Raw genomic sequence first — 71692 nt, 5'->3', positions numbered from 1 at the left:
AGGTTCAGGGGTCATTTCAAGGAAGCTTCAGTGCCTGTTTATCCATGTATTTAGTTTTCCCTGTTTGCCAAATGCTGGTGCTAGGGTGCAGAGCTAAAGGAAACCTCAATCCCACCAGGCTGCTCTTACTTGTTCTTCATTTTAACATCTGCTGTTAGCCAAATCTAGACCTTATTTGTTGTAAAACAACCCTAGGGAGTGATACTATCTCATTCCAGCTAACAAGAGTCCATGCCATACCTTCATTGTACAGCAGTTATAGTGGAGCCCCCAGGAGGACTCCAACTGTTCTGGTGGGAAGCTGACATGCCGAGTTCACCGCGTGTCATCTTCTTTTATTCAGAAGCAGCTGCAATGCCATGTAACTGTAGTTTTTGGTCTAGAAACTTCGAAAAAATTGTATTTGCTCCTAAGTGAGAGATGATGTGCTATTTTTATTTTTATTATATGTGGATTTTCCCCAATCTGGTGGCCATGAATAAGTACCAGGAAACAATCTCTAGCAATTCCCACACTGCTTGTACTGATGTCAAAAAGCCACTACATCACATTGACAACTCCTTTTACTCTCCAGTGGCTCTGAGTATCAGTGACAGATGAATACAAAACAGATGGGATGGTGGCAGAACCTCATCAGATGGACCTGATAGGCCGCAACCTATGCATGGTATTGCACAGATTAGTGTCAAATAATGCTTTGGATTTTGATATTTAAAGACAAACAGTGGCTTTAATCTTTCATCTTGTCCTGTCCTGATGTCAGGATCCTTGATTTGATTTTGACATTACACAGAAGACATACTTGAGAAGCTGCGTGTATATTTTTGTGTCTACCAGCTTTCTCTGGTAAGCTTCAAAACAGTAAAAGAGACTTCTCCACTGCATGGCATAGCTTTTTGAATCACTGCATTTAAAATCAGACCAAAACCCCTCCAATTTTAATCTAAATGAGTATTTGGTCTGCTAGATTTTTCTCCTGTGTGCTTCTTAGATTGCCATTAGCTCACACTTAATTATTTAATAGCCAATTATATTAGAAATATCTGTTTGTATTTGACCATAGCAACTGACATCTGACATTTACATACAGTCCAAGAGATCCCTGCAAGATAGTCTGTGAGCACTTACAACAGAGGGATGTCACTGGAAAATAATATCTTTACTTTGTGACAGAATTACTCCTTGCCTTTTGCACAGCAAAAAAACATCTTGGTTGAAGCCCAGCCAGCAACTCAGAACCATGCAGCCACTCCTTCACACCCCTTCCTTTCCTCTCCCCGCTCCGGGAGTGATGGGGAGGAGAATCGAAAGAATGCAACTCCCACGGGTTGAGATAAGAACAGTCCAGTAACTAAGGTATAACACAAAACCACGACTGCTACCACAAATAATGATAAGGGAAATAACAAGGGAAGAGAATACAGCCGCTCACCACCTGCTCACCGATACCCAGCCCGACCTGAGCAGAGAGCTAGCCCTTCCAGGTAATTGCCCCTAGTTTATATACTTGGCATGACATGCTGTGGCATGGAATACCCCTTTGGCTAGTTTGGGTCAGGTGTCCTGTCTCTGCTTCCTCCCAGCTTCCCCTCCTCCCTGGCAGAGCATAAGACTCAGAAAGTCCTTGGTCAGAGTAAACAGTACCGAGCAACAACTAAAAGCATTGGTGTTATCAGCATTGTTCCCGTTGCTGAAAGTCAAAAACACAGCACTGCACCAGCTACTAGGACTAAGAAAAATGACTGCTACTGCTGAACCCAGGACAGCATCCACCCCTTATTCCATACCATTCATGTCATGCTCAGGTCTCACATTTTCCAATATACCATCACTCTTGTCACATATATATATACATACATATATATATATACATACACACACAAAGAGAGAGAAAGATCATTCCTTAGTTCATGGATCAATCCCTATAAAGCTGCTGAGTTCATCTGGACCATGGTGTCAGGCTCCATCTCTTGTAACAGTCTTTCAAAGCAGGAGAGGCTGTGTGCAGTGTTGGATTGTTGCCTGATGATGATACCGCAGAACTCGTCTGGTTTCATCAAAGCTCATTCTTTGTTGGGATGATGGTCAGAGGGAAGTCAGGGCCAGTTGTTGGTGACCTGAAGACATCTAGTTGGTGAGCCATAAAAGTGCTACATAGCAGGCAACAGCATACAATTGAGTTCATTGGCTGTCATCACCTGAAATCAAATCCCCTTGAGGTACACATCAGACTTCCCATCTTCCCGCATTACCCATCAAGTATATCCAGGTCCCTGAGCAAAAGCAATCCCACAAGTGAGTTTGCCTTTACCTGAAGCAGGAATAACCCAGACTGTCTTCCCCAGCAACTTCTTCATGTCTTCATGTGCACCACAGGAACTTTGTCCCCTTCTACAGTATGTAAAAGTTCTGACCGGGCTGGGCCAGCCCTGTTGGCAGATCCCTGTGTTGACCAACCAGGTGGCTTTCAGTAAAAGTGTATCCCAATGTTTGAAAGTTCCCCCACCCATTGCTCTCAATGTAGTTTTTAACAGCCCATTGTACCATTCGATTTTCCCAGAGGCTGGTGCATGGTGGGGGATGTGATATATGCACTCAATGCCATGCTCTTTGGCCCAAGTGTCTATAAGGTTGTTCTGCAAATGAGTTCCATTGTCTGACTGAATTCTCTCTGGGGTGCTGTGTCGCCACAAAATCTGTTTTTCAAGGCCCAGGATAGTGTTCCGGGCAGTGGCGTGGGGCACAGCATATGTTTCCAGCCATCCAGTGGTTACTTCCACCATGGTAAGCACATGGCGCTTGCCTTGGCGGGTTGGTGGGAGTGTGATGTAATCAATCTGCCAGACCTCCCCATATTTGTATTTCAGCCATCATCCTCCATACCAAAGAGGCTTTAAACGTTTGGCTTGCTTAATTGCAGCACGTTTCACAGTCATAAATAACCTGGGCTATAGTGTCCATTGTTAAGTCCACCCCTCAATCAAGAGCCCATCTATATATTGCATCTCTGCCCTGATGGCCCGAAGTGTCATGGGCCTACCAGGCCAAAAATAATTCACCCTTATGTTGCCAGTGTAAGCCCATCTGAGCCACTTCAATCTTTAGCAGCTTTATCCACTTGCTGGTTGTTCTGGTGTTCCTCAGTGGCCTGACTCTTGGGTACATGAGCATCTACATGGCATACCTTCACCACCTGGTTCTGCTCCCAGGCAGCAATATCTTGCCACAGTGCAGCAGCCCAGATAGGTTTACCTCTGCATTGCCAGTTGCTCTGCTTCCATTACTGCAATCACCCCCCCAGGGCATTTGCCGCCATCCATGAGTCAGAACTGAGATAAAGTACTGGCCACTTCTCTTGTTCAGCAATGTCCAAGGCCAGCTGGATGGCTTTCACCTCTGCAAACTGACTCGATTCACCCCCTCCTTCAGCAATTTCTGCAACTTGTCACTGGGGACTCCATACGGCTGCCTTCCATCTCTGATGCTTTCCCACAATACGGCAGGACCCATCAGTGAACAAGGAATCCTGCTTTTCACTTTCTGACAGTTTATTATATGGTAGGTCCTCTTCAGCACGCATCACCTCCTCCTCTGGTGACATTAGAAAATCTTTGCCCTCTGGCCAGTCCATGATGACTTCCAGAATTCCTGGATGACTGGGATTTCCTATTCGAGCTCATTGTGTAATTAGTGCAGCCTACTTACACCATGTAGCATCGGTTGCATGATGTGTAGAGGAGACCCTGCCTTTGAACATCCAGCCGAGCACAGGCATCCAGGGTGCCAGGACGAGCTGTGCTTCACTGCCAATCACTTCTGAAGCAGCCCAAACCCCTTCATAGGCTGCCAGTATCTCTTTTTCAGTTGGGGTATAGCTGGCCTCAGATACTCTGTATCCCTGACTCCAAAAGCCAAGGGGTTGACCTTGAGTCTCCCCAGGAGCTTTCTGCCAGAGGCTCCAGGTAAGACCATTCTCCCTGGCTGCGGTGTAAAGCTTATTTTTTACATCTGGCCCAGCGTGGTCTGGTCCAAGGGCCACTGCATGAACAATGTCTCATTTAATTTGCTCAAAGGCTTCTTGCTGCTCAGGGCTCCATTTAAAATCATTCTTTTTCCGGGTCACATGATAGAAAGGGCTTACAATCAAACTGTCATTTGGGATGTACATTCTCTAGAACCTCACAACACCCAAGAAAGCTTGTGTTTCTTTCTTATTAGTTGGTGGAGACATTGCTGTTACCTTGTTGATCACATCTGTGGGGATCTGGCAACGTCCATCTTGCCATTTTATTCCTCAAAATTGAATCTCCTGTGCAGGTCCCTTGACCTTACTCCGTTTTATGGCAAAACTGCCTTTCAGCAGGATTTGGATTATTTTCCTCCCTTTCTCAAAAACTTCTTCTGCTGTATCACCCCACATGACAATGTCATCAATGTATTGCAGGTGTTCTGGAGCTTGCCCCTGTTCCAGTGCAGTCTGGATCAGTCCATGGCAGATAGTAGGGCTGTGTTTCCATCCCTGGGGCAGTCAGTTCCAAGTGTACTGGACACCCCTCCAAGTAAAAGCGAACTGTGGCCTGTACTCTGCTGCCACAGGAATTGAGAAAAACGCATTGGCAATATCAATCGTGGCATACCACTTGGCTGCCTTTGACTCCAGTTCATACTGAAGTTCTAGCATGTCTGGTACAGCAGCACTCAGTGGTGGTGTGACTTCGTTCAGGCCACGGTAGTCTACTGTTAGTCTTCACTCTCCGTTAGACTTTTGCACTGGCCATATGGGGATATTAAAGGGTGATCGGGTCCTATTGATCACTCCTTGGCTCTCCAGTCTATGGATCAGCTTATGGATGGGAATCAGGGAGTCTCGGTCGGTGCGATATTGCCACCGGTGCACTGTTGTGGTCGCGATTGGCACTTGTTGTTCTTCAACCTTCAGCAATCCCACAACAGAAGGATCCTCTGAGACACCAGGCAAGGTGGACAGCTGCTCAGTTTCCTCTGTCTCCAAAGCAGCAATAGCAAAAGCCCATCGGTTCCCTTCTGGGTCTTTGAAGTAGTGTTGTTTCCAGGCTGAAAGTCAAAAACACAGCACTGCACCAGCTACTAAGACTGAGAAAAATTACTGCTACTGCTGAACCCAGGACATGGAGATACTGCAGTCACACAACCAAATCAGCTTGCTGAAGCCAAGAATATGATTCAGCTCTCCCATGATCTGTGGTCATGCATGCAGTCCCCTGCAGAAGGGTCTGTTTTGCCTGCATGAGGAGCCAGCAACAGCTCCCAGCACTCATCACCTCCCAGCTGGAAATCCCAGATTGCTTCTCTCTCCTTAAGGATTTTCACTCCTCTTTTGCAAGGCAGATCTGGAAGACTGTTAGAAATAACAGGGAAGTACAGTACCATGAGCTTGGTATTATCACACCAGCTTGCATCTCTTCATTAACGTTTACTTCAGAAAACAGTATTGAAGGGAAGTGAACACTGAGAAACCAAAAAGCTCCTTTCACCTGGGAAGCCGAGATGCTGAGCCAAACTGTGGCTGGTGTCAGCAGAGTTGTCCAAGGGTCTGGCAGACCAGCCTCTCCCAGGAGATTTCAAGCATGCCCAGCTTTAGGCATGATACAAACCAGTCTGTGATACTATGATATATGATGTGGCCACACTCAGCATTAGCCAGTGCGTACCTCCCCACTGTGGAAAATCCAGCCATTGCTTTCTGATACAAACTCAGGAAACTCCCTAAAGGAATGGTCCTTTCTTCTGCACATACCATTCAGCGCCTACCACCTACCAGTTACTTTAATCTATTTGAATATTTCATAGAAATGCAGACTGGCTTAGGTTGGAAGGGACCTTAAAGCTCATCCAGTTCCAACCCCCTGCCACAGGCAGGGGCACTTTCCACTAGACCAGGTTGCTCCAAGCCCTGTCCAACCTGGCCTTGAACACTGCCGGGGATGGGGCTACCATTTCTCTAATGTTATTTGACCATTCCTTAAAATTGTTGCTTTCACACATCAAAAAGACAAGAATACACAATTTAGGACAAAATAAATACTGAGTACTTGACCCACAAAGGAAGAAAGTACCAGTTAAGAGGAGTGGGTCACACTGTCAGATTTCCCTAAAGGAAAGAATCTGACCCAACCACAGCAAAATACTTTCACAAACAATGGGATATAAAATGAAGCACAGGAGTTGTAATCAGGGCATCTGAAATAAGGGATGGTGCCAAAGTCAGCCTTTAAAACTGCAAAATGACTCCGTGTGCATCTCCCTGCTGGAAGCTACAGATGACCCATTCTGCTGCTGCAGCTGTGTCTATATATAGTTGCACTGAGAGGAAGATACATATGACCATAAAATTTTATGTACAGGTATAGTCTAAATCCAATTGGGCTGCACAGCTGCATGTTTCAATACCTAAATAACTTTAAATATTTTGCCCCCCATTCAGATTGTATTATTCTGGATTTTTTTTTTCCATTAGTGTAAGAGCACAGCAATGGATCTGGCAAAGAGCAATAGGGTTTTAGGCAAGCTTATGGGAAGATCATTAGAGGGCAAGGGGTTCACTTTTAATCCTGGCATCCAGCAAAACACTGACAAAGAGAAAAGGAACAGGCATAAACGGAGGTCAGGAAGGAAAAAGATTATGTGAATTAACAGGAAAAGGGAAATTATTTCCCTCTTGCTTATAGTTTACAGAAGACTCACCGTGGTTTTTCCACAGCTGTGATTTTTGGCCTAAGAGAAGCTCTGGTGTGAATGCAGACGTTGGGTGCCCACCTGGGTGACCCAAGGCAGAGCAGGGGGCAGCATCAGGGCACAGACCTGAAGACCAACCCTTACCTAAAAGCATAAAACACTGAGTAAATCTGCTCATCTCAATCATCTGGCTCTTTTAAGATCAAAATAAACTGCTGTCAAGTGGTAAATCCAGGAGAAGAGGTTGGTTGATACTCTATTCCGTGCTCTAGGGGCAGAGTTTAATCTACCTTTTCACATTTGACACAAGAGGTGTGCACAGCATAAACCAGAAAACACCTCAGAGCTACTGCTGGGAGAAGATGAAGTAAAATATTTGAGGATGAATTGCAGTGGCATAAATAGAAACATCTTTGCAGAAGATGTTTCAGTGCAAGTCAAGGAATTTCAGTGGATTAAAAATTCAGCTTTCAGTTTTGAGAGTGTTAAATGTTGCAATAAAAAATATATAATATCAAAGCAGAATTGTATGTAAGAGATTAATTATGCCTGAAACTTTAGCCAAATGAATGGATAGATGTTTCTGTATCTGCCATAGTGTAAGACATAAGAAGCAAGAACGTCTACAACTATAACATGGGGAATAACAAAAGAAAATATAGTATAAAGGAGGTAAACAGAACATGTAACAGCCACCGTCAAAGACAGACCTTAGCTTATAATCAGTGACAGAAAACTCCCACCTTGTTACCTTGCAATAAGAACATATTTATTATTATACGAGAATAACTAATATATATTACTTGCTATAAGGGAGAAAAGTCAAAGCTTTTGCATTTACAGTAAGGCTCTTTCAGCAAGCATGAAGCTCAGCCTAGACAGCACAGCCCATTTCTGAATCAAGATGTTATTAGTCTGACTAAATTGAGGGAACAGATCAAGTATCCTTTGAATTTGTGCACACAGAAGAGGTCTTCTAAGCTAAAACTTGCAAGAAGTTATCTACTGAGGCACCAGACAGGATGGGCAAGGTCTGTGGGAGCTGTTGTATTCCCAAAATACACACCAAACAAATACTACACAATGTACTAGGTAACAAAAAAAGCCACTTTTCATAGTAAAACCACATTTCAGTGTGTAGCAGGTAAGGGAAAGGAAAGCAAACAGAAAAACTAGCTCTGGTGGTGAAAAACACCACCAAACCAAAGGAGAAAATGGCACAAAGCATGAAGACAAAAAGGTATTCAACCATGTCTGCCCCATACATTATTCAGAGGGTTGGGGAACTGGAAGAAGCTCCCTCCACAGAGTCAAGGCATCAGTAAGCTTCCTACTTTTGTATTAATTCTTCCTTCTTGCCAAAAGCAAAAGAAAATAACACATGTAACCTGCATCCCACACATCACGATATATGCTCCCATCACCAGACAGCGTTGATCTCTGTGTTGATGAAACCTGCATTCATCTGGTTATTGACTGTGAAGAGTAATTCAGGCCAAACTACCCAAATTTCTCTGGGGATAGCTCTGCTGTCTGAAGCAGGGAGGGTATTCAACCCAGATGAAGCAGTTTTAGTTATCCTTGGAGCCATTTTTCCTCAGCTTGATGAATATTTCTCCTGAATATACTAGTAAAGCATCTTTCTGGTCCAATTAAGGCATTAGATGAGAGCTAAGGATTATGGGCTGATACCGGGGGACCCTGCGTCCCAACACCTGGTCACCTTACAGGCTCCATGGGAATACAGGGGACTTGTTTCTCTCCCCTCCCCACCCCCAATTTATGTACAGAGCTTAATTCGTAGGATCAGGTGGGGTGTAAAACTAGACGCAGAGCTGCCCTAAGCATGTGGCAGCTTTGCCCTCTGCTGGCCACAGCCTCTGTGGGGCCCCTGGAGAGGCCCTGCAGCCCAGCCACAGGCAGGACCCTCCAACCACACAGATGTGTCTAGGAGAGTAGAATAAAAACCTTTTAATGGGATGGAGCCCCAACTGCTGCCTCCTGCTCTCCTCCCACCCTTTTAAAGGTGAAAGAAACGGGGCAGTTTATGACCTTAAGTAAAATCCCCCTGCAGGAAAACAGGCAGCTGTCGGCTTTCAAGTTTGGTCCTTCCCTTTATCCTTCTCCCACTTTTTTTCACCCTCGAGGGTTTGTTTGGTTGCACTCGAAATGCCGTGAGGCAATAAAACCGCAACAACGATGAGTGAGTGTTGAAGCAACCAAAAACGAGTCACCTTGCCAACAGCAAGCAAAGCTCTCCCATACTCTCCCTGTTCCCCTGTTTTCATAGTGATTGGTGTGACTTGAATAATGGCTATGCATGCTAAGTGCACATCAACACAGGTTCCAGCAAAGGGGAATGAATAGGAGAGCTGGCCTGTGGGTTGCCAAGTTCCCCAAAGAATTGCCTGGTTTACTGGCATAAGCAGCAATCAGGTTTCAAAGGAGCTAGGAATAAGTTTTTTTCCGTGGTTCTCCCAACCATTTCTTTAACACACTGACAAAAACCTACTGGTGTATTAAAAAAGGTAAAACCCACCAGAACATGTTAGCTGTGCACTAGCATTTAAAATAAATGTTCTTCAATACTTGCAGGACCAAATTTTTAACCTGCTACAAAAAAAGGAAATGCATTAGAAATGTCAAGCTTTAATACCAGTGGTACAAATATAACTGTGATATTCTGTATGTGAATTAGCTAAGCAAGCTGTATGCCTCCATTACAGAGCCACAACTGATGCAAATAAAGCGTATCTAATGCTAGGAAGAGTATTCTACTTTCCATAGGGAATAACTTCCTTATCACCATGCACAGAAACTTAACCACCTGTAGGTAAGATAACTGTGTTATTTCTCCACTTAGGCACATTTCAATGTCACCCAAGCATACCTTATCTAATTATTTTTTACAGCATTATTCCCATGATTTAATCCCGTCTGAAATCATTAGATGCTATGGTACCATTAAGTAAGCAATTATGACAACTGACCTATGTTGTAGAGGATGTGGGCAGACAAGTGCCTTTGTCATCTATCAGAGGGTAATTTTATAATTTGATCTAGAGCCTCTCTAGAAAAAGATAATTTACTTACCTGTTAGCTTTCAAGGACTCCCTTAAAGTCTGATTTAAATAGGATACAGAATAGATCTTAATGAGAAAAAACAAACCCAGAAGACCAGTATTGGGTGTGTAAGGCAAAACGGGTAAAAGTGGCAAAATTAAATCAGGCTTGGTCAGATGGTAAAAAAATTACAGAATTAGAATTAACAAAAAGAAGGACATAGCCTTTGGGAAATACAATATGTCAATAGAGGAAGCAGATAAAGATTTAGCGAGTTCTTTCACTGCAGACACCAACATGCCAGACGAAAGTACTTCCAACACCTCAGGATACTTCTAGTCTCCTATTTGATCTGTAATTCAGTTCAAATTCACTGTAGGATTTTTATTTTTGACTTTCTACATGCTCCAGGTGACTCTAAGATTTTACAGAAGAAACTCACAAATTAACACAAGGTATAAAATCAGAAATAAAGAGGCTTTCCTACAATACAGGGACAGGTAGAAAGGGCAACAGGGTACAAGTGCTGCAAGTGGGATTCTGCACTGACAGCAGACTGCTGGCTACTGCAAATGTGCAAGTCCAGTCATCGTGGAGGAAGCTGCTGGTTTTGAGCATGGGTGTTTTACTAAAACCAAGTTCCTCTTTCCAGTGCTTTTACTGCACAAATACAACTTGGGGGAGGCAGAGAGTCCCAAAATAGGAGGACACATATCTGAAGATGTGGGTAGCATGAGTGTCTGCCAGATGCATCACTGAAGTCCGCCACTTCCTCATTAAAAAGGACTCTTAGTTGCCATCACATCAACCACTGCACACCTCAACCCCCATCCTCCTTGTCCCTCTTACTCCTGAGCTTTTTCTCCATGCAAAGCACACCACAACAGAGCCTTGGTCCCAGTCAGCAAATTGGCACCATGAAGGTAACCCATATGGTCCCTGCTGTAAGGCAACAGTACTCACTAGACCAATCTCTTAAACTTTAAAATATTGGGTCAGAGGAGAAATCAAAGAAGCCTTCAGGTGACAAGATCACAGATGATGAGATCTACAATCATTATTTTTGGTTTTTAACTGAAGATCCAAATTACAAATGTTCTACTGGCACTGAAGATCTCACAAGGTCAGTTACAGTCCTGCTGCTACCACACAAAATCTGTGGAAAAGAGGCAAAAATGTGAGTGCTAAAAATAACGTCAGATAAAGCCCTACACGCTAGGTCACAAAGAGCAGAATCAATGCTGGGTTTTGCTCCAGGCATATTTATGTGTAATGATGTTCTTCCAAAACACTCAGTAGTCAAGGGAGACAGAAAAATTGGCAAAACCAAATGAGCAGTCCAAGGTTATGAATTCCTATAATTTTAAGGTCTTATTCTGAATTTTAAGTAAGATGTGATATTTCATGGGGAGAGGAGGGGTGTGGAGTTGAAAAGGGTATAAAGTCACTGTTGGAAGTTCCTAGGAATGGATAAACCGAAAGAAAAACAAGACAGAAAATTTAAATGTAAGCAACAAACTGAACCACTGCCAGTCGAGGTGTGCCAGACTTCACTAAAGACATCACCTTCCACTGGCACAGCCCTAGAGTACCTCTAGGGATGGTAAAACTCAACAGATGGACTCCTCTTCTTAGCATATGTTGAAGGGGATAACAGATATTAACTGCCTTGTGTACTTAAAAACAAGCAAAAAAAAAAAAACCCCACAAAAAAAACCCCAACAAAACAAAACAAACAAACAAAAAAAAAAACCACCCTAAATCATTCTGGCATACTTAAGAATCGAAGCTCACTTTGTAAGAGGACACGGACCATGCCCTCCATACGTGACCTCTGAATTAATTGGCAATACTATTACTATTAGTTAATACTATTAACTTCTTCTGAAAGTACTAAACACCACCGTTTCCTCCTGAAGCCAATTTCTGCACTGGTTTGGAAAAGGAGAGGGAAAAAAAGTGATGTTTAATTGTAAAGACTTAACCTATATAAATATGGAAAGGAACAGAAGGGTGACTTCTCTTGCTGTGTGTTCAAGTCAGGAATTATTAACAGAAGAGCAAACTCTACAACTTACGCTTTTGCAATTCTGCTCCACTCTCCACAAATATAAAAAGCCTGAATCACTCATGATCTGAATTATTTACAACATGGATGAAATTTGTCTTAAATGAACTTCAGCGGAGAAATCCAAAGCATTTTATCCCAAATAGGCTGTTGGGGTTTTTTTCTCTATCCATCACAGAAGTGGAAAATGGAATAATCTCCTGTCTTTCAGGCAGAATGCCCAAGAGACATTCACTGACCAAATCCTTTTCCTAGCTATATATATCAGTTCTCTCCAATGGTTCATCAATTATCTTATCCACATAGTGTAAGGGAAAAGTTGAATATTAAACCGTAATAATGAAAATCCTGCAATTGGATTAAGCATGTGAATGCTGCTTAAGTGCATTCAGGACACAGGAGCGCCTGGCACAGGGGTCAGTACACAGCCTTCCTTCCACAGCCCCCTGGGGGGAATTGTCCATATGCAGTTTCCAAGAACCATTAGCAAGCTCTTCCCCTCCACCCTGAAACTCTGTCTCTTATCTTCCACTTTTTCCCTCCACATTTCTGCTATCTTTATCCTGATCACCACTATACCCTCCCCATTGACTCCTGCTAATCCTCTCCATTCCTCCATCAGCACCCCAGGAGAGAGATGCAGTCTTCTGTCTGCTGGTGGTTTGGATCCTGATCCCATTCTTGTGGGAAACTTGGTGCCACCTGAGCTTATGGACCATCCAAGGAAACAGACCCCAGCATTTGCTAAATCACAAGTACCAGCACATAAATGGTGCTCCATGAACACTCCTCCATTCTCACTGTGCTGCTTCTCCACATTATTTATAGCTTGGATAGTTTCACTACAATTCATATGCTTTCGTATCATCTCTTGAAATATAGTTTTTCCCATTTTTTTAACTCCTTTGCCTCCTGTTCTCCCCAACTTCAAAACAACTGTACCTATTATATATCCACACTGCTTTCAAGAATTTAGGAGAAATAGTGCAGATTCTTAGCAAAAATACACAAGGATCACCAAATTTTATTATAACACACATCATTAAAATACCTCCACTGCTGCAGTAATTTGATAGCAAAGAATTAAAAAATGTCAGCCTACCTTACCAGCAAAAGCTACAGCTGCAAAACAACCTACAGTGTCATGTGAGTTTCCTTCAAGAGCCTCTGATGGTATCTTAGGAATGTACTTCTAGGTTTCCAAGTAACTTGCTCATCTTTCTGTTTATAAGGAAGTTTCACACTTTCATAAACCAATGTGTTAACATCTCATTTGCAATAAAATACACTAAGACAATCTCACAAATAAACATGTGAATTTATCTTTACACTAATGGAGAGATCTCTAACAGCACACTTATACATTAAGTTTTAAACTTTGCTATTATTCTATCTTTAGGGTTTTTTTATTTGACTTTGTTTTTTAAATACTGCCAGTCTACAACGAAATACTTCAAGGCACATTGAGGTCACCAGCTTAACTTGTACACTATACAACTTCAACACTTATCTGGAAGTCAGAATTACTTCTGGAGCTACAGTTACCAGATGTAACAAACAAAAGGTTTCTTATTTCCTCTCCCGAAGAGTCTTCTAAAAAGAAAAGTCTACAGTTTAGTGTGCACTTCACACAAGTAGACTTTCTTCCAGACTTCTCAATGACAGATTTTCTGATAGTCCTAGCCACTGAAAAATACATGGAAGGTTATATAATCATTCTACTGTAATTCTCAACAGTGTGATGGACTAAACAGAGACCCTAAGGGGAGGTTTATATTTGGCATTAACCAGGTTTATTACTTATAGTGTCATAAAGCAGATGCAGAATTAGAGATACACAACTGAAAATTTCTCTAGCATTTTATTTCATAACCTAGTGCATAAAACTTCAACATACAACAAAAAAAGCAAACAACAACAAAAAAGCACAAAACCTCAAAAAACAAAACACCCCAAAACCAAAACCAGAAGTGAACTAAAGCAACATTTCATAATACACCTTTTTTCCCCCAGAAAGCTTTACCTACAGGCTCAGAAGCAGTAAACATTCAGCCTACTTCCAAATGGGATTCAGAATAATCTTCATACTTGCAGCCTGCAGAATTATGAATCAAACAAATCAGGTTTTTATGTCTCCTTAGAAAAGGTTTAGTTGCTGTAAGCAGTGGGGCTTGTGGAGTTTGGGGTTTTAAAAAAAGTAGGTCACTTTGAACAGCACAATCAGCCTTGGTCAGTTATTTTCAGTTGAAGCGAATATGTTTACTTGTTTGTTGAGTCTTTTCAAGTCTCATTCTTTCAGCTTTAGCAATTAACTGCAAACAGAAAAAACATTGTAGAAAAGGTTAGAGGAAAATTACATTGTTATAATTTTATCTTCTAACCATGAGTATGTTATTCCTGAATTTACCCAGCTTCATAAGAAAAAGCTATTCTATGAAGAGCTGAGCTAACCCGTACATCTGACAAAAAAAAAAAAAAAAAAAAAAAAAAAAAGGTTAAAGCAGCCCTTTCAGTATTGCCTTCATGCCTTCAGAACTATCACAAATAGTAAGGCATCTCTTCATTCTCTGGACACTGCAGCATCTTTCATTCAATCCCTTCTTCCTCCTAATATCGTTGAAGGTAAAAAATTTATTTCAAGAGAATAAATGAATTTCAGCTTCAAAAGTCCCAAAATGCAGTTTCATGCAGTAAGTTAAAACTCTCCCCTTTTACTGCTGGGAAAACAGCACAGCACATGTCACAACTCTGCTGAGAGTTCATCTTGAGAAATAATGGTGCACTTTGGAAGAACACTGATGCTGGAATCCCTCACTCAAAACTGTCTGACCAGGGATGCATGTGTTTTTAGCTGTATTTTAGGGAGACTGCCTGAATTACCAGGGTACCTGGCTAGCTGCTTTCAGTGCTGAGGTAAAAGAAGTGCTCTTGTGGGATGTAACATGCTGATTTCCAACCTCTGTGTACTGTGTCCTCAGGCACAAAACAAAAACTCTGAGAACGTTAAAAGCATTATTGCTTTTAAAGCATCCATACTAGAACACTTACAGATTTAACCACAGTATTGCAGCAAAGTCATCCTAATAATGCAAAGGTATAAGCTTTGTTACTGTGATGCCCCATTAAGATTCCTCAACTTAAGCAAGAGCTCATGAAGTAACTGTTACATGAATAAGATGAGAAAAAAAATACCCAACAAACCAAAACACAACACAGGCTGCCTCACCTGAATAAACGTGAGAAAGCAGGAAAACTCCTGTGAATCTAGGCACATGCATAAGGCATCAGCATAAATCCACGTTAACTTATCTAACAGAGCCTACTAAAACATATTAGCTGGTGCTGAGGTAAAGTGGCATCTGCTCACCAGGCAGTCCAGTAAAGTTGGCTAGATCTGAAAAGTTTTCACCTATAAATCAAATTATTTACTATTTATCCACGATAAATGCTAAGTCCTGCAAACACTGCATCTTGCACACAGCACAGGAGTGCAAGGTGTGTTGTTGCATTGACCCTGGTAGTCAGGAATGACACTTTACACATATGCTGCATGGATGCAGTTTGCTGCGCTGTAATAAATACAGTTACACTCCCATAGTTTTACTGGTACGTCTCCCTGGGCCCCCAGTATTTAACTTGATTTGCAATCCTTAACACGTTCTCAACAGTATCAGACAGTAAATTCTGCTAGAAGACTTTCTCATTCTCCGGAGGCAAAGCTGATGTAAATATGTAACTAGGAGCTACTTTTACTCTCTGGTATCTGAGAAATGGAATAAGAGTTAAACTCTAAACAGAAGTGAGGAGTAAACTGGCTCACGCATTCAACATATGCAATGCAGAATCAGAACTCTCGCATGTGAACTGGCCAGTTTGTATCAGTGAGTGTTTCTATACCTACACCTCAAAATTTGAAGAGGCCTTAAGGATTCCCACTTTGAGACCATCAATTCAGTATCAGCACCTATTTCTAAGCACACCACTGTTCAGGTATCCAGACAGGTACCCAGCCCTTCCACAGATACCAGCTTCAGAGAATCAGTGAAAGGGGCTTATCTGTGCCTCTCTCCTCCCTCCTGCTACCCCTGCCCCCAGACTGAGAACTGGTCCATCTTGCAAGGACACAGTCCCAGAGCCCCAGGCATAATCAGAAGAGAATAGGGTGGGCTGTGCCCAGGCATTCCCACTATCCTCCTTTCCCATATGTTCTGCAAATTATTCCGCCCTTCACAAACACCCAATTCTCACTTGCCCACCAAATGCACCCACTTCCACCACCACTCCCACCCTCTTAAACTTCCTCCTTCTGGTAAGAAGGTATCCAAGGTGTAAACTGGGTTTAGCAGCACCTCCCCCAGCAGACAAGCACCCAAGTAGAACGCTTACCACCACTCAGGCCTTTGCTTTGTGCACAGGAGACTTCAGTCTGGAGAATTTAAGGCTACAGACCAATAGTGCTTTAGCTCTGCATAAAACTGGCACCGCCCTGAAGGAATCGTTCTGGCAAGAAGGTTTTTTTTATCTGTATCACTGAATCACTACAATTGTTTTATCCCATGGTTGAATAACTGACTAAAGAGAACATGCATTAGGAAGGGACAGGAAAAAGGAGCATAGAGATGATGATGAGTGAGGAAGGCCTGGGAGAAAAGCCGGACACTGAACACCTTTTTAACTGCAGAGAATAGCTAGGAACTAGTCACAAGTTCTGAGGAACCCTGGGATGTCTGATCTCTTTTGGACATTTAGTTTATCACAAGAACTATGCAAGAGAAAGTAAAATCTATACCACTTTTTATTATGGGGGTGAGCGCCAGAAACCCTCTGTTGAAATGATCAGTAACCCTTACCCTGTCACGATAGCTTATGATATACGTTTTAGGCCCAAATTTAACCACACTAACTGAATTAAAGTATAAAGTGCAGCCTTTAATGTAAGTATAAATCAGACAACAGGCAAATGCTCATCTTCAAAGACAGATCTTGTAAGGGATTTTAAAACAGAATCTTTGCAAGAAAGATCCACTAATGGCATACACAGATGTATGTGTTTATGAATCATTACTTTTTTCCTTCGTTTTATTGTGACCTTCAAAATACGTCAACTTGTCAGTACTTTGGGAAGAATTTTCAAATAAAAGATTAAAATTAAATAAACGATTAAAAGATAATAAAATTAGTGAACGGAAAGAAACACTTTTTCTTATTCTCAGTTTGTATTTCTGGCATACAAATTGCCAAAAAGTAAGCAAAGCATTAAGAGTCATTGACTATAGGGAGCCATTCTTTTCTGGATGTTTTACTTAACAGTGTTAACATTTAAATAGTATTCACTAAGCTTTGAAGTTAACACCTCCCAGCCTTGCAAGGTGAGGGGTAAGGGGGAGGAGCAGGAGTTTGCACCCTCACTACTATGGTTAAGCAGAGCTCAAACAGTTGATATTTGCAAGCCTCCATGAGGTATGTTACTGGCAAATTTACACCAGTTTGGTCAACAAATACCAAATCTTCAGAAGATGAAGAACAGAAACTTGAGAGCAGGGCACCTACAGTCCAAATTGCACTTCTGTTCAAAAAATGTAAAAGTACATTAAAAAAAGAAAATAATTATAAAAATAATCATAAAATCATTATTAAAAAAAGTCACAAAAAACCTGGCACACGCAGTAAAAGGCTCTGAAGCTGCACATTTCACATCAGTTACTGCTTATATTAAAGAATGGCTAGAGTAAATGCCATTTTTATGTCTTTAAGAAAATTAAATCAGCCACATGGGGAAAATCTTTATTCACACCTTGAAAAGAATGAGACTCATTTATCTATGAGCTCTCTGAAAGAATGTTTAAACCAAAAAGGTAATAGATGCAAAATATGCCTTGTGCAAGACAAGGTTTTGACCTCTACAATTGCTGCTCTTCTAGGTCAATGTAGCATTTATTTTCAATTATATAGAGAGCAACAAGGGATTTTTAATTGTTTGCATCAATGGAGCACTTAGAAAACAAAAAAGCCTCCAAAGTCACCAGCCAATAATAAGGTCAGATGATTCTGAAGTTTTGCAAGCTTCAGCATAAAGACTATGCTCAAATCCAACTCAGAAGCCTTATCTGCAAGTTATGTGAAATAAACCTAGCAATAAAGTGTCTGCAAAATACTCTTTGGCTCCTCTCTGTCAGCTAAGGGATCTGTCTGGCTTAATCAAGAGCCCTTCATGCCTGAAAGGATTTTCAGGGGCAGGAGTGGAGACAGCAGCCTGCAAGTTCATTGCAACACTCCCTCAACACTGCAGCCTGACAGGCACATCAAGGTCAAGGCTGGATGGAAATGGCACTGGTTATGGTCTGGAAGCTGCTCAGCTATGGACGCTCACAACAGCATTTGGATTTGCTGGACCAGAACAGATACAGTAGGATATAGACTCCTCAACTGCAGTAGGAAAACACTACTGTTCAGAATGGCACAGAACAGTACACTAAAATATTTGTGTAAATTTTAAGAGATTAATTCTTAAGAAAACAATTTTCTTTATCACACCTGAGAGTTAAGACTATAACACTAGACCTTATTACACTAGAGCAAATCAGGACTAATTAACTTTGTTATAAGCGCACCAGACATGATTTTAGAGGAAATCCATCTTCATGCCTTTAGTCACAGACTGAACTTGCTCTGGTTGTCTCTATAAAGACAAGCCTTGCATTTGGCAACTGGACCAGGACAACTATGTATTCTCTACTCTGTGACTGTTAAAATCCTGCAACAAAATCAGTAGGAAGTCATTTAACTGGATTAAAGACAGCACCAAAGCTTTAAGTACCAAGAAATGCTTATCTGCACAGAAACAGTCACATTTTCAACCATGGCTGTAGAACAAAATAAACTGTCTTGCAGATTACCTTCTCAGTACCCCGCTTCTTTTCTCGGGGCTGGTTAAGTTTAGCTTGTCTGTCCACTAGAATCTTCTGCCAGTAACGTTGCTCGTGGTCACCTTGAAAAACAAATTAACATTACATGACATGAACAAAAGTATTCAATACCAATGGATACAGTATTTTCAGCTGTGATGAGAATGAATGTTACCTAAAGTAAATAAATACATATGAAAATACCTGTTGGGAAAACTCGACAAATATTTCCCCATCAGTCTTAAATTTCAGAATCAGAAGTCACACATCATTGCAACATCTGACTACCACCACCAATGTGAACAGAATCAAAATTTTGTCTAAAACAGCCAAGTTTTCCTAAACAAGTAGTTTTCCAAACTGAAGAAAACTAACTCGGGGAATATGCTACCACCACTCTCTACATGTGGTTAGCAGAAGGAGCTCAGTTTTGTCTGAAGTTTCACCACAGCACTAAAATGCCCTTTGATTTACTGATGTATTCAATCTCTGATGAATTCTGAACATTTATCTTTCAGAAAAAAAAAATTACTGCAAGAATGCCTGAGATAATTTCGTTTCATCAAAACCACTGTTAGAAGCAAGCTTTGCAGACTTCATGGGCAATTAGAAATATTTTAACATGGGGGGGGACAAAACAATAATTATGCAGCTTTTCTCAGCAGCTGTGTTGCAGTAAGAAGTAGTCTGCCACTGTTTCCTATGGTTTCTGCTGTAGGAGAATTTTGTGATGTTGTATGGTTTTGTGGGAAATCTTCAGTTGCAGGGAATTTCCCAAGTGATCTCGGAAAAGATTCACACAAAAGTGATAAAATTAACAATTCCGAGAACAAATTTAGCACACATTTTAACAGCATTATGTATATATTCAATAACATCTACACGCTACCATAGCTGCTTCTTACTATCTTGTCAGGTGAAAAACTGAAGATATTTACTCAAGTCCTAAAAAGTGAAATATTCTAGAAAAGCTTTAGTCCCTGCAGCAGGGAGCATTAATGATTCTTTCCTTACTCTCACCTCCTGCCACCAAGAAAAGCTGAAATGTTGCTGGGAGTCCTTTCTGCATTCCTCAGAAGCCTTTCCATTCTCATTTCAATGAACCATTTCAAAAAAAAACAAAACAAAAACCCCTAAACCTATGAATTGAAGGCTCCTACAACATAGTAATTACTCCTAATCTACTGCAACACTCTTTCACATAAGGTTACAAAACCTGAGACAAACACACAGAGCATGCCACTGTAAAATTATGTATTTCAAGTTGTTCCTGGATCTCTGGAGCACAGAACAATGGACACAAATGTTTCTCAAAATGACATTAGCAACATTCAGTGAGTCTTCAACTTTAATTAACTTTGATATTCTCATGAAGGTTAATGCTTCCATTACAGCTCTTCCTTCTGTAGTCCTTAACTGACAATTACAGGGGGTTATATCACTGAACGGGTGAAATTTGGGCCCTATATGAGGACCTGTGCAAAAGTAGGGTAAAATATTTAAATACACAAACGAGAAAATTTCATCTGGACTGCTTTACCTTTTTTATCTGGACTGGGGTTTTCTTGTTGTGTTGTTTTTTTTTTTTTTAAAGCATTTAGGCTTTTTAGTGCATATCTAGAATGCAAAAGTTATACAAATACAGTAACAAAGTTTGAAATGCCTCCCTCCTTCCACCTTATTCTACTCCTCACTTCTAGAAAGAGATTTATCTACACTAGGAAGACTAGTCCTACAGCAATTTCAGGAAAAAAACCCAACATGCACTCAGCTGAAGCTCCAAAGTAAGTCGGTAACCTTTTCTTTTTTTGTAAATACAATTTAGAAAAGGCATTGCTTTGACTAAAGTTATTCAACTTCCTGAGGGGGTGGAAAAAAAAAGAAAAAAAGAAGACATTAAGTGGAAGGCAAGTGCTAAAACTACTCTAAGTGTATCCATACTCTTATATCCTTGTCCTGTTATTTCACCTGGAAGTTCAGTATGTTCAAGAAAATCTTCATTTAAAGTTCTTCAGCAATGTCAGAATGTTATATTCATAAAGCTGAAATAGGAATTAAGTTTGATAGTGCACTGCCACTAAAAGTGATGTAAATAAATCAATATCAAAAGAACAGAACTAAGTGCTAAAGACAAGAAAAACACTCTTACTTCACTGTGGATGGTGGCATAAAACCCCCATACCCTTTAACCAATTTCACTATAACTGCAAAATGGGAACACCCACAGAAAAAAGATGCCCTTTGCTCTGACCAAGCCATCTCAGCACATCCACAGAACTACCACGGAATACTTTTTACCATACTTAAGTTGTCTCCTGTAGTACCATTAAACAAAAAACAAAACAAAACAAAACAAAACAAACAAAAAAAAAACACGAGAAAAGTCTTACCAGTGAGAACTTCAAATTTCCAATTGTTTTTGATCTGTATTTCTTTGTATGACTTCATGATAACCTGTGCATCTGCAGGGGTTTTAAAACGGACGTGACATTCTGTGTCTCCCTCCAGCATGTCAACATAAGCAACATCAGCCAGTGCTGCCAAAGCATCCTATCAAAGCACAGGAGAGAACAGGCTTCATAAAACTAATCTAAAAAGAGTGACTTTTCGGGTATTCATATTTGTAGGTCATTGACATTTTCAGAAAGATGATGAAGTAAATGGCAGTAACTGAACTTTTCCATATAGTCAATGAACCTCTTGTCAAATAGTTTTGATTTCATGTATTTTCCTAAGAAGGTTATTACTTGTGATTTATGAGCCTACAACATCCATTTATCTCTCATCCTGGGCTCCAACAGCAACTTAGAACAGGAATTTCTGAACATGTGTTTTGGTGGTTTCTTTTCTTTTTGGCTTTTTTGTTTTGTTTTGATCTGCTTTTTTTTTTTTTTTTTGCATGTGTAACCTTACTAAAGTAGCATCAGTCATTATCCATTTATTTCAATACTTTTATCTGTATGGACTTTTTTTTTTTTAAGAGAAAAATTATTTGTGTACCGTAATATTGATATATGTTGGTCCAAGAGAAAAATATCTGCCTTCATCGTATGCATGAACTACATGAAAAGCAAGCTTATTCACTGCAGATGATTTGAGAACTGAATAGTAGTAAACCAGTCCTTGCTATCTTTATGAAGTAACCTCTGGCTGCAAGGTGAAGGAAGAAGAATCACACATGCTTTTTCAGATGAAGTACTTCACTTGTAATACCTGCTGTTAGGGAAATTAAGCACCACTACACACACCAGCTCAATTTTGTTCACAGCAGGCAGCTGTGTAAGATGCTTCAATTCATGAATTACACACTGCTTTTAACCCTTCACTACCACTTTTAACCCTCCACTACCAAGGGAAGCCTTGAAACAAAACAAAATTCAGTGCCATTTGGAGAGGCAACCAAAGACACTTCCCACTGTAAATTCTGGTATCCCAAAGTCATGCTTTAATGGAAAACTACAAAGACCCAAGCAGCTCGCTGGAGTTGCCAAATGCATGAGGCAGAGACACACCTTAATAGCAAGACATGGAAGCAGTGAAGTAAAAAATTAAAACATCAAAATAACACTAGAACTACTCTGCAAAGACCATGCATGTGCATGGAAGCAATGAAGCCTGTCTACCACAGTAAGAAACAGATCAATTCTGCAAGTTTAGTAAGGAAAACCCCCTGGATTCACTGCTTTGTGGCAGTGTTTCCTGGAGCTCAAAGAGTCCACAAAGACAGGCAACGCAAGTTTTTGTCAAAGTTATGTCTTGCATAAAAGCAACTAGTATGGAAAGAGAATTGCAGTAAGCATCAAATACAGTCTGCAGCTTCCACTGCTGACCCAAAAAAAGAGCTGGTGCACCCTAAATATTACTTCTTCCCCCTACAGTTGTATCCTGCAATTATGTGTCTCTCCAAAACCCCAGCCTTATTTAGGTTGTGAAAATTGTGGGAAATATTCTGCCTACCTACTTAATATGGAAACCAAAGACATGATTAATAACAGCAAGGGCCATCCCAATCTGATTTCCCTGCCCCCCGCCTTTGCTTTCATAAAGCATTAGTTTTCCTTGAAACACTTGCCTAATACTAAACCAAAGGAGTAACTGGAAATACCAAACCAGTTTTTTTTTTCAGCTATTGTGGAGGAGTAAGCTTACCTCCTGACCACAATATGTTAAGTTGTGACACCAACTTCACCCATTAAGGTGTATACTGTATGTCAAAGGGGCCCTCAAACCTTACAACTGCTACTTTTTCAGTGTCTCCAGCACTCAGACAGCTGCCTACAAATATACCTGGGCAGACAAGACTGATGACATTGAACCCTTGTCATCAGTTTGCTTTCATGGTAATTTCTCTCATGTTGCTTAGGTTTATGCACACACTAAACTTCACTTGCAAGCAGACAGTGACTTCGGGTTGACTACTCAGTCATAAATACAGGTAGTTTGATAAGATACATCAGAGAGCACTTGCCATAGGGGAAAAAAGTATAAAAATGGGTGAATGAATTACTGGCCTAGATCTACTGCTGTCACTCTCACTCAATTTGTTACTAAGAAAGACAAAAGTTTTCTCACACAGAGACTGTTGTCTTGCCCCCAAGTTCCTGTTAATGGTAAAAACACTGATATATTGTTACAAATTTATTAACCTGAATTGTGCCAGAACGACTGGCACAATGATCAATATAGAACACTGGGCCCACTTTGTCTTCAGCTCCAATTTTTAAACGTTAAATAATTACTTATCCTCTAGAGCATTATGTCTTCCCAGTATTTTAATTTTAAACTTGACATTGCTTGAAGCAGGTTAATTTGCTTTGAAACATCCTCTCTACCTCATTTTACCTTCCTAAAATCTGCCATTAACAGGTACTAGAGAAGAATCTGTACACAGCTTCCGGCCAAAACAAATAGGAAACAAAAACCAAAACAGTCAGACTTGTTTAAATGGTATTCGATATTCAAGCATTTGCAGGGCACTGTAAAAGGAACGGTTAACAGCTACCCTGAGGTTACAAAGGCATTACCTTGATCTGCTTCCTGCCTGGCAGAGCCTCAGTGCTAATGATCTTCACAATTACTCCACTCAGGAACTGAGGTCCCATTGTGCTGGCCTTGGCAGAAGGGGCAGAGTCTTCACTGGCACCTGCCCCATTTAAAAATTGGGGGGGAGGGAAAAAAAAAGGAATTTTTTTCATGTATTAGTTTGACAAGATGATATGAAAGCATATAAGCAAAGTGACGGACACAAGTTTCATATCTGCAGATTAACTGCTGGTTGGTTTTTTCTTCATGCAGGATCAAGACTGTTCACAAGTTAAAGTCAATGAGAAAACAGGGAAGGAGAGAGAAAAGGAAAAAATTGCTCCAATAAAAGAGTTTTAGAGAAGTTTTTGCAGCCTACAGGGTCGTCTTAAAAGAGTATTTTATATTTTATTGATTACAGTTACTAGTTGAACACTCAGTTCTGCTTCTGGAATGATTAAAAATAAGAGCACTGGCATTGGAATGTTAAAGTACAGACTATCCAGAGCAAAAAAGAACAAGTCTCACTTGCTGAAAAATGCAGAAATCTGACTACAAGGACATAATGACAAAGCTGCTTTCAAACATAATGCTGATAAAACCCAACTGCATGCCATTTTTGAATACCTTACTTAAATTGTTTTCTAAATTTCTGTATGTCAAGCCTAAGTTACATCACCATACATAAAAAGATCCATACACTTAAGAAGTGCTACTGGAATATGCTGAAATTACTTGTTTAGTCTTTCTTTACACTATTCCTTAGTTCCAAACCTATGTACAAGAGGGGGGCTTGCTGTTAATTATATCTGACATTCAGAGAAAGCACCAGTATTATAGAAAATACAATCATATTGCAGTGTTTCTAGGGGCCTGTGTCATAAATTCCTTCTGTTTGTGTACTAGAATGATGAAGAAAACAAGACAAAAACCATCACAAACAGGATTACATTTGACATTTTCAGACTGGGGCTTTTTCTGGGCACAAGATTCTGTTTCCATCTCCCCCACAGGCTCAGGTTTCATTTGAGACATCGTTTTCTTTAATGAGGCCATGCTGGCTTTTTGAAGGGCCAAATACTCTTGCTTCAAATCCATCCATTCTGTCCTGTAAGTGGCAAGAGAGGCATAGGATGTCAGTTGTAAAGAAGAAAACGTTTAAAGCTCGATGACAGCCTAAGACAACAGAGTTTATACACAGCTTAAGCTAAACTTGGTGAGCAGTGCAGGTCCTTCTTACCATCAGAGGCTTCCCTGTGCTCACGTCAAATTAAACCTCATCACTATCTGCCTTATTATTTTGCTTTAGCTTTTACTATTCCAGGCAAGTTCTAACAAGATCAACCTGTCATTCAGAGACTCCCAAATTTGGTTTACATATTCAGAAAGCATACACAACAGTTTGGTGAAGTGTTTTCTACTGGTGCTAGGCATTAAATTCAGAGTTAATTCAGAGACAGTGAACTCTGAATTCACTGAATTAGTTCAGTGAACCCATTACTGTGTTACTATATTAAGAATAAGTCCTTTATTTTCTAGAAAAATCTTGATGGAAAACCAACAACTGTTTAAACTAAAAAAAAAAAACCAACCAAAAACCAAACACCAAACAAACACCACCCCCCCAAAAAACCCCAACCAAAAAACCTACTGAGATAAGAACATTCCTTACCATTCAAATGCATTTTGGTCAAAAAATACCACCACATGGAAGCAATTTATACATTTACATACATTTAGCATGGAGATGTTTCTGCAAACAGCTAGAGCTTTGCTCCCCAGAAACACAATGCCTGCAGTGCCACTGTGAGAACGACTCATTGTTACCTTAATCTGTGCTATCAAACAAGCTGATAGAGGATTTTTAAAGAGGAGAATATCTTGTGGTAATGGTTTTAGCTCTTAACATTGACAACTATATACTTCAAAAAAAGCATCCAGACTCACCCAGGATCATACATTCTCAATAGAGCAAAGACATTAAAATAACAAAAGACCCACGTAAGGATTCTTGGAGATAAAAAGGCAACACCATTCCATAGCAAGGTATGGTATAAATACAAGCTCATCGAGGTACTTGCTGTAGACTTGAAGATAGAGAACACCACAGGAATGTCAGGCAAGTATCAGCTATGCCTGTGCTCTTTTCAAACTTTTTTCTTTTTAACCTCCTCTGCTATATTTAACTTAAACTTAAAACTTTCTTTGACAGTAGCCTCAGGATCTTGGTGGAAGAGGATCAGCATCGTTGATAGTTACATGCTTTTTTGGTTTTGGTGGTTTTTTTTTGTGGACCCCTTTTACTTTAACATGGAGGTGCTTTCTGTGACTGGAAAAAGTAAGTGCTTCCATGTTTTAGTAGAGGTGAATCCTGATCGCAATCCTGAACCACCATCGAGGACGTTGTCTTCACTTAAACGGCAAGATTTTAACGAGGAAAAAAGGAAGAATTTTGCCCAAGAACTAAAAGATTTAAGTGCTCCAGGGGTCTGTATGCTCCAGACTTTTTTGTTTAATTTTAAAGGACTCCCTTCGCTTTAACGTGGAGGTACCTGCTGCCTAAAAAAGTAAGTGCTTCCATGTTTCAGTGGCGGTGGATCCTAATGTTCTTGAAATTAGATACAGCTTTTAAGTGTACTTGCCATAATAAACGTGTATGTTCTATTATTGCATCATAACTTTTATTTCTAAGTTGCTATTTAGTCTTTCCCCTGAAGGACCCCCACTACTTAAATGTGGATGTACTTGCTTTGCTTCTGAGTAGTAAGTGCTTCCATGTTTTAGTGATGGTGAATCCTTTGTTTTCTCAGCTGAAAACACTTCCCTCTTCCTAGAAAATGTATCTAAACAGATATTCAAACAAGCTGTATTTGCACTGCACACATGTGGTTGCTCTGTTAAGCACTAAGGCATAAAAAAGGCATAAAGCATGATTTTGCATCGATATATAGCACAAGATTGCAAGGACCCCCTCGACTTTAACATGGAGGTACTTGCTGGATGCCTAAAAAGTAAGTGCTTCCATGTTTTAGTTGTGGTGACTCCGAAGAGCCCAAGAGTTACAAGCATGAGGAATGGCACGACTTGATCCATGCAAACTAATTTATTTCTTTTTCCATCTACAGTCAAATACTGTTGCTAATATGCAACTCTGTTGTGTAAAAAACTGGAATTGCACTTTAGCAATGGTGATGGACTGTCAGACATGCAAAGGATTTAAGTGGTCTGAAATGTGAAATCACTGTTAAATTAATAAACATTCAATAATAAAACATTCAATAGTTTTCTGTAGTTGGCCATTCATACATACAACAAACCAATATGTTCCAGGTAAACACTTGCAATGAAAGCTCACTATATTCCAAATGCCTGAGAAAGGGCAGTTACAAAGTGTATGTAAGTAAACACTATGACTTCCATTACATCATTTGTGAATAAACCAAGATTTCCTCATCCAGCAAGGTGGGGGGTGGTGGTGTACTTCCCCTTCAAGTCAGAAACCAGCCCACTACTAAAGCCATTTGCCAATACCAGTTAAGTTCAGTAAAACCATGGAAAACAGAACAATAAAGGCCTCCTGCCCACTGGGTATGGTAAGCTAGTCACTATGTACTGTTTGGAACCTACTTGGAGAGCACTCTGAGTGGAATGACTTCTTCACCCATTTTGTGTCTTTCTTTGTGCTTTTTCTTGTGTTTCCTTTTAGATTTTGAAAGGGATGTGTCTTTTTTATCTTTGTCATCTTCTGCAGAAACATCTATATTAAAAAGCCCAAAAGAAAAATTTTTATAATGACTGACACTTGGATATATATATATATGCATTATATAATCCAGCCTAAATTAATTTCATTAAATGGCACAGCATTTGCTTTTATCAAGAACAGTTTTAACGCTACTTCTTTGATTCCTTTCACAAAAATTGGAGCCTGCTACCTACTTCAGTCCCCCCTGTCAACTGCCTGAGTTTAGTCTCTAATGGATTGCAGTTCTAAATCCCATTTATTGCCTTTTTCCTCTTGTTTAATCTTGATTCTTATACTGTCACAATTTGCCTTGGATGACTTTAATTTATACTTAATTTCAGTGGAGTTCTATTGATAGTAACTTTGGAACTATTTTTACTTCTGATGAGATTTAGCAGCTTCAATGTGTTCTTCCCCTATTCACCTGGTTTCAATTTAACTGCAGGGACCACCTAACTTGGCTTTGAGTGTCTCCACCACATTTGAGTCACTATTTTACCAGAATCACTTTTTGCCAGTTAACTTTCAAAGATAAAAATTCAGTGTCTGAATATTTCACCAACACTTTTCCTCAATCTTTCAAGACTCCAAAAGTCTAATGCATTTGTATTATACAGGTTACACTTATGTTGTTTATTATGTTGTTATTATTGTTATTTATGTCCTTTGCATCATCATCCCACCCTCCCTACCCCCCCATGCCCCTTTCCTCACCTGCTGGCTACCCTCTAGCATACCAAGAATCATGTTAATTTAAGGCCACTACAAATACAATTACAATTGCAAAGAATGTGGTTTAACTGGAGCTTTTCTCATTATCTTTTCCCCTCATGAAACCTACCATTTGTCATCTGTAAAAAGATACATATAAATTCTGAACATACTAAAAAGAGATGCAACAAACTTTACCATTGGAGTCTTTTGGAGCTTCTGTTTCTTCCTTTCCAGGAACAACTTCATCCTTTTGGACAGTTTTCTTCACTTTTGGAGTTGAGGTCTCACAACTTCCAGAACTGGTTCTTTTTCTCTTCCCTGGCCTGCCTTCCCAAGGTGCCTCAGAGCTTTCTGTTCTGTCCCATTTTCTTTTCTCGCTCTTTGAGGGCTGCCTGTGAGTCTCAGTCACCTCCCCTTCTGAACACTCGGATGAAGCTCTGTGTCTTTTTGACTTCGGTACTTGCTCTGTTGCAGCATTCATGCTCGATTCCTTTGTCTCTACAGCAGCCTGCACATTGCTCTCTTTCTTGATTTTGGATTTCTTTTTCTTCTTCTTTTTCTTCTCTTCTGTATTAAAAAATACAATATTTAAAACTGCCAATGATTAAAAACTAGATTAACTGACCTAAGCAAACAATCACAATATCACGTGTCATTCTAATCTGGGATGTTAAATGAAATACTTATCTCCAATAACTAACTACAGGAGAGATGCAATAGGTGTCTTAGTCTCACAAAGCGAGAAAGGCCTTTGGGTCACAAGGATAGCTTGACTGCAGGATTCCTGAAGCACTTACTCTCAAATTAAAAGGAAAAGAGACAGGTTTCTTTGCTTCTCCTTAACAAAAGCATATTTTGTTATATCATTCATATGTCTTTAGGACAGGCCAAAAAAAAACTAAGACTGCTGATTTGTACAACCAATCTAAAAAATAAATTTATTTTCAGTACTGTATACTTCAAAGGGCAGAATGCATGTGAAGCAGTAGAGGGCATCCTAACTGGGTTTAAAACATGTTTTAAACATTTCTTGACACACACACCCCAGTAGTTACAGATGTAACAAAGAATGAGTGATGCTAGTGAGGAATGTAATGTCTGATTCATCATTACGTGTATGAAAAAGATGAGGAACATGCCTAAGGCTGGGAAATTGCATTACATTAGAAACAAGGAAAAACACTTTTTTCCAATCAAAACATTTTTCCAATCAAAGTTGCAATATAGGCCTGCAATGCTTTGTAAGTTTTAGTAGTTGGAAACATGAGCAACTCTGCATTCAGAATTCTCAGCAATATCCTCTTTTCTTTTTCCCCAAGCAATTATGAATCTGTAAAGTGGAACTGTTAATATGCTGTAACAAGTTCATTCTGCTATAGACTGCTGTTATATTTTTATATAATTTACCGAATTTTAGTTTGACACTTTCGCTCTTAAGTCTACATTGGCAAACAAACAATCAGCAATATGTATTTTAACCTTCCAAAGTTTTAAGAAGCATGAGACTAGACTGCAGTTAACACAGCAGTTCAAACTCTTCAGAAGCTGAGGCACAAAACATCTTGATTCAGTAACTTAGGAACACTCACCTACTACGCTGCTGTTACTTGTACTCAGTGCAGGAACAGGCTTATTCTTTACTGTTTTGGGGAAAATCCCAGGTTTCCGAGGTGCTTCTTCTGGTGGGTTATTCAAAAACTTAAAAAAAAAAAAAAAAACCAAAACCAATACAATTCATAAACCATTCTTTTTTTTTTTTTTTTGTAAGACTATCCCAGTCACAACCAGCAGCCCTATATTCACTCCAGATAGATGCAGTCCCTCATGACTACAGCGGGAGTCATGTTCTCATGTTCTTTCAGTGGTGTGGTGCCTTTGGTGGGTTGTTTTTCTTGTGTCTGTGGTTCGCTTTCTAAGTGCAGAGCTTCCTTATGTTCAAGAGCGTGATACCTTTATGTATGTTACCATTGTGACATTGAAGCATAAATGTTTTTAAACTTTAAAATCACATAAGTACAGAAAATGAGGTATGACCATGCTTGCCTGACTAAATTTAATAGCCATTATACTGTTACTCTGAGATCTTTATTTCACTAAAAGATGCCAAGTGTGGTGAACCAAATTATTCCAAAAAACACTCACTATGCTTCACCGAGTCTCCAGGTTATGAAGAGCATTATGCTTTTAAGAAAGAGTGGAACTGATCTGAGGTCTGGGGTTAGGAGACAGGAACTGAACTCTGGTAAGTTTTTAAATTATGTTATTTTAGGAATTTCTCTAAAACCCAGTAGGTAGACTTGTAAAAACTACTCCATCTACAGCACAAAGTGACAACTGGGAAGAATGTGAGCAGACCAGAGGCACCACTACTCACCTCAATAGCTTTCTCCGCTTGCTCTTTAGTTTCAAATTCGACAAAAGCAAATCCCTTTGGATCACCACTAGTTTTATACCTGGGTATACTGACATAAACTACATTACCACACTTCCCAAACACCCGCTCAATCCAACTGTGATTGACATTTTTGGGAAGTAGCTCCTAAAAAAAGAAAGGGAAAGAAACATCATTTTCTCACTACCATATTGCCATTGCATCAGATTGTTTACATCTTCTAACTGAGAAGCTGTCACAACAAAATATATTTAAATATGAAGTGACAATGTTCACACTTTTATTTCAGTAATTTTTTTTTGTGAGGTCACAGTACTCAGGTAGTAAAACCAGTGATCTGAAAATGCATCTCTAATCATTCATATACCTATAACAGTTAGATTATATGCTTAATTCAGCTGTTTCTCTTTCCCGTGACAGATACTAAGACCTCACCTGCAACTGTATATCCGCACCACGCAAAAGTGAGACCTTTGAGCAAACATAATTCCATAACAGATAACTCTAGTAGGTCAGGAAAGAGCCAGCTCTCAAGCTGATAAATTCCTGGTAGTAACTGAAATTTTAAAGCTTAGTAGTTAATACTAACAGCCTGCATGATCGGATGCAGCAGAAACTTTCAGTCAGCTTCTTGGATGATACAACTGTCTGATTTTATTTCTATCAACTCAATATAGCAACAATTTTAGCAGCTTGCAGACATGTCTCAGTTCTAAACTTTCCCTTCACCAATCAAAGAGAAATGCTGTCATACAAATTTCTAAGTAGATCCAACTGAAAACTCTGTACCTCAAATCTCAACTCTATGCCTAAACAACGGAGACTCGGCAATTCTTCACTGCAATACTTTTTTTTTTCATGGCGACTTACTGCCCTAAAAGGTTTCCCTTGTAGGAAAACATTATTTATCACACTCAGGTAGCAAACTATTTTTGCATGAAATTTGCCTGCCTGAGAAAAAATTTCATTATAATATAAACTTGAAAACCCAGTTGCTTGAAGCTTTAACCATGAGATTATTTCAGAGAAATTTAATGAAAACTTCCCCCAATTAAATGAGACTGTAAAACCCAATGTAATGAAGCTACTATTCCTTAAAGAAACACATGTTTAAGTCTCAGTTCTTAATTCATAAATGAAGCTTTAGCTTCCTGCATAAATTCAGAAAACTTAACTACTGCTGAAGACAGTCCTTCGCAATGGAGGCTTTAACTGTAACTTTTTTTATAACACTCTCTGTGCTTCTGCTCCTCCCCACTGCTACATACCAGTCATTTAACATGGCTTAACATTTCTGTAACTCCACTATAAAGAGCAGAATCCTCATTCGCTAGTCTTTAAAGAGAAAAAAAAAAAAAAATCAACCAAAACTTACCCATTTTGGTAGCAGTCAGAGAGATAATTAGTTGCTACATATTCTCTAAATAAGATCTCTAGAAATTCAGTAACTTACAAAACACACCAGTCACCTATTTTGGTTTTACAGAAAAGCTTAAAAACCTATTTAGCTATGTACTTATGCTATGCATAGACTACATATCTCATTGAATTTAGAGCATCTTCTCCAACCATGATACAAAGGATTTCAGAAGTTGCAATCATATTAATCATATTGCCCTGTAATCATATTAGGGCAATACTATGAGTGGCACATAATATTTAAAGAACTAATAACCTTTTCTGGGCTTTTGTTAAAGAACATAGTGATCAGAGCAATCCAGCTTCTCTTTATCTGGATGGACTGGCGTTTTGGTCATGATTATGTGTCTCCATCATGGAAAGCATGACGCCTGCTTCAAATTACTAGTTCAGCTGCTAACAGCTACAGGCATACCCATAAATTAACTTTAGTCATCAAAAAGTTTCTTTAGAGGCACAGGATTTAGAGGCACAGGGATGCTTTTTTTTTTTTTTTAAAGTATGCTAGTTTCAACTCTACAAAAAAAAAAAATTGCACAGGATTTTAAGTCAGTGACAGTTCAACCATCAGCTCTCTTTCCATGCTGCCACTGAAATGGCTCTCAACAATATAATGGCCGTTTCACTCTGATACATCTGAACTACCATGTTGAGATGTGGAGGTTCTCCAGCAACACAAACTTTTTTCATATAAATTAATATATCGTTTCAGTATCAAGGTAGCCACAGGATTAAAAAAAAAAAAAAAAAAAAAAAGCCTGTTAAAAATACGACTAGCTCATTGAGATACATTCTGCCTCTAGAAGATGCTTGTGTTACAAAACCAGCAGCACTTGTAGTAACAGTTTTCAAAAGCAGATCGTCCTTTCTAAAGTGACCCTGATTATCCTGAAAACTCAGCCATATCCTGTTTGATAAAACTGACAGTTTTAACCATAAAGCTTCAATTACATCAACCTCATCTGTAAATATTTCTTCATACCAGTGCTGTTCTTCTAATGAAATGAATTGGAAAAGCCTGGTGAAAGCAGTAATAGCTAAACTGAAATGCACCTTTTCTCACTAGCACGTGAAGCAGCTCTCTGCTCAGCATTTAAAATGATTTAAGCTGGTACAAATATTGGTGTACCAAACTAACCCCTTTCTCAACACAGTCACTGCCAGCACTTACTTGCCTTTGCTTAATTTATTTCCCTTCCACACACCATACAAGCCACAGCAGCCAGGCCAGACCCATGTTGACAAGAACACCAGTACATAGAACATTCCTAATATAAAAATATTTGCTACATTAAACTTGTACATTAACCCAACTCTGTAAGCCTTAACAAGTTCAGCACACTTATATTTCCCTTAACAAGTTCAGTACACCTAAATTCCCCTCCCTCACAAATCAAATGCTATTATATTTATATATTTATATTTTCTATTATATTTTCTATAACATTTACTTTTGGTAAAGGTTTCTTGTACTATATCCAAGATGTTCCCCAGAAAAAACTGCCTCCTAATTCTGGCAAAACTATGGCTGCTTTATGTTGGCTTTTTGGCTTTTGATACAGCAAATGCTACTACACAATTAGATTGTCACAGACAACACATAGCGGGGTTTGCACTCTTCATGAATTAACAGCAAGACAGTTTAGTGCAGCCTTACCACATAGACTGTACGACTATCCACATCCTTCGGTTGCTCACCCAGTGGTTGGCGTCTTCTGATCCTTGTTCCTTCTAAATCCAACTAAAAGTAAGAAGAAATGAACAATTTCCATCAGACTATTGCCTACTTTACATTACAGCAACATCAGCAAATGTTGAAGACTGAAATATGAAATACCTCTACAACAGATGAACTTTTAACTGCTCGGGCTATCAATTTTCCATCAGTCGTCAACTTTTTCATTTTGTTGAAGGAAACAAGAAGTGATATGTCGACATCTAAGCATAAAATAAGGCACAATGAGGAACTCAGGGTAATCTGACATTAAGATTCCACTACTAAAAACAATCTGCAAATCATTAGGGCAGTCTATAACCTTGCTGCTGAGGATTTGGAGAAAATTTTCACCATCAAAATTCAAGTAAACCCATCATTTGATTTTCTTTTGTGCCAACTTTTATCAAAGGGATTTTGTTCTTTTACCTCCCCACTGATAACTAATGTCTTCAAAAAGAAAGGAAGAAAACCCCCTTTCTGATGTAGCTTTGCAATACTAAACCAGTTTGCATTGAAAACATGCCTCTCCTTCAAGTACTCAATTAAGTGTTTAACCCGGGCTTCTAAAAAAAGCCCCTGCTTACACTTCAATTTCAATGAGTCAGAACTGAGCTAATTTTCCTACTCTGAAGTCAAATTAGCCACATCAAAACTTGTCTAAAGGAAAGAAAACCCATAGTAGCCTTGCATGTAAACACACAATTGCTAACATCAAAAACTTGCGCAGAAAACATGACAAGAAGTATCTATATCTAACCAAAAATCCAAATTGCATTTTAGTTTCTAAATATATCTACCCTACAAGTCCAGTACTGCACCTCCAAGGGGGTTTGTTTACTCTTGAAATTGCACAAACTCACATGGTGGGGGGGCGAAATAAAAAATTGTGTATCCCAAACAGTCATTTTTACCTTCACATGTGCCTATAACTTAGGGCTGGTAGTAAAGGAACAGGAAAGACAAACACTAAATGCAATTTCTAAAAACTGGTACCAAGCGTTGCCTCCCAAGCCACTAATCCTGCTGCTGGTTTCCAGCATGGAACTACTGCTTTCCCCAGGAACAGATGTGAACCTCAAAATAACTTGTAACTGTCACCAGGAATACAGTCAAGAATCTGTTCACTGAAATATAGTGAATATAAACTTACAGCCATCTCTGGACTTCTCTATTTGCTCTCGGAGAAACCTGTCTTTGTGGAGATTGACATCCCCAAACCAGAAATCCACTTGTTTCACTATATCCGCGAGCACCTGTTTAACCCTTGACCTCTTCCTTTTCTCTCTCTCTTTCTTTTGTTCAGTGCTTTCTTCCTCCACGGCTTTGTCTCTCGCCGTTTCAGTCTCCATTCCTGTCATTCTGCCAACTGGAAGTTAAATGTAACCTTTGAGAAAAATCAAAATAGTCTTATTTCAAGCAGGAAACATTCTTGGTTTAGCTGACTTGAAAAACTTCATCCCCTGTGAGACTATCTGCCATTCATGCATCTGCCATGCACCATACAAAAATACAAAGCATACAAGAAGATGAGGAAAATTAGGTTGCACAATAACTATGAGGTGAAGACTAAGCTAGAACTCATGTCTCATGGCAGCTATTAGCACCCTTTAGCACAGAGATCCACTGGAGGCAAGTTGGTACCAAACTGCAGGCTTTTAATTTATGATTTGTTTCTGAACACCTTGGGAACAGCCTGTCCTCACCATCAAATTGCCAACAGCAGCTTTTGAATGCCAGCACCAGTCATGGGATTCACAGCTTCAAATGATGTTGCAAGTTACAGACCAGCAGCACTCTTAAATATTTTATATATATATATATAAGCATAGAATGATTAGGAAAGGACTAATCTAGTTCTAACCCCCTGCCATGGCTAGGGATGCCTCACACTAGACCATGTCACCCAAGGCTCTGTCCAACCTGGTCTTGAATATTGCCAGGGACAGAGCACTGTCGTGCTCTATCAGCCCATAACTAGGAACTATGCAGCCCCTCATTCACTCCTCCCCCTTCTTCCTCCCTCCACACTCCTGGAGGGATGGGGGGGAGAATCAAAAGAATGTAGAGAGGTTGAGATAAGAACAGTCCAGTAATTAAGGTATAATACAAAACTACTACTGCTACTACTACTAATAATAATGATAAGAGGAATAAAAGCGGAGAGAATACAATTGCTCACCACCTGCTGACCAACACCCAGCCCAACCTGAGCAGCGATCTGGGCCTTCCCGGTGACACCCCCCAGTTTATATACTGGGCATGACATGCTGTGGTATGGAATAAACCTTTGGGTAGTTTGGGTCAGGTGTCCTGTCTCTGCTTCCTCCCGGCTTCCCCTCTTCCCTGGCAGAGCATGAGACCCAAGAAAGTCCTTGACCGGAATAAGCATTACTTAGGCAACAACTAAAATCATCTGTGTGTTATCAGCATTGTTCCCAGACTAAGGTCGAAAACACAGCACTCCACCAGCTACTAAGGAGAAAAATGATTGCTACTGCTGAACCCAGGACAAGCATTCACCACTTTTCTGGGCAACCTGCACCAGTGTCTCACCACTCTCACAGGGAAGAACTTCCCCTGTTTCAGTTTGAACCCATCACCCCTTCTATCAACTACAGCCCCTGATGGAGAGCCAGAGCCCCTCTCCAGCACCCGTGTAGGCCCCCTTCAGACACTGGAGGGCTGCTATGAGGTCTCCACACAGTTTCTCTTCTCAAGGCTGAACAGCTCAAATTTTCTCAGCCTGTCTTCATATGGAAGGTGCTCCAGCCCCTGATCATCCTTGTGGCATCCTCTGGACTTACTGCAACAGCTCTATGTCCTTCTTATGTTAAGGACACCAGAACTGCACACAGTGCTCCAAGTGGGGTCTCAAGGGAGCAGAGGGGCAGGACCACCTCCTTCAACCTGCTGGTCAAGCTCCTTTTGATGCAGCCCAGTATATGGTTAGCTTTCTGGCCTGCAAGCACACACAGCTGACTCATTTATATATTATGTATCTATACATACATATACGAGTTACTTCTTTAAAGCACTCATGCAGGTCACAAGGTGTGTTTGTGTTTTAATAATACGTAACGTCCCTGTTACCAGAAAAGCAAGCTTCTTGCTAAATAGAGCTTACAAAAAGTAAATCCAAGCACCACAAAATTTCCCTCATAATAAACATGATTTTATTAGACTTGAAGACAGAAATAATTTGTTCTCTGCTCCCTGTACAGACCATTAGAAAGAACACAAAAAGCCTCAGAGCACTACACACTTCAGAAATTTCTGCAGAAGGCAAAGCAAGAAAGAAAAATAAAAGGTGGATTACATAGAAGACTCCTGAAAAGGCTGAGCCAAGGACCATGCTCAGTGAGCATGTATCATAAATCCAGCGGTTACAAACAGGTTACACTGGATACATACAGCAGCTGAAGAGCTTGCTACAAAAATTGATGGTACAACCTCCAAATGAGAAGCATCTATTAATCCTTATAAATAAATACAAGATAAATTATATATAATTTACATAATGCAATATATGAACACATGGCATGGCTGGTAATAAAAAGGTATGGGTTTAAAAACAGTCTTTGTTATGCCAACACTGTAAGCCACTCACTGCCAGTTGCCAGGGCCTAACAAAGAGCAGGAATTAAAACATCATCCAGTCTTGCCTGTGAATATGTTCTAACACATTCCTACTTGCAAGTCCCCATGGCAATCAATATGTGCTACACTTAGACATTTCCCCTTTCTTTGGTCAGGATTTTTTTCCACCAGCTGTCACTGATTTTAATGGCAAAACAAGTTCTGACAAAACCTCAGAATCATGCCCCTAGAAATTAGGGATTAACTAGAAGCAAGTGACTTAAATGTAGAGATTTACCTTGAAAAATATAAGATCTTTTTAATGCATCTAATGATCTTTTTTTTGTTCACATTTCAGTTCGCTGTAGCCCTCCCTCCTTGAAAACTGCCAGTCACCACAAAACATCATTTTACACCAGCAGAACAAAGTGGTACTGCCAAAAGCAGACAGCTTTTTGAAAATCAAATTAACACCAAAATTAAAGTAATTAATGTAGCAATCACCATATGAAAGCCTTCGCAGCTCTCTGCCAAAGCACTGTAGAAGGAAAGGTGAGTAGAGTCAGAGAGGAAGCCCACATCTACAACAGGATGACAAAAATCGAAATGGTCTTCAAATTATTGTGCAAATAAGGCTACCATAGCCGGCTATCAGTTTCTCCCCCTGCATTGACCACTCCAGATAGCCAAAGGTTAATAATCACCTTGGAAAGATAAGCCAGGTAAAAATCCCAACTGAAGCACAAGCTGGAGCTCCAATCAAGCCCTTGAGAAAGGTATTTCTATTAATAATCATCAGAACAATATACTACTTAGCTGAGGGCTATAGTGAGTTGCACCACTAACAGTAAAACAATTATGGGATACTTTTAGTGTCTAAATAGTATTAAATGACTGCAATGACACATAATGAATGTGGCCTATGTACAGCAAAACTTGATTTTAAGAAGGCATCTGAGTGTTTTGAGTCCCTCTGCCTTGGGTCTTCATTCCCAGGAGGGAGGTTCTCATTCAAGCTTAAAAACAAAGAGCTGCAAGCTGTGCTCTTTGCTCCCTCCTCTCTCTTCCCCTCCCCTCTCCGTTTTGCGCTAATCGCTTTAGGAATGTAGCTTAGAGAAAATCACTTTGGAGGAGTTTGGAAATAAAGAGTCAAAGCAAATGTCACCCATGAACCTATAATTAGACTCTGTACACAACCTTACATGTAGTAGTGCAAACTTTAACTCACCAGTGAAAGCTGCAATGCCAAGGTATGAGATAGCCTGCCGTTTGGACTTGTCAGCTCTTACACTGCTGGCCTCACAACTGCAAGCACTGTTCTGGTAAACAATTATAATCATCAACAAGCAAAAGCAGGGTCCAAACATCTCCCTGTTTAAAGCAAGCCAACTACTACCTCTTACCTTCCCTCAAATGAAATAGAACCACAGTGCCTCGATGTGCAAAAGTGAAACCAGGAAAAGAAGGGACAATTAATCTGGGGGGACTCTAAGAAAGGAAAGATAATGTAAATCAAAGTAATATATGGACACACAGATCCATAGTAACTTATCTATACTCTCTAAAAGGCAAATATTATGTATGTTAGTGCTAACCTGTACACAGCCAAGTTCCCAAGCAAACTGGTGTTGTTATAAAAATCTAGAAAAACATAGTCAAATTGATTGTAGTCCACTGTCCGGAATAAACATAGGTCCAGTTATAAAATATCCTTCATTCTTTTATATTAAGCACTGATGCAAATGCTTGCTTGCTTTGGGAATTTTAAATAGGAAATTGAGGGAAGGGGATGAAAAAGAACCATTCAAAATGTTTTCTATACTATGAAAATGTCTCCATACAGTCAGGATGCTTGCTCCTCTGACCATTCACTCCAAAATAAACGCAAGTATTTAGCAAACCTGAAATACTTGCAAAGACAATCTGTAATCCACGTGGGGTATTCTTACTCTAACACACACGCAGCTAGAGCTGCAGCAGTTTGAAGTTCCTACCCTGCCTTGTAACCTCACTCTACAGAAAGCAAGCTGAGAAAGGACAATTCATGGAGATCAACACAATTTTCTCAACCTAAAAACAAAGAACCTCCTGCTCCTGTGCTAGTCCTGCTGTGCTTACTCCTTCCTCTGTCATCACAAATGGATTTTTAATAAGATGCAGGCCCACAGCACAGAACTATGGTTACATGGATTCAGCTACATGAACCAACAGCTCACTGACACACAAAAAGCAGCACAGCTCTCATTTGAGTTGCTACACAGTCCTCCCTCAGAGGATCTCACCCTCTGGTACAGCCAGTTCAATTCAGACCTGAGAAGCTGCTACTTTCTGGTCCTTCCCTGCTGGGTGAGGGGGTAAACCAACTCATAAAGAAGCTGAATAAGCTGCAGAGCTGATGAAGGGAAGCAGCAGGAATAAGCACTTGGGAGCAGGACAGAAGTGGCTACAGAAGCAAGACACTGTGCTGCCCTGTTAGGAGCTGCACACTCACGGGAAAATATCTCATTTCTCATTCAAACAAAGGGGAAACACACAATGTGAAATAGATTTTTCTAGACCCAAACTTCATCTTTGCCAGCATAACAACTCCCTAAATCCCGGTTCTGAGAAGGCCAGCTGCACGGATACTGACCTCTGCAGGTTTCAGCCTTGCTACTGCAACCGCTCATGGACCTCGCGTGCATGAAAGAGTGAAGCAAGCACACACATCACAGAATCACAGAATCACAGAATCACAGAATCACAGAATCACAGAATCACAGAATCACAGAATCACAGAATCACAGAATCACAGAATCACAGAATGGTTTGGGTTGGAAGGGACCTTAAAGATCATCCAGTTCCAACCCCCTGCCATGGGCAGGGACACCTTCCACTAGACCGGGTTGCTCCAAGCCCCATCCAATCAGGCTTTGAACACTGTCAGTGATAGGGCAGCCACAGCTTCTTTGCACAACCTGTGCCAAGGCCTCACCACCCTCACAGGAAAGAACTTATCTCTCACCTGAACTTTCCCCGTTTCAGTCTGAACCCATCACCCCTTGTCCTATCACTACAGTCCCTGATGAAGAGTCCCACTCTGGCACCCTATCCCAAAGTCATCCATTCACCATGTACCCACCTCAACAGGGGGGACCCTCTCCCCAACACAAGGTACCAGGTCTTGACCCCCTGTGAATGCACCCCAGCCACCACCTTCACCTGAAGGCAAAGTCACCACAGATCCTCAGGGCGACGCTAAGGGACAGCAGCCCTTAAAACCCCGCCAGGAAGTGGCCACACACGTCGGCACCAGGACGGAAAGAGGCTCAAGGAGCTGGGCACGGGGAACGGGATGTGGGAACCACAGCAGGAGAGGCCAAAGCAGGGCAATAAGGGGCAAGAATGGCGGTTACCCGTTTGGGCTGCTACCGTGACAGGACGAGCAATCCCCTCAGCCCAACGGCCGCACGAAGCATGAGCGCAACGGCGAGGAGCGAGAGGGGCAAGGGAGTACAGCAGCGCCCCCTGCCCGCGCCGCTATCACACACCGCCACCGCAGCGACCGACTGCCCCCCCCCCCCCGCCACGCACCACCGACCTGTCGCCAAGCCGGGCCGACGTCACCGCAGAGGACACCGAGCTGTCGCTGAATCCTCTGGGCCCTGCCCTGTCACCATCAGTCCCAGTACGACACACCAATACCCCGCAGCGAGGAAAAGCCCCGCGGCAGCGTACACCCCGCGTTCGGGGTCACGTGGTTTCCTTCTCCGTTCTGGTCGCGTGGTGACGTTACGCGGCGGCAGCGGCGGGAAGTTTCGAACGCGGGAAAGAGAAAGCGGTGGCTGTGGCGGGGTTCACGGGCCCGATCCCGGTCCCGCCTGCTCGTCCGGCATAGGTGGGTAGGAGGGCGGCGACAAGCCCCCCGGGGATTAGTAACGGGGCGGATGTGCCTGAAAGGCGATCTTTGATGGTTGGGCCCGGCCCGCCGTAGGACACCCCCCTTCAATCCAAAACCGCTGTACTGAGGAAAATGTTGATGGCTAGTGGTTTAAAAGGGGCTTACCTGGCTTGTCCGGTGTGGTGAAAGTGGTCTCAGCAGGGCTTTATGAAGGAGTGCTGGCAGCTGTCCTGTTCTTCCCTGTTCCCACAATATTCAATATTGAATTACAGTAAGCAATTAAAGGTAAGCCACTTCCCTTTAAAAGCTAAAAGAGTAATTATATATCCTTTAAGGGTGTTAATTTCAAGGTTTTGCACCCTAGTAAACACCTGGGCACAGCTAAGAAGGTGGCTGCTATAAGTAACAGCATGAATCTCTCCCCATCTTAATATCGAATTCCAGGCTGGTTTGGGTTGGAAGGGACCTTAAAGATCATCCTGCTATAGGCAGGGACACCTGCTATGGGGACACATTCCACTAGAGCAGGTTGTTCCAAGCCCCATCCAACCTGGCCTTGAACACTGCCAGGAATGGAGCAGCCACAGCTTCTCCGGGCAACCTGTGCCAGGGCCTCACCACCCTCACAGGGAAGAACTTCCTAAGGTCTCATCTAAATCTCCCCTCTGTTAGCTTAAAGTCATGTCCCTTCAAATATTATTAAAAGTCATCCATACAGTATTTTTAATTATTTCCTCTACTATTCCACAGTATGAGCAGCTGTCAATTTCACCCTGTCTCTTGTGATTATTTCCATTGCAGTGATGCTAACGGATTGAATTAAGGTCCCAAGCACGGACACAAATCTCATCACTGATCAAATGCTATAAGCCAGCAAGTGCAACAGTAATTCACAGCCTGTGGAGATGAGTGGCTAAATAATGATTTGCTCCTGGTTTCATTACCAGTTTGAAAATTTACTATGATCTAAGTTTAAATATGACTTCATGGGTAACTGGTTTTGAGAGTCAGTTATCTTTGCCATGAATTTCATGACCAACTCCAGAGTCAATAAACTGGCAACAAAATTATTCTGCTAATAGCTTGTATTGTTTTGGTTTGGGGTTGTTTGGGGTTTTTTTTTTCTGCATGTAAGCATGTTTAGGATGATTTGTTAATTCTGAATAGCAGAAAGATCACTGGAGTTTTCAGAGCTGCCAGCCACTCATTTAAACAAATCAATTTCCCTGAAAGTTAGAAAATACGTTGGCATCTGAAAAAAAAAAAAGCCATTTTTTTTACCAGTAGTCATTCTGTTAGATTATTTTCAAGGTTTCTCTTTAAAATGCCTACATTATACCCCATTGTTTTGATGTTGTCTTGCATATAGCTCTTCCTTTGAGGAAAAAAAAAAAAAATGAACTGACATCTATTTTGCTGTTCACACATTTTCTTTACAACTCTGGCAGATTCTGAACATTTCCTTGTCTCTTAGGCCACGTGAAGATGTAAATATTTGTGAAATAAGCTGTTGGATAACTGTCCTGCTAAAGCCATGCCTTCTCAAGAATTTACTGTAAGTTATTTTTAACACTGTGTATGATTTAGGTAGAAATAAATTCAGAAGACCCTGTTGCTGCTGTATTATCTAAACATTATTCTTACTTATCATTATGTCAACATTTTCCATGTTTCAAACAGGTATTATACACTCACCAAAAAATGAAAAAATCAAAAACGTGGCAAGATGGAATTCTGAAGATCAGAAATGGCAGTAATAAGGTGAGCAACTCAGATTTGATATATCATCTGCTACTGCTAGACTGCCAGTGGCAATCCAGTTGATCTGTGACCCAAAATTAGCTATTTAAAATTCTATTTTTCCATTGCAGGGTGTCTTGTTTGATGATAAAGGACAATGTTTGGAGAGTATTTTCATAAAATCACAGGTATATTTTGTTTGGGGGTGTTTTTTTTAATGATTTTTATTTGTGTTTCAGGAAGCATTTCAAATTCTTACTTGTTAACTGAGGTAGTACTTTTCCTTATAATGGATATGAAAGTCTGACACAATACAAGCAATGCAAAGCAAAACCAGCTTCTGATTATTGATAAGTCATACTGCTTTTCCAGAACTAGTGTAGAGGTTTTATGAAATTTTATTCCTTTTGGGTAAAAGCAGTGTATTATACTGATACATTAAATAACCATAACTTGAAGCTAAGTGATATATATAAAAAACTACATATTTATCAGGCAGCTGTGCTATACTAGGTGTAAATTTCTGAAATATTTACATGAAAGTATTTAGAAGTCTTTAACTACTTATAAGACTGTAACTGTTTGTTACATAGCACTCATATATACTGCTGTTTCTCTCTCCTAGGTGAATGCTGGAGACGATTTAGAAAGTGAACGGTATTTGATCACAGTTGAAGCAGTAAAAGTAAATGAAAAATCTTTTGAAGACCAGCCAAGGGAAGCAGAAACTCCAGCAGTGGATAGGAATGGTGTAAAACCTGTTGTCCCACCTCAAAGGCATCTGTCTGTTGGCTTGAAAAGGATGTTTAAGGTATGTCTTGGTTTCAAAAGCCATGTCTGATGTGAACATGCATTTTAAAACACACAGGGCACATCTTTTAATGAATTGTAAATACATAAATGATGTCTTCCTGTTTGCTTTTTGAATTATAAGCCAGAATGTGTTACAGGTAGCTATTTTTTCCAGAGTTTACTAAATCTGGTTTAGCAGGATTGCTATTGCTAAGGCTACAATGAATATCACAAGGGCTTGAGACTACTTCTATACACATGTGGAATTGTCATATGTTTCTTGAGCAGGATACATTTTATGGAGCATGCCCTACTTTCAACAGTTGATTACAAAATGTGAAGTTGATTTCTGAGCAGAATTAATTTAACATTTCTCCTCTAGAGTTTCCGAGGGCCACGTCAAATTGAAAAGATAACATCAGCGATGGAAGAGGGAGAAAAAACAACGTTGCCTTTATCCAAGCAGAGTGAGGGAGCTTTTCCATCAAAAGTTTATGGTACCTCTCCGTTATTTTCTACAATTTGCCAGAAGGATGCAGAAACAAGTGGGTCTGCAGACTTTCATGAAGATACATGTACAGAGAGTAACAGCAAACACATATATCTCCCCTCACTGCTTTCAGCTCCATTTCTTGACAGATGTGAGGAGACAGAGAAGCAAAACTCTGATCGATCCACTATGAGGCCTGAATCTCCTCTAATTACTGGGCACACCAAATCTGGTAGTCAGAGAGGTGCTCATGAGGCAGTGTCACACAGCATCAGGAGCACAGCACAGATTCTGGCTCTTCTGAAATCTAAACCAGCTCAAGGATGCAGACAGCAAACAACATCTCAAGGCACAGAATGTCTTTCTAAGTTTCAGGCATCCGAAAACACAGATTGTTTATACAAAAGAAAAAACACAATCCTATCTACTTTTTCCGGCAAGCCTGCCAAAAGACTCATGGAAAATATTCAGCATCTGCCTTGTACAAAGGGAACTGCATATGATAACAAGGAATGTAATGCTGACATGCTTCTAAATTTAGCTGGACAACCTTGTGATAAAGATGTCACAGGACAGAGACTTGACAAAAAGACAAATAATTTAAGTCAAGATTTACAAGATTCCTGCAGTACCAATAGTTGTTTCCTACCTGAATCCACCATAAGTAAAGTGAGTGACAGTCAGTTTGCCTCATCCTCAGGTGACATTTTGTGTTCAGCAAGTCCAATCACCTTAGAAAAAAATCTCTCCAGATACAAGGAGCATTTAGGAAGTAACAATCTTGAGGAGAATTCATCTATGAAGTTGCAAAGTGTGTTTCAGCAAAAAAAAGCTTCAGAAAGAAGTCTGGAGCTCTCTGCAGGCCTAATATTGACTGGAATTGGAACTGTAAAGGAGGAATTAAGTATGCATAGTGAAGGCTGTCCAGATGAACAGGTGATGGAAGTTAATTTTAATCTACTGGAGGCTTTTGACTTTAATGACACAGACAATGAAGACCTGTGTGAAAGAGCTCAGAATAAGCTCACTGAAGGAGACAACCTTTCACAAAGTCCTGACTGCTTAAGGGGAGGAGATGTAGCACAAAATGCTGCACTGAGACTTCATTCTTGCTGTGAAGTAGTGACACACAGTAAAAACGAAGAGCTCAAATGTTCAGCATTTAACAGACAGAATGATGGAAATCACTACACTGGCGATATAACATCTCATCTTTGTGACAGCGATGTCATAGACACAGGTAGAATTGCAGAAGACTCTGAAAACCAAACCAGAATTGCAGTGGAACTTTTGGGTGATGGACATGACATAAAAGAGATTAATGAAAGGGAATTAAGTATTGAAGCCACAATTGACAAGAAGGATCCTGATGGCTGTGCAGTGCGTACCATTAATGGCACTTCATGGATGAAAAGCAAGCAGCCTGATCTTTCACTTGGTGACACAAATGTTAATGAATGTCACCCTAAAACCAGTATGTTTGAAAAAGCTGAAAGTATTTCACGTATTTTTACCAGTAGAACAATTTCTGCAATGGACAAAAATACTAAAAAAGATGTTATACAGCTTGGATGTGTGAAATGCCCAGATGTTGATCTAGAACACTTCGGTGGTACTGAGAGTGATGACATTAAAGCAGACAGTCCTTTGCTGGCTTTGCCACAAAAACCAGATCCTAGCTGTGCCTCATTCCAATACCCTGCAGAAAACCCTCAAAAGGTATTTGTCATTCCACATAAGGATGATAGTCTCATTTCCAGAAGTTCTACCCGTCCTTTAGAAAAAAGCCATTCATCTCCAGAGGAAACAGCAATATCTGAAACTGAGTTTGAAAATGTAGGGAGCATAAATGCCTTTCATGAAGCTTGCAAAGGTGAACAGTTAGGAATGGATTGCAGGAAATGCCCAGCAGTGGCTGACAATTCATCAGTTCTTCATTTGGTGAACAACATCGCTCTTCTAGGAGCTTTGACTCAACACAGCACAGCATTAGAAAGCTTGGAAGAGATGGAGGAAAGTAATAGCATGTTATATGAAGCAGAAACTTCTAAAGAGATATTTGAACCCCTTGTGAAAGATGAAGGTCCGCTTTTATTTTAAAGTGAATTCTGTGTCACTGTAACTCTGTACTATTATCTTTCCTGCTGGACAGTCCATATTCAGAAATCATATTTTTGGAGTGATGTGTTATAAAGATTCCCTCATGCAATATGTGGCCTCCAAAGCTGTGTCTTTGCTTTAGTTTGGTTAAATCCTATCTGTGCAATTATTTGCATGGGTAAGGTTTGCAAGCCCAGTAAAATGCAGATGTTTTCATGTAACAAGAATACCATAATTGTAACTTACTATGCTTTTCCATCTCTTGTAGCTATAAAACAGTTTACAGAAATGCCTTACCCAGAAAGTATAAAGGCATCTTCACACTTTGATTCTTCTGGCCTTATGGTAACCAATTTTTGACTATGCATATCTATCTGTACAAGATACATTCATTTTCCACTTCTAGAAAATAAAATTCTTGGTTTGTGAAACTGCAGAAGTTGAGCTAGAAATTGCTTGGAAACATCAAGTAAGAAGCTGATAGTGGACACCAGATCTCCTCCTGCAGACCCTATTACCAATAAATGTTCAGAAGGCCTAATGTATGACAAATTGCATATATTTACTTATGTTTAATGTCACGTTAGTTGTCTGGTACTTCTTCCCTACCCCATTTTCTTTTACCAGCTATTTTTTCTTTTCTTTCATTATCTTTTTGGATGCATAGCCTTCCTAGAATTTTAGCTCTTGGATTGAAATATGTTTGTACATTTAGTTTTGCTTCATGCTTCATACTTATTCTTATCTAATGCTCTCACTTGTCTTTTTTTTCAATCCATCCAAAGTTAAAGAAAGATTTTAGATTAAATTACTGTATTTTCCTGTCTCCTTTGAATAAGAAACATATATTTCTTATCCTATTATGGATTCTTTTGGCTTCCACATTAAAAGGCTGTAATTTAAAATGCTCTCTTGTATAAATGTAAGAGCTTTCTTAACTTTTCACTTTAAATGGTTATTAAATTGTTAGACTTATGAGCTTTTGATACTTTTTTGTGCAGCCTAACCATGTGCTCAATTTATTACTGAAAAAATCATCTACTCTACCAACATCTTTCTACCAAAGAGACCCTGAGACACCTGACTGCCAGCCAAAGGTACGATTTGAGTGGAACTGAAGTATCATGAATAGTGCCTCCTAAATTTCAATTCAGTGGTTTACTATTTATGTATCACAATTAGTCCTTATAAAAATGTACTCAGTCTTGTAATGGGCTTTTCACTGTTTTTTAGTACATTTGTCTGTGGGAAGTTTTCCATTGAGAGTCTTAAACTTGAATTTTACAATACAAAAAGAAGACTTAAACACACTATATCAGAATATCAGTTTTCTGTTGACAGAGATTTGTTCAAAAACTTTATTGCTGCTTAGTTGCAGGAGTGCAAAGGAAAAATAAATACATGGATTTTTTTTCTCTTCCTTATTTTCCAACATATTATTTTTGTGGTATGTCTGACAAGTACCTTTACTGACTGTAGATCCAGAACTTATTTGCATTTAATGATAACTCCAATATATCACATAGGCTGTTGTGTTTCAAGGGCACCAAGTAAGGGGATCAGCAGCTAGTGAAATAATGTCAAGAGCTCCCTGCTCACAGCTGGGAAGGCAGCACTACACAGGTAATATGGAGTTTGCAGCTGAGAGATTTTTGTCACCCCTGTTTTCAAGCAATGATGTCCTTTCTGACTTCAGACAGGTAAAACAATTTTTTTCCAAAGTTATTCTTATTAACCTTAGGGCAAGAAAGTCTCCTGTAAATGTAGGATAAGACAGTTCAACTTTACAATACTACAGCTGTATCAAGATCACCGAGAGCCAAACATAGTGCTTTGTGGTTAAAACCTTGCAGTTAGACAATTATTTGTACTCTTATTTTACTTACCTTTGCCATAGGACTATGCATTTGTACAATGTAATGTGGTTTGGTTTTGTGTTTTTTTTTTTCTCTGATGAGTTTCGCTTTGAAAAACATAGGTAAGTCATAATGTGTGACATTAAACAAAGAAGTTTCTTCTAGAGAAAAGTGGCAGAGGGCTTTTATAATTATCGTCTCCTCCTGGTGGTAGTAAAATATTCACCCCAGCTAGATCTGAAATTTGGTACTGAATTGTTAAGAAAGTTCCAAAGCAAGGGTTAAAACTTTCTTTTCTGGGTAATGATTCTGTTCCTCCTGGATGCAAAGAAACATTGCATACAATGTTAAATAAAGTATGTTTTTCTAATGCAGTATATATTTCAGTATTTAAAATAATTTAAGAGAAATGATATTTCATTTTTTATTTCGAGAATGGGCTGGAGATACTGAAGAATTCTGTCTAGAAATAAGATTTAGAAATAAGCTTAGAAATAGATAATATTTATATAAAGAAGATAAACAGTTTAATTTCTAACAGGTTTTTGCTTATACTTTTTGGTAAAGGCTCCAGGTTCAGAAAGTCTCCATGGGAATACCAACTTTATTGGGGAAGAGAATTTTCAGAAGAAGCCTAACATTAGTGAAGAGTCAAAACCAGATCAGTCCTGTAAGTGAAAGTAGAAGTACAATGGCAGTAACTGAATAATTCATCTGCATGACTTCTGGCCTTGGTGTGTTTTCCCTAGCATTGGCATTGAATATGTGTTCTGAACTTCCACCATGGACAGTGTCAGGCTCACCATCACTTTCTGACTTGAGACAAACACAGTGGACTTCATGGAAACCCAGTAAGGTGTGAATTGACTGTCTCTTCTAGATCTTTTGGGCTTTATTTCCTACATGTTCATGGTAGCAGTGTCTAATTTTAGAAAACTGTTTTACGTCAACACTCAGAATAATTTCAATTTTCTATGAGAAAGAGACAGTAAGAAAGAGAATAGTGACAACAAAGCTGCAATAGTTTATTCCAGTCATTCACTTGACATGTTAATTCTTCATCTGTAGATGAATTCATCAGTACAAATTACTTCCTCACTTGATCCAGACCCCACAGTTTCTCCAGCTTCAGGAAGTGAGGAATCCATTGGAGGCACCCAGGAGCCCCTGAGACACAGGATCTTGCCAAGTGGACTGGAACTTTCAGATTTTATTTTCAGTAAGAAATTATAGTTTATAATTGCACTTTGCAATATTTTTGCTGGAAAATCTCTGAGGAGTTTTGAAGCACAGCGAGTTGCACTATAATAGACAGTTACCCTGGGTTCTGAAATAAGACTGAGATATGTCTGGGCAACTACAGAACTTAGATCTGTGTTCATCACACGTCTTTCATAGGGGTGTGTGTTATATTTTTTAGAACAATTTTAAACAGCATTTTCCAAATCAGCTGAATTAGCCTTGAATTTCATGCCTCCTCCCCCAGTTATATTCTGAACATAATTATCAAGGCCAGGTTGGACAGGGCTTGGAGCAACCTGGACTAGTGGAAGGTGTCCCTGCCTATGGCAGGCGGTTGGAACTGGATGAACTTTAAGGTCCTTTCCAACCCAAATCATTCCATGATTCTATGAAAGAGACTTCAGTAGAGTGATTTAATTTTATAAAGAAAAATGAGCTTCTAGTTTTTGGGGGGAAAAGGCTGTAAGCTAAGCTTCTAATTACTATTACTGTTTTCATTTATTGCTCTGATTTAAATTTTCTTCCATATTCAGCTGTCCTCTGACCCACTTCCAGTTGGCACATATCAATGACTGCCATTTCTTACTGATAGTGAATTTAGTTCAAAAGGATGCTTGTGGAACTAGATAGAAGCCTCTTTATCTACATTGGGTAACATTAATGTACACAGTTGTGGGTATCCATTTGGAAAAAGGAGCAAATGTTAAGGTGGCTGTTTTCCAGTTGGCAGCTGCCACTTAACTACCAAGATTATCAGATTAATGACCTCCAAACCACAATAATGTTTAAATAATTTCTACCAGATGTTTTCTTTTATACAAGTAGAGTGCCTACAGAAATGTGTTCTGAATGTTAGGGTTTAAGTATTAAAAGAATCAGTGGAAATCACATTGTATGGAAATGTAGTGTGGTACTGCACAGGAAGAACTTAGAATTCTTTCCATATCTTATTTTTGCACATCTGAAGTTATGTCCCATCCATAAGTGCTACAAGTTGCTTGTAAGATATATCTGCCTTACAGCACAGGAGAAATCCAGCCATCCAGAGGAATGCAACCTCTCAAGAGTCAAACTCCCAGTTAAAAGACGAACTCCATTTGTCACTCTTCCTGCCACTGAGAAGATTCCTGACACAGTTTATTCAACTGACAGTGAGGAGGCCCAGCAACCTTTTGGCTCTTCAGTAGTCAATCTATGCAACAAGTCAGAGGTATTTCCTATCAGTGCTTTTGGCCCTGAGGACAGAAATTATGAAACCTGTGTGTTTGGAGAGTATAAGGAAAAGAGACAAAGCGAATCTGTTCAACCAGTGTTCCCTAATGTCACTTCACAATATAGAAAAAGCAAGTGGCTAAAATATCAAAACAGTGCTCAGTGTGACTTGATAACTCTGAACAGGAATGGTAGGGAAGTGACTGATGACATATGTGCTGAGAACCTCCTTGGAATACTGCTGGGTGACACAGGAGAGTACAGCACTGTGAAAAAAAGCGCTCCCGACTCTGCAGCTCTACTGACAGCAAAGAGCACCCTTGGTAAATGCTCTGCAAATACCAGCCACCAAGATTTGCATTCAGAGAGGAAGTTACTTTCTCCACACTTCAGTCAGACACCTTTGGCTGAAGCAACACAAAAGGTGTTAACTCATCTGAGCTGCCACACTGCAACAGGAGCCAGCCAGGTGTGTAACTGTTCAAGCAGATAGTTAGAAGCGACAGAAAAGCATTTTTCTGGACAAAGAAACTGCATTGATCTGATTTCCTGCAAGATATTATCAGTATGATCAAATGAAAAGTTTTTACATATGTAATAACACAAAAGCCTCAGCTGCAGAACAGCAGCTTCTGATGGTTTTTTTTTAAGTGGTATGACTAATCTTTTGTAAAGGTAATTCCTTAGCACACGTGCTGCCAGGTTTAGATTCTTCATCTGAATGTTGATGGCAGCAAGATGAAATAAACGCTGTTGGGCTATTTTGTCATCTGTAATTAGTAAGAACATGTTTTCAAGAAATGTTTCTTCTTACTTGCAATCAGCATTGTCTTAAGGAGCACTCATATCTTGCTTCAAAGCACAGTCTCTGATTTTTAACCAACCCCAAGCCAAGATTTAGAAGTTGCCAGATCACTGTGTTTGAGAGTTAATGAAAATGTTAGATTTTTTTTTTCCTTTTTTTTTCAGCACAAACTCATGTGTGTTTTCTAGTTCTTTAAAATCATAAATGTGAAGCAGACATGTGGAAATTACTACTATATTTCATACACACGTGGGGTTTATACATATATATACATATATATATATATAGATATATATGAAATTATGGGTTTTAAAAAGCTTTCACAGTCTTCATAGTGAAACTTCCAGGGGGTTTTCTGAATGTTTTCTATTTAGTTGTACTTATTAGTGTGAGCACAATACATAAAAGCAAAAAAGGAAAAATAGAAGAAATATGGATAGGTTTTGGCACATCTGCAAAGTAGCCATTTATCAACGTTTGTATCATTCAAAGTTTTGCAAGTTGTAATGGTTTATTTCTCTGGTTTTTAGGATATATCAATTTGTGAGTTGTCTTTTCCTCATGTGGATACAGTAAAACATGCAAACCTTCCTAAAAGGAAGACTTTCATACCAGCCATGTTTCAGTCTCATGTTCAGTACAAACAGATTTTTAAAGCTGCTCTGACAGGTAGGTATAACACCATGCTACGGAAAATGCTGCTGGTTTTAAACAGTGTATTTCTGCTGCTTCACAAAGCAGGATGACAGGGAGAGAAATCATCAATATCACCTACTGGAACAACTCTTGAGTTTGGATATATACTGAAATATATTTGCTTTCTTTTAGGATGAGATTAAATATTTTAATTTAGATTTGGAAATGTCAAATGAAAACATTTGTTTGAATGCTGTGTACTCGTGTAACCATTTTAAGGCTGTACTAATATTTTCTTCTCCATTCTATGTCAAGAGCAATTGAACATAATGCTATTTGAGTTGTCCCAAAGATTCCACAATGCCCTTTCAAAAGTGGATATATCATTCTACACTTCACTGAAAGATGAGCAAACTGAGAGCAAGGAAAGCTGTGTTCCACTGTGCCATCACATGCATCCTGCTAAGCTTGTTATGGCTAAAAAAGAAGGTCAAAACAAGGTGCTGCTCATTTCCTGTTTACAGTTTAGGGTGTTTGTTTGGTGAATAGACCTCATTGTGTGAACAATTACAGGGCAATTGGGTATGATTTACAACTGCAGGTTAAAGTGGTGTGTTACAGTGATCACTTTTGAGATCGGCTGTACTATCCACTAGTATCCAGAATTGTTGATGTAATAGTTTTCTCCATACAGAAACAGTTTTACCTATGTAGAAAGACCTGAATTTTTAATTTTCTTTGTTACATGGGATTTCAGTAAGCTGTGATTACACATACTGGCTTTAGAAGCTAAGAGTACTGAGAAAACTCTTGTGGTTTTCAGCCAAAGACAGCAAAACCACAGCTCTTTATCTGATTATTTCTATAGCAGCAAGTACTGGTCTATTGTTTTACTTTTTTTCCCCCTTGTTTTGATGTGCTAATGGTCTTTTTTTTCTTCCTTTCTTCTCTCTTCCCAGGGTCGTTTATTCTATACCTGTGATGCCCCCAAAGCTGAGCAGTGTTCATTTTTCAAGTGGATAGAAGATGTGAACCCTGCACAGACAAAATCCAGACCGAGCGTAGTGCTTCATGATATAAAAAGTATTGGGACATACCTCCGAAGTCAAAAGATTTCTCTCTATGAGGAATGCCAGCTTTTGGTGAGGTATTCTGAAATTCTATGCACTCTTCACTGCGTAGATGGGGTCCTCAGTGACATGGCCTTGGCAGTCCTGGTGTAACAGTTGGACTTGATCTTAAAGGTCGTTTCCAATCCAGCTGATTTTATGACTCTGTGATTCACATACACTTATGTGAATTCCAGGATTTATAAACATTCCAGTATATTCACTAGCATTTAACTGACACTTTTACTAACTATGCTAAAAGAGGCTTACGGTTCTGTGTAGAAATGTCAAAGCCAAATTAGTGAAGGAACTCAGCATTCAGGTCAGCACTCTTTTCAGCAAGAATCAAAACTTCCCAGCAATTGATCGATTGTTTAACGAAATCCCCAGTGACTGCTGCATTTGAATTACTGTTTGTTTCATCTTTCATAAGAGAATTTGGTTTATTCTCTTAGTGATTCTAGTTTTAATGTTAGAAGTTGTATTGAAGGCTATTCTGTGCTGCTTAACCACAAGGGAAACAATTTAATTCTGGCTGTATAAGAGAGAATCATTTCGCAGTCAAGACAAATGTCTTTAAAACTTGGTAATGTAAGATGATGGACAACTACCAAGGTCTGCGCTGTATCACAGAATCCCAAGGGTTGGAAGGGACCTAAAAAGATCATCTAGTCCAACCCCCCTGCAAGAGCAGGGTAACCTACAGTACATCACACAGGAACTTGTCCAGGCAGGCCTTGAATATCTCCAGTGTAGGAGACTCCACAACCCCCCTGGGCAACCTGTTCCAGTGCTCTGTCACTCTTACAGTAAAGAAGTTTATGTATAAAGTATAATGTGTATAATATGTATTAATGTGTATTATATGTGTATAATATGTATTAAGTATAATGTGGTCCAACCTGTGGAGCTTAATTTTGGTGGTGAATCCAAAATGTGCTGATTGTGAACATACTCTAAAACTACAATTTAACAGGAAAGGCTTTGAAATTCAAACACAGCCGTGTAGGAAGTTCAAGAAATTGATGAATACACCTGCCAGATTTGATGGTGATTCCAAAACCAAATTATACCTCAAACTAAGCAGAAAGGAGCATTATTCTCTCTACAGCAAAGGTGAGCAGATCTTAAGCATCAGAAGAATTGTCCCTGTCACATTGTGATTTTTAAAGTTTTAATTTGTCACCTAAAAAGAAAAATCAAATCCTATTTTTAAACTCCTGACAAACATGATAATTCAATTCTCATTCTAGAAGGGCAATGAACTATCTCATTAATTCATCATTTTTGTTAAAACTGCCTCAGAAAAATATAAATTCCATGTCCTTGGCTTTGAAGTGTATTAAATCTAAATCATTAAGTTTCAGGAAAGCCAATATTCAAATAGATGATATTTAAGGAAAAACTTGATGTAAAAACTGGTGTTTCAGCATTGTTGCATATTTCTTCTCAATTATTAAAATCTCACAAAGTTGGAGGACATTCAGCGATTTATTCCAAATACTTCCTAGACTGAGAATACTTCAGACCTGTCGGAAGTCAAATGCTGCTGAGTGTACCAGGAGAGAACTTCACAGTCATCATCAATTTCAGAGAGCAACTACTAGAGGAATTGCAAATTATCTATTCACTCTTTCAGAACTGAATGAACATTAGTTAGGACTTTCTAAGGCCTCCTACTTTGGCGTTAGCAAGGGTTTAATTTGCAGTATAGTAAATGCTGAGCTGCTTTGTCTAGCTATGTTTCCTTTATAAGACAGCAGCAGAAGCTCATGAGAACTCTGCGTTCTTCTTGACAGATGATATTTGGGTTGTTTCCAAGACTCTCAGCTTTGATCCCCTTGATACTTTCATTGCAACTAGTACTTTCTTTGGACCATCCTCCACCAATGAAATAGAATTGCTACCACTGAAAGGCTACTGTCCTTCCAACTGGAGATCAAATAGTGAGTTCTGCACCAAATAATTCAGAATTGTGGCAAAAAACTACTGAGGGAAAAATCTGGCCAGTGGTGAAGGATGAGATTCTAACATCTCAAATCCAATCTGTTAATTTATTCACAGTATTTTCTTTCCTTGTATATTTGAGTATGTAATTTGAACACAGCACTTAGTGGAATTAAACCTGCAAAGTGGCTGGTAAGAAATTCTAAAGGGGGATGAAGAAATTGAGATAATATAAATAATGCAGTAAATAATATAATATAGAATGCAAATTGACTGTCAGGAATGAAGGTAACAGGAGCATGTTATCACTGTCCTTGATTAACAACTGAAACCCCAAACAACTCACTATGGAGAATTTATATAAAAAGCCATGTATTAAACCTGTGATTTGGCTCTTCCATCCTTTCTTTCTGTGCCTTTGTTGCTACAACGTAGAATGGCTAAAAAATGGGGGCTTCAAAATTCAGGAAAACCAAATCTGTCTTGTTTTAGTTATTTTCACCATCGTGTTTTAAAGTAACTTGGTTTGTATTACAGGAAGCTAATTCCTCTTTTGGCATTTTGTAATTCACTTATGTAGCTGATACAAAATTTTGCCTAATTTCACTTTCTCCTAATCTTATCTGTGGCCTTTTCAGTGTTTGTTCATGCCCTGCTGGTTTGTAATGCTAGTGGTGAGCTTGCATCTTTAAGAAATATGGAGGAGCACTTCAATCCATCTACATTACCACTAATACCATATCTACTGAAAATGTAAGTTAGTCTTTCAGTGATACTGTAAGCATACAGTGTGCAAACAGGTACAGAACAAACACCAACAAAATCACCATTGAGTCTGTTCTATTAAAAAGTGAAGGAGGAAACCTGAAAACACAAAAACAGTGCAAGGAACTATTGACAATGCAATTTTCATTTATATGGAAAAGAAAATGTATTGGTTGCTTAACTCAAAATTATAGTTTTGTAGGGTTTTTTCTTAAAATTTACCCGCAGCCCCTGTTTTACAACCTAGACATAAATATTAGGCATTATTATAACATAAGTCACTAACTGGTCTGTATTAAGGTAATGAATATGCTTCACAGGGGTTCAGTGGAACTGTTTTTCCTTCCTATTGTTTAGCATCCCCTGACACAAAACCTAAATATGAAATATTTTCTTGGAGAATCAGAGCAATATAGGGATATTTCCAAAACTGCTTGTGATTCACTGTATAAAACAAGTAATTAAATGAATCCCTGCTACCCCCGACTACGTTCTTCTACCGCTCTTAATTCTGTCCGGCTTGTGCCTTTGAAGCAAGTCAGATGGAAAGTGTTAACATAGAGCAAGAATGGTAAAACCCAAAAGCCTGTTTCATGTGATCCAGCTTTTGCCCAGGGAAGTAATAAGGGGCAGTAGCTGTTAATCACAAAGCCTCAGCATTTCAATGCCAGGTGAGTAAGAATACCAGAACCATGAATATCAGAACATAGGAACACAAGAATATCAGAACTAATTACAGATATGCAGTATTATAGCACAACTTTTGACCACTGTATTTTCCTTAGGAATTTTGATTTTGAAAATGCTTCTAATAGAGTCAGGAAAAGCAAATTTACTCCACCTGCCCTAAGCCTGAAATGCACAACAATGGACAGACCGGTCAGCACTGAAGTGGCAATGGGATTAGCTAAAAAGATTACCCAAACATTCTCGTTGAACCCAGATCAAGCTACATCACTGTTTCACATAGCTCAGATGATGACCTCCTGTGAAAACACCAAACCAGTGCAAGAACGTCAGATCTTCCCCATCACAATCATACGTGGTACACAGCAAATAATTGTGAAATTTGTTGCTATTGCATCTTTGCAGAAATGCTATTTCATATATTCTGCCAGTGTTTGAGAGAATTTAGGGATATTTCATTGTGAAGAAACAGTAGTCTTGCTTCCTTAATCATATATGTACAATTCCAGGCAGACTTAAAGGGAGATTTTTATATCTAGGTAAATGTTCACTTACTTTAAAAGTAGTGCAAAAGATGAGCTTGACTGAGCTGTCCCTGTGTATAGAACATCCTTTTAAACTCTTTTGTAACGCTGCTTTCCTCGCCTACTTCATACATTTCCTGAAAATTCTTTTCCTGGATGAGGTTGCTCTGATAATGATGTTGACATTATAACATCCATTCCACCAGCACGGAGCTTCTGATCCTTGAATTTTCATTCTGCCTTTTGAAGAATTTCACATAAGTAGAGTTCTATCCTAGAACAGAATCTATTAAAAAAAAAAAAATTATTTAGTGTCTTCAGATTATTTTTTTCATATTAATCCACTTTTTTGTCATGTATCACCTTTGCTAAATTGTAATATAATTTTTTTTCCTATTATACAATGTTCCTTGCTTTATACTTCCTTAAATCTTTATTTTATCCCTTTTCAAAACGTACAAAAAAGGCAAGGCTAGGAACACCATAGTTCAAAGATTATTTGTTTAAAACCAGTACTGAAAAGCAGTTACCATAAATGCAAATTTTCAGATCCTTTCAAAGTAAATACACCAACAATAGTGACACTCTTAGTGCAGGTACCACTGCACTTAAATTGCCAGAGCTTTTGTTAGGCTGTCAGGCACATTAATCTAGTTAAACTATTAATCATTCCAGAATACTGTCCTGGGTTTACCAGGAGCCGTTTTGCTCCTTCTTAGTAACTGGTGCAAGCTCTGTGTTTTGACTTCCAGCCTGGGCAGAGAGCTGATAACACCGATTGTTTTTAATTGTTGCTAAGTAATGTTTATTCTGGCCAAGGTGAAGCTGAAGCAAGCATGTGCAAAGTTTTTTCTAGGAATCAGTGTATTTCATATAAACTGAAGTTATAACAACTGATTAAAACTGTACTTGAAGAATTTCACTTGTAACTTTGGCTTTTTTCTCTTGAAATAACAGGTGGTTTTGGAGCTGGGAAGAGCTATCTGCTGTCTGTTGTGATCTTGTTCCTAGTACAGCTCTTTGAAAGCAGTGAAGCTATGGAAAGTTCAAGGCCAGCTCCGTGGAAAGTTCTGATTGCTTCTTCTACCAACACTGCTGTTGACAGGATACTCCTGTGGTAGGTTACTGAGATTGTTCCAAAAACAATAATGCACGTAATAAAGATAATTGTGCTGATAATTGTGGTATAATTCCAGTATAACACCTCAAAAAGATGGCATTCTTTCCCTAGAAAGTGTCACACATGGGCTTTAAGTTCACCCTTGCGCCTTTGCACAGCATCCACATGCTGAAAGACTGTAAGGCTAGCTGCACAAAGACTAATACTGAGCTCTACTCTCAGTAAATTTATTAGTAAAATCCATCATTACAGAAAGTAGTGCTCACAAATCTTTAGGAAGTAGTGGTAGGGGAAAGGGGGATGGAGAGAGAGGAAGAGGCAGAGAGTCAGACTTGCGAAACACCAGCACGAAGCTAACATGAAATAAAACTCATGGTTTAGAAGGGTAAAGGAAGGAAGGGCAAGTACAAATGGAAGACTGTTTATGAGAGGAGAATCATTAAGTCTTTAAGCATTTCTGATATAAATCATGATGAGGTAATTTACTTTGATTTACATGAATTGTGGCCTGAGTTACTTCATCTGAGTAATCACAGAGGTTTGTGTTCTAAGGTGTCTGTTAGCCTTTTCAGAGCCACTTCTGTATTTTTCAAAATGTCTTTTTACATTTCTGCAACCTCTACCATCTCTTTTTCGTCGAAGTCTACTCGATCTTGGATTTGAGGATTTTATCAGAGTGGGAAGCGTTAGAAAAATCACTAAAGCAATTCTTCCCCACAGGTAAGGATCTTCATGAATCTAAGATTCATGATAACATGCATGCTGTAAAATTACTATTTTGAAACAGAAACAATGGAAATGCCATTCAAAATGTTATAATATGCCTATCTCGGGGTTCAGGCCTCACACAGTGGAGAAATTTTACCTTGATTTGGGTAAGCCACTTGTTGGTTAACAGAGCTGATGCTTTTGAAGGGGAATTAGTAGAGGAGAACAAAATATTGGCAGTTACAGATTTGGGAGTTTACACAAGGAGAAAATGCAAAACAGACAGACTTGAAATAGGTATCTAGTGCTGTAGTGCTAAGACCTAGAAGGAAGTCACCATAAATTTCATGTCCAGTGAATTAATGGTAACAACTCATGAATTCCATACTACTTATCCAAATTATCTTTGCTGTAGTGTTCTGGTGTTTGTCCTTTAACTACTTAAAAATAAGCAATCTACATAGCACTTCCAACACAATTTGAGAGAACAAAGTAAAGTTCAAGACAAATAAAGATTAAATTTCTTTTCCTTTGTGTCAGCAGCATAGCAAAGATATAAAATAAATGAAAAACTTCTCAGTCTTACTCCACTCTGAATTCAGCTGTGTACTTGGAGGAGTCATTTACTACATGTCTGTCTCTGGGGTGGAAGGGTCTGAGCTGGTGAGATAAAGGTCTGTTTTAAAACAGGTATTATAGTAGCCTATCTCAGCTGGATTTGGGATATTTTAGTGCACTGAGCTGTTATGTATAAAGTATGATTATTTCCTTATATTAAGTGTTCACCCAACACTGAAAGCACTGCTATTTTCAATCATTGTAATGCATGTTATAAAATCTTTTTGAAGTTTACATGCTGACTCAATCAATGAAAATGATCACCTAAAAGAACTGCTTGCTCTCATGAAAGAAGATTTAACTCCAGCTGAAAAAATGTGTGTAAGGAAGAGTATTGAGCAACACAAACTGGGGACCAATAAAACCATACTGCAACAGGTAGAGTCAAAGTGAGGGGATTGGAAAGGGAGGATTCACTCTGTCTTATCCACAAGGTCCAGCAAATGGGAACTGGGAATCACCTCTCACACCTGCCAAACTCCTAGTTTTGAATGATAAAATGAATGTTAGGACTAAGACAGGTTGGATTCCACAGGTAGAGCTTAGTGTCTTGCCTGTGTATAACTTCTCTGAGTCAATCTTGCAGTTTCTGTTCAGTGACATGAGACAGAAACCCCTTTTGAACTTGACTACAATCTGATTTAGTATTGCCAATCTAGTTTACAAGGTGGGGAGAGAAAAATCTCTCAGCACAGCTAGTCTGCACTGCCATCTTGAAACTAAAATATATATAGTCATAAAGGTGAAAGATAAGCACTGAATTAAATCTATTCTAGTACATCAACTGCCAAGAAGATTTCAAATATATCTGAAGTAACTTTTCATGAAAGTATTACCTCTTAAGATTACTGCTACTTCTTGTAGAAACATCTCAATTTCTGAATACCCCAAGCATAAGAAATGGTCCTTGGATCCATCTCCATGTATACACAGTGCCTTTTACTGGAAGTTAGTCAGAAAATAATTTTTTGAGACACATGAGTACAACACAGCATGCAACAAAACTGCCAAAGCTATAGCTATGTGCTGCGCAGAGCTTAACCATTACATGTTCTTAACTTCCGGTCTACCTGTTTTCCCCTCACTACTAACCAAGGTGAAAGTAGTTGGAGTGACCTGTGCTGCCTGCCCATTCCCTTGTCTGAATTCTCTTCAGTTTCCTGTTGTGATTCTAGATGAGTGCAGTCAGATGACTGAACCTGCTTCTCTCCTTCCTATTGCAAGGTACAGCCTTTCTTTTGTGTTTCAGCAGAGAAGTAACTTCAAGTCAGCAGTGACATGACCTCAAATAATTGCCAGACTTGGCAGACTTACACATCTTTTGAAGAACACGAACTCCAAGGTCTCACCTTGGAAAGCAAGAGGAGTGATTTTAAATTGAGACCTGCTCTTCAGTGCCTTAAGTTATTTTCATGTGGAAAGAGGGCAATGGAGAAGGGAACCTGATGGAAAGCAACCTGTGATATATAAACACAGCACATGCTTTCATCATGACTAGTTTGGCATCCTTTTCTAGAAATTTTTTTCTCATTTTTTAACATTCTTATTTAGGTTTCAGTGTGAAAAGCTAGTCATTGTTGGAGACCCTAAGCAGTTGCCACCAACTATTCAGGGATCTGAGAGTGTTCATGAGAAGGGACTGGAACAGACTCTCTTTGACCGGCTTTGTCTAATGGTATGTACCAATAACCAGAGATGGAGGGTGAAATGCAGGTCAACTGAAGTGACTGAGAGTTCGGTTGTGAGAGGATCAGTGTTTCAGCCTGGTTTTTAATGAAGCAGATTCCACTCTAGCGCATTGCTCCATAAAGGTTATTTTTACAGTGCTTGGAAATTTCCAAGTATAACAAATGTAAAACAAGAAGAATTGAAAAATGACAGATTCTCCCTCCTTTTTGTGCAGTTTTCCATCCAGGTAGAAGAACTGGGGGCCACGGTATTTGTTCTGACTTCAGCTGAAGTGAATATACAAAGGTTAAGCCAGCTTACTGCAGGAATTGCTTCCTCTTACATCTTATTCGCCTGAACTGGCATTGCAAAACATTTAGTAATTCTTTTTCCTTGTCACACTTCCTGCATCATAATTCTTTAGGGACATAAAGCAATAGTTCTTCGGACACAGTACCGATGCCACCCTGCCATCAGTGCCATAGCCAATGACCTGTTCTATGATGGAAATCTGCTAGATGGCATTTCTGAGGAAGACAGGAGTCCTTTACTGGATTGGCTTCCAACACTGTGCTTTTATAATGTTAATGGGGTAGAGCAAGTAAGTTTTTAAACTTTTCTTATATAAAATCTCAATACTGTAGGTTTTCCTCCTTTTTTTTTTTTTTTTTTTTTTTTGCATTCTGCTGCCTGTGAGAGCTAAATTTGAAGTCTTCTTCCCCCTTTCCAGATTGGAAGAGACAACAGCTTTTATAACATGCCAGAAGCTTATTTCACAGTCAAGCTCACCCAGGTTCTGATTGCCAGTGGAATAGAAGGATCTGCAGTCGGTGTGATTACTCTTTATAAGTCACAGATGTGTAAGGTTTGTGGAACATATCATCAATAAAACAGTTTTCTTCAATACATTTGTTTAGAATACACTTAAGCTCTAGTTTAACTAGGAAGAGTCAGCTAGAAGTGAGAAAGAAACACTGGATAGGTAAATGAATCAGGGGCTTTTACAAACTGGTACATGTGATAAAGATGGGTAACAGTCATCTGCTTAGTAAAGTTGGAGTTGTTCCTCAACCAGTCAGCTACAGCATAACAAGGGCTGCTGTGATTAGTAAGTAACTCATTAGAAACTCATTCATCACCTCCCATATTTATTTGTCTACAGATTCAGAACTTGCTCTGTGGAGTACATACCAAGTTTTCCAAAATTAAAGCTGTCCAGGTGTCCACTGTAGATGCATTCCAAGGATCTGAGAAGGAGATCATTGTTTTGTCTTGTGTAAGAACAAGGCAAATTGGGTTCATAGACTCGGAAAAGCGAATGAACGTTGCGGTGACAAGAGCAAGGAGACATCTGTTGATCGTTGGGAATCTGCCCTGCTTAAGTAGGAACAGACTGTGGGGAAGAGTAATTCATCACTGCAAAGGTAATAGCTTCTTTTTCTCTATTTCTGAAACCATGCAGCTCATTCTCTGTAATTATATGTAAGAGACTTTATAGTTTCTGTACATACTATATAATATAGAAAGTATAAAGTATGCATACTATATAAACCAGTATATTTACTACATATAAAATATATGTCAGGAAAATGCAACTATTTGCAAGCTGCATGTTTGCAGTTTTACCTGCAAACTGGTTTTAGACTTGAAGGGCATTTGTTATCTGGTAATGGGACTTCTTTTTCTTCCTTTGATGCCATCAGACAGTGACACAAAAAGCACACTAGTAAGGGAGAGCTGAAACCCAACGCTGCATTTCTAGTCCTTTCCCTGTTTGTTTTACGTAGCAGACCCAGGCAGAAACAAGTTATAAACAAATTCTTCTACACAGCAATATTTCTGCATAGATGGTATTAAATAAAGGAAAGAAAAATGTGTAGCATCTTTCTGTAAGTAGAGACTCATTGGTTTTGGAAAATAAATTTTGAGTTGCTAATAAAAAAAACTAATGCTATTGGCAATGAGCTAATTCTTCCAGGTAATTTCCAATTGCTTTGCTTACATGTCACTGTCTTCTGAATACATGTGGCTGTTTTATCAGACCACAGAGGGAAAAAACAGGTTTTGAAAATCAGTTTTTTTTACAGTTGCCACAGAATTTGCTGTGAACTTTAACCGTAATTATTTATGCATTTTAAAGCAAATCTTGCTGTAAAAAAAAAAAACCACAAAAAAAAAAAAAAAAAGCCAAACACAAATGTGCCTGTCACCATCTAAATTCTTCTGTGGTAACTTTCTTTGAACTAGAAAAGCAAGAGTACCAGAAGTACCAAAATAATAATTTACTTACTTGGTTGGTATCAAGTGAAGCATCTTTTTAATGGCTGAACTCTGAACAGTTTTCAAAGTAGAAATGTTACAGCAATGTGATAGGTGTGGGGAGAGTAGATGTTGGCATCACCACAGGCTGACTTAGATGATGGATGCTGCAAAGTAAGATGTAATTATTCTGTTTATCCCTGCTTTTAGAATGGGAAAATGGATTGCAGCATGTAAGCCAGTGTGAGCAGTGGCTAAATGACATTCTTAAGTCTTACTGGGAGAATCAGAAGGAAGAGAAGCAAAGTAAGAAGGAAAAATAAAAGGTGCACCTGTTTGATGAAGAAAAGATGAACTGCATGTCTATAAAAATTATCAGAACGATTGCACACCTAATATTTATATTTAATGGGGGAAACTTTGGTTCTCAGTGGTCTGATACTTCTGGTTTGACCCCCTTTCTATGCCTAAAAATTAATAAAGTGACTCATTTACTTGATAACTGAAATCCCTGTATGCTTACAACGTACCTAACGTGTTGTTAGTGTTTCATTACGCTTCAGAGCAGTCATATACACGTAACACTGTATCTTTGAACAATTCTGTCACCTCGCACATTTAGAAATTGGTGAAGACCCCATCCAGAGCCTTCACCCTAACAAGGCCGGGTCCGGATGGCTCTTCCCGCCGCCACGAGATGGCGCTGCCCGCCGGTGAGGCCGGTGGATAGACCCGGGAACCGAGATAGACTCGGCAGAGCCTCGGGACCCCGTTAGGGACCCCAGGATAGACCCCGTCCTTCATCACTAGCACCGCTCCTGGCTCCAGGGAATGCCGGGATCTTGGGTGTTGGAGAAGGGCAAAAGAAGGAGTAGCGGCGGGTTGAACAGCACCTTTAAATTCCGGCTGACACCTCTGTCCCAGCTCCCTCAAATCTCAATCAACAAGCCATTAGAACTCGACAGGAGTAAAACTAAATCCTCATTTAAGTGTATTTATCCACTCCCTTTTCTCTCTTTCAAATGCTAAATCCATTTCAGCATATGCCCCTTCTTTTTCTCGCCTTTCTCTAAAGACCAGCAGCCTGGACCACTCTTGTAAATATGAAAGATGCTAATCATATGACATATCACGTCTCAGTCGGAGCCTGGAATAAAGCCGTGAGATTTGGGATCATTGCCTCCAGACAACAGCTTCATCAGCCGGAAAGTTGGGTTTTTTTTCTGCTTTCCTTCAACTCTCAATTCCCTCTTTGTCTGCAGCCAACTTGAGCCACCCCAGCCATATGGTTCACTCTGTGTTTTCTTAGTTGAAGCCTGAATTGTTTGTGACTTGCGAAGGGGTTCTTTTTTTTCTTTCCTCCTTTTTTGGGGAGGGTGGGGGGGGAAAAGTGTGTGTGTATAAAGACATAGAAGAGGTTGCCCTGTACTGGGGCAGCTTTGCAGGGCTACGAGATGTTCCTCATGTGTTGGTTTCAAACACTCCTTCTGCAGCCACTTCACTGCTCTGCCTAAGAGCCATGAGATTGAACCCTCAGCCACAATAACAACCCCAGTCCCAGGGATCTTACTCTCCCTTTGGTTATTTTTCCCTTTGATGGATGGAAACACCTTCTTAAAATGTGATTTGTTTCATTCAGACTCATCTGCGGCCCCAGTTTGCATTTGTCTGCAAAACAAGAGAATCCACCTCCCAGCAAATCCCTCCTAGAAATGCCTTGACTAAGAGAATCTCTCAAGTATTTTCAGTAAGGAAGAGCAGCTTTTAAGATCCATACAAGGGAGGAGCTGAATGAGTTTGGTGCACTCCAGTTTAGATAGACCCTGCTTGCTAGCAGCCTGCCAAATTTTCTTTTTCTCCTTCCTCACACAACCCCCTTCCTCCCCAGCCGCAAAAAAATAATAATAATAAAAAAAAAAGCCCTTTCACCAAATCATTAAATACTACAGAGGTGGTCAAGCTAGTCCTGCTTTTCAGGCATTCAAGAAAGAAAAGGGTCCTTGAAGTTTAGAAGATGCCCAAGGAAAACTCATTGAATGACATCAAAAGACTGAGTTTCCATAGCTGTTGAAGCACGAGAGCCGTGTAGCTGCACAAAGGCGGGTTGGGGCAGTGGGACTGTCCCACTTCTCTATCCCAGCACAATTGGGTCACTGAAATAGGGAATTAATTACCATTGGAGAGTGGGCAGCCCATTCACTGCTGGCTGAGTTTTATTAAACGCCAATATAAATAACAAAACAGCTCTTGTGGCTGCACTATTCCTACACGCCAAAGGAAGGATTATGTTGGGGATTAACATCTTAAAGTCTATGAGACTTTCTGACTCAAGGCTCGGAGCTGGTAATCGTATTTGTCTCCTGGTTCAGCGATTAGTGCTCCCCCTTGCGCACCTTCGCCTGGACAGCCAATGTCCCTTTTTGCAGGCACTGGGGTTTTCACACAATCGGCTGTTCTTTTTCCCACATCTATAGAAAAGAATAAGAAAACTGAAGCGTGTTCACACCGTCCTCAAGCTTCTTCTCTTCTTCATGGGAAAGGAAGGACCAGCGGCCTTTTTTCACAAGGCAGGGGAAGCAAGCCCTCGTCGGGGGGGAGCAGGGTGGCAGAATCGCTCTGCAGGCCTGCACCTGCCATGCAAATCCACCGGGAACAATCAGCCCTCAACGAGGGGCTTGGCCGGGGGTGGGGGGGTTAGGGACAGATTCTCCTTGCTTCGATCCCAAAACGAATGCTGAACTTGCTACTGCAGGTTGGGATGGGGGGCTGCTCCCCATCCCTCTGGAAAGCACTTTTGGCTGCAACATTCACTGGGTGGTGTTGGGATGGACCTAGCTGGGGGGACCATGGCACCGCAGCAGCCTCCAATTTCTCCCTCTGCACCCCAATACCCTGCTGGGGGGGGACACACACATTTTTCCCCCCGCTTTAAAAGCAGAACCATCACACTGCATTGTGGGTGCTATCCACAAGGATTGGGGGTGCCCTGGTCCCCCAAACCCTCAGGAGACTCCTGAGGGGCCTCAGGATACACAGTTGGGAGGGGTGAGGTCAGGCAAGCCATTAATGCTGGCTCACAACTTGTGAGGTCGGAGTGTGGACAGACTGTATCCAAAGGTCTCTCAGCAACACAGACCCTAAACTTTTAGGGCTACTGGGTCACCTCAGAGTTCAATCTTCTTACAGCAAACAAAGCCTCTCTGAAGGTTTCCCCCACTGCCTCCCACACACAAGCTCAGTGTCCTTTATTTCTGGGCTGTGTGATAAGCTTAAATCATTGTGCTCCCATTTCTTGATTGTTGCCTATTTTGTGTCTTTGTTCCCGTAAAGTAGGATTGAGTCTTGCAAAGGGGCTGAAGTTGAACAGTTTGACCCTTGGAAGATAGTTCAGGCAGTGGGCAGTGCTTCCTCTCCCCCCACTGCTCCCAGCAGAGCACCTCTTGGCCGAGCAGCTCAGCCTGGGCTGGCCACAGACCACACAAGCATCCCTTGGACCCTGACTCATCCTCAGTCAACTTCTGCTAAACCCTGTGGAGAAAATCTCTTCCTCAGGGAAGTGGGGTGAACTCCAAAAGCTGCCTTGATGCTCTCAGCATTGACAGGAGGACACAAATCCCACCAATGGGGTGTGGGCAGTGGGATGGACTGGCCTGGTCACAGGTGACACTGCGACACACTTTAAGGTGCTGAAAAAGGAAGAAGGTCCCTTTGTGTCACTCCATTGTGATGCCAAGGGGACCTACAGGTTTCCATTTTTCAGTAGGAGGGGAGGGTTAAAATCTCCTGGTAGAGCCTTCAGATTCTATACAATTAGAGATTTTCTAACAGATCAGGTAAATCCCAGTGAGCAGGTGGTACCTTATCCCACAGCAGAATGTCTCCACACAGCCCTCAGCAACATGCTCACTGAGACTTTACCTCTGACATCTATTTTCTGCTTTTTTACCACTGGCAGCAAATAAAAATCCATTTCAGAGTCTGACTCCCCAGAGTGCCTCAGTGACAGAGCTTCCATGTGGGGAGGATGCCATGCTACCCCTGTCCTTTCCCTTGCCCTGACCCGTGTGGGTCCAGTGGGTGCCAGGCCTGGCTTTCTGCCCCAGTGGGAGCTCTGAGGGAGAAGGGATGGCATCGGGAAGCTCTCCTGTTAGATTCTTCCATAAGCAAACTATTCCAAGTCCTTGGTTTAAGCCATTATTTTTCATTAGATGAGGCACTGGTGTCAGCCAAAAGTTAACAGGGCGACTGTGTCTGTCTGACAAAACAAACACAGCTTGAACCCTACAGTGGGTAATACCAGAAACAGTCCACTATAGAGCACGTGCTTGACACACATATCACAAAATGGTGTAGAAGTGTATTATGGTGCTCTTCTTTTAATAGAAAAAAAAAAAAAAACAAAACACCCCTCTATTGTCTGACACTGTCTCTGTATCTCCAGGTTAGATTTTAGGAAATAAATGGAAGCTTCAGAAGAGCTACTAACCTACACACACACAACCACCAGGAACAAAAAGCCAAACCAACATCCCCTTGACACAACAGCCTGTAAAGTGGGGGGGGGGGGGCGGTGTTAAGAAGTATTTTACAGCCCGTTTTGTACCCAAGGGTTGCGTCTGACAGCACCGAGCCCACACAGGCCCCTGCTGCTCCCGTCAGGCTTTGTTCTGTTCCATGCCAAAACCAGCTGCAAGCGGAGGGGAGAAGACACAAGACAGCCTCCCCATACCCCAAAAATGGGGGGAGTGTATCCCTCAAACGTGTATATCCGTCCCCTCCAGCAAGCACCTCTACGCTCCGAACCCCGTTACTTCCCCCCTAAAATGACACTGCCCCTTCGTCAATAAAGCGGCAGTGAGGGAGCCGGCACGCGCAGGCCGCGCCGATTGGACGGCGGCGGAGCTTCGCGACCACCCTTCCCCTCCAAGCCTTTCCCGCTGTCTCCATTCATTAATAAATTAGCGGCACGCTCCAGCCGAGCGCGAGGTCTCCGTTCGGTTGGGGGGGGGGGGGTAGGAGGAGGGGACGATGATGATGATGATGAGGGGATGAGGGATGAAGTGGGGGGAGGACGGGACACACGGACGGGAGCCCCCGCGGGCAGGTTTGATTGTTCCCCGCGGGATATATAAGGGGTGTTAAGGAGCGGTCGTGTGCCAGACACGCAGCCGAAGGGCCCCGGGGCGCGTGCCACCGTTGCCCCCCTTCTTTCTCCCCTCTCCACATCCACCCGACACCCCCCTCCCCACCCCCCTTCACCTCACCGTTACACCATCGCGCTTTCCACCGTGAGGCGAAGGGGAGCGTGCCCGGTGCGATTCCGGTGCCGTCTGTGCTGCCGCGCAAGATGCCGGTGAAGGCGGAGGGGCTGTCGCGGCCTGCCGAGGATGAGCTGCTGATGCTGGGCTTGGCCTCGCCCGCCCCTTCCCCTTCGCTGCCGTCCAGCGCCGAGGAGGAGGAGGAGGAAGAGGAGGAGGAGCCGCGGCCGGTGGTGGAGGAGGAAGTGGCGGGCAGTCGCGGTGTTCGGCGGCGGGCGGAGGGCAAGCGGCGGCCGGGCCGGAGCCGCGGTACCCCTCGTACCGCGGAGACGGCGCAAAGGCTGAAGCAGAGCCGTCGGCTGAAAGCCAACAACCGGGAGCGCAACCGGATGCACAACCTGAACGCGGCGCTGGACGCCCTCCGCGACGTGCTGCCCACGTTTCCGGAGGACGCCAAGCTCACCAAGATCGAGACCCTCCGCTTCGCACACAACTACATCTGGGCGCTCACCGAGACCCTGCGGCTGGCGGGCGCCCCGCCGGTGCTCCCGGGGGTGGCGGTGGGAGGAGCGGGCAGCCCCTCCTGGAGCGCCGACACCGCCAGCCCTGCGCCCTCCGCCTCTCCCCGCGCTTGCACTTTATCGCCTGCCAGCCCCGGAGGATCCGCGTCGGATGCCGAGCACTGGCCGCCGCCACCGGGACGCTTCCCCCCCGCCACGGTGCCGCTGCCCCGCCGCTGCCTTTAGCCCGGTGCTCCCTGTCCCTGTTCCCACCATCGGGATGGCGGCATCTGCGCCGCTTCCCACGGCTCTGGACCCGTCACCTGCCAAAACCAAACTTCTTGTTTTCCCCCTCCGATATGCACTTTGTCCAGCTCCCAAGTCTGTGACCGCGGCTTTCCACACCCCCCCCTTCATTTCGCTCTTCGCCTTCAACCATCTGTCCCGTAGGATTTCTCGGGGGGGGGGGGGGGGGGGGGGGAGAAAGAGGGTTAAAACCCCCCACACCCCTAAAGTGTTTTTTGTTAGCGCTCCGGGTTAGAAGTCATTGTATAATTTGTAGGCTTTGTGAGGGCTGAATGCAAGCGTGGAAATTTAGGCTGAACTCTTATCAAAAATTAAATAGAGACACCCCCCCCACCCCGGGTGGGGGGAATAGGAATAGGGACGGAGGACCTCCTCATGCATTATTTATTTTGACCCTTAAGGGGACAAGGAACTCCCCCCTTCTTTCAGGAGATGAAAAATAAATCAACAGACTGAAAACCTCAACAGACACAGGACATTACAGTGATCAGCTGCACGTGTGTTCACTGTTTATTTATTATAAAGGAAGATTTCATGGAAAATATGTATTTTTTTTATAATTTACAGAGTTTATTCCACTATGTATTTACAGCTGAAGAGCAAAGAGATTGTTTTTGTGATAAAATATAAATAAAAAGCTCTAATTTTCATATATTTTGGGCTTGCTGCTTGTTTTGGGGTTCCATACCAGGAATTACGGGCCTGGGGGGCTGATTCCTGTCCTGGTTTTGGGTGTAAAAGCCTCAAAAATTCTGCCTTCGTAGAAGAAACCCCTTTTTTTCTGCAGAATACGAAGCTCTTGTAGGAGTCAGTTCAGCCCCAGAGTGGGGCCAAGAGGCCATTCTTTAGGGCTAAAGCTCCTTAGGGAGACATGTAGCCAAACCAAGGAAAAATTCCCTATTTTTTTGCAGCCAAGCCAATCTTCAAATGGGTTCTAGATGCTAAAACACATGCGGGGCTCAGCCTCCACCTCTCATCATGGCATTTTGGTTCTTGGGTTCCTTGTGTGGCTCATAATGTGAAGGAAACCAGCACTAAGCACAGTAGATAAATATATACATTCAGTGGAAGTTTACTTATGGTTTAATTTTGCCTCGATACAGAAGATTTTGTGCAGTGAATGTGTGTTGCATGGATGGATGGATGGATCCAACGGCACCGACCCAAGGACATCGCCATGGAGGAAGATGAGGGGATGCTGGAGGCCACCGATGCCCCTCAATCATCCCCCCCATATGCCTGGGAGCACTCTGCGACTTCTGGGTCCGAACACCTGGAAATCATTAAATCCCAGTGGAGGCGCCTGAATGTATTAATTAAATAAAAGATGCAGCCTGGTGCCTTCCCCCGGTCCTGGGAGTGTGAAACTCAGTGCTGGGAGTGACAGCCTCAAAAGGGCAAGAAGGAGAAAAAAAACAACCCCAAAATGTGTGAAAAGTGAATTAGTAAAATTAGGTTAGGCCAATAAAATACGTGGGGGTTCCCCCCACCCCAGCCCTGCAGCCTTGGGCAAACAGCATGATGGAGTCTGAGCTATTGTTCCCCTCCCTGGCAGGGGGGTTATTGTGTGATAAATAATTCCTTCCAAAAAAGAAGAAGAAGGGAAAAAATTAAGTGGGGGCATTTGCATAATCATTGCTTTGATGTGGGCAGCACGATGAAGCTGTGTCCCCCCAAATCTGACACGGGCCAGGAGGAACAAGAGGGAGCTTTTCAATCCATTAGCAGTGTGTGGGGCAGCCTGTCATGAGAGGAGGCTTCACCCTTGATCACTTTTCACAACCCCCTTTCAATGATTAAACTCCAGGAATGCCCCCCAAAAAAGAAAACCAGCAGCTCACTTAGCCTCTCTGTCTTTTCTGGCTGGGTCCCATTTTCCTTCTCAGTTTCTCTCTTGCATTTAAGAGGTGCTGGAGTAGGTGCCTTTGGCTCTTCAATAGGTTGGTATGGATGGGATGTGCTTCAGGTACGTCTCAGGTGGCTCAGCAATCGTATGCCCCCTCCAACACTCTTTGGGGAGGGATACTGCTGCTTCCCAAGTTTGTCATCCTGGAGGTATTTCTTTCCATCCCAGGTACAGCCTCTGTTACATCCACTGTCTGGCTGGGCCATGGCAGTGGGAGCCACTATGGGAA

General features: G+C 40.8%; 3 protein-coding genes across 5 annotated transcripts; 2 read left to right on the top strand and 1 right to left on the bottom strand.

Moving 5' to 3' along the window:
- Positions 1–13687: 13687 nt before the first annotated feature.
- On the bottom strand, positions 13688–41095 carry LARP7 (La ribonucleoprotein 7, transcriptional regulator). 3 transcript variants are annotated; one of them, XM_065686090.1, is made up of 13 exons: positions 40916–41095; positions 34910–35143; positions 33880–33980; positions 33700–33783; positions 30606–30770; positions 29821–29929; positions 28427–28798; positions 27400–27529; positions 24723–24880; positions 23775–23893; positions 21141–21300; positions 18742–18833; positions 13688–14157 (listed from the first exon to the last, which is right to left on the bottom strand). In XM_065686090.1, exons 2-13 carry the CDS (start codon positions 35115–35117, stop codon positions 14086–14088), a joined length of 1770 nt encoding a protein of 589 aa, XP_065542162.1. In that variant the 5' UTR covers positions 35118–35143; positions 40916–41095; the 3' UTR covers positions 13688–14085. The 3 variants fall into 3 exon arrangements, with proteins under 3 accessions (XP_065542162.1, XP_065542154.1, XP_065542167.1); XM_065686082.1 differs by having other exon boundaries at positions 34910–35125; XM_065686095.1 differs by lacking the exon at positions 40916–41095 and adding an exon at positions 40731–40749 and having other exon boundaries at positions 34910–35125.
- ZGRF1 (zinc finger GRF-type containing 1) lies at positions 40928–63995 on the top strand. The gene is made up of 29 exons (XM_065686118.1): positions 40928–41212; positions 42690–42770; positions 42896–42976; positions 43087–43143; positions 43581–43766; positions 44130–46320; positions 46606–46682; positions 47339–47434; positions 47864–48037; positions 48761–48863; positions 48943–49049; positions 49262–49412; positions 50458–51116; positions 51983–52121; positions 52404–52588; positions 53048–53235; positions 54174–54313; positions 54997–55143; positions 55783–55897; positions 56695–56954; positions 58078–58237; positions 58883–58960; positions 59797–59944; positions 60663–60790; positions 61118–61241; positions 61659–61835; positions 61965–62099; positions 62397–62658; positions 63704–63995. The coding sequence occupies exons 2-29, from the start codon at positions 42750–42752 to the stop codon at positions 63814–63816; spliced, it is 6402 nt and encodes a 2133-aa protein (XP_065542190.1). The 5' UTR covers positions 40928–41212; positions 42690–42749; the 3' UTR covers positions 63817–63995.
- Positions 63996–68791: 4796 nt separating this feature from the next.
- On the top strand, positions 68792–70211 carry NEUROG2 (neurogenin 2). The gene has a single exon (XM_065686108.1). The coding sequence runs from the start codon at positions 68841–68843 to the stop codon at positions 69495–69497; it is 657 nt and encodes a 218-aa protein (XP_065542180.1). The 5' UTR covers positions 68792–68840; the 3' UTR covers positions 69498–70211.
- The last annotated feature ends 1481 nt before the right edge of the window (positions 70212–71692 follow it).

Source organism: Lathamus discolor, chromosome 1 (assembly GCF_037157495.1).
Source record: "Lathamus discolor isolate bLatDis1 chromosome 1, bLatDis1.hap1, whole genome shotgun sequence".
NCBI classification, from domain to species: Eukaryota; Metazoa; Chordata; class Aves; order Psittaciformes; family Psittacidae; genus Lathamus; species Lathamus discolor.
Note: the sequence above shows the minus strand (reverse complement) of the source record. Positions and strands in the feature narration are given on the sequence as shown.

Bases quoted from the DNA above. Each gene is read 5' to 3' on its own strand.
- LARP7 (XM_065686090.1), bottom strand. From the start codon at position 35,117: ATGACAGGAATGGAGACTGAAACGGCGAGAGACAAAGCCGTGGAGGAA. The intron at 30,771-33,699 runs GTAAGGCTGCAC...TTCTTTTTTTAG, and splicing joins ATAGTCGTACAGTCTATGTG to GAGCTACTTCCCAAAAATGT. The intron at 14,158-18,741 runs GTAATCTGCAAG...TTCTGTTTGCAG, and splicing joins AGAAGCGGGGTACTGAGAAG to TTAATTGCTAAAGCTGAAAG.
- ZGRF1 (XM_065686118.1), top strand. From the start codon at position 42,750: ATGCCTTCTCAAGAATTTACT. The intron at 42,771-42,895 runs GTAAGTTATTTT...TGTTTCAAACAG, and splicing joins TGCCTTCTCAAGAATTTACT to GTATTATACACTCACCAAAA. The intron at 58,961-59,796 runs GTAAGGATCTTC...ATCTTTTTGAAG, and splicing joins AAAGCAATTCTTCCCCACAG to TTTACATGCTGACTCAATCA.
- NEUROG2 (XM_065686108.1), top strand. From the start codon at position 68,841: ATGCCGGTGAAGGCGGAGGGGCTGTCGCGGCCTGCCGAGGATGAGCTG.